General features: G+C 26.0%; 1 protein-coding gene and 1 long non-coding RNA gene across 3 annotated transcripts; one reads left to right on the forward strand and one right to left on the reverse strand.

Annotated features, from left to right (window-relative positions):
- Positions 1-1,102: 1,102 nt before the first annotated feature.
- LOC136982852 (uncharacterized) lies at positions 1,103-32,532 on the forward strand. Of its 2 annotated transcripts, XM_067279749.1 has the most exons (6): positions 1,103-1,216; positions 6,172-6,258; positions 26,319-26,375; positions 30,326-30,442; positions 31,266-31,382; positions 32,309-32,530. In XM_067279749.1, the coding sequence occupies exons 1-6, from the start codon at positions 1,143-1,145 to the stop codon at positions 32,340-32,342; spliced, it is 486 nt and encodes a 161-aa protein (XP_067135850.1). In that variant the 5' UTR covers positions 1,103-1,142; the 3' UTR covers positions 32,343-32,530. The 2 variants fall into 2 exon arrangements, with proteins under 2 accessions (XP_067135850.1, XP_067136557.1); XM_067280456.1 differs by lacking the exon at positions 26,319-26,375 and having other exon boundaries at positions 32,309-32,532.
- Positions 32,533-48,514: 15,982 nt separating this feature from the next.
- On the reverse strand, positions 48,515-54,579 carry LOC136984216 (uncharacterized). The gene is made up of 2 exons (XR_010882198.1): positions 54,494-54,579; positions 48,515-49,099 (listed from the first exon to the last, which is right to left on the reverse strand). It is a non-coding gene; the product is annotated as an uncharacterized lncRNA (long non-coding RNA).
- Positions 54,580-72,089: the final 17,510 nt, after the last annotated feature.

Below are 72,089 nucleotides of genomic sequence, written 5' to 3' on the forward strand. Positions count from 1 at the left end.
ATGATATATTCGTTTTTTATTAGTTCTAATAATTTTTCCATTGTATTTTAATTATTAAATATCAAGCCGCGATGTAATTTTAATTTAATTCAAACATTTGAAATAAAAATTAATTAATTAAAATGAATAATTAAATAAAGAATAAATTATATCTATTAACAAAAAAATAAAATATTTATAATTGTTATTTTTGTTCTAAAAGAAGAGGATCTTCGTGCCACTTGAAGTGAAGTGATAAGCTTTCTTCATATCTGTAATTTTTAATAATTAATTAATTATAAAAATATTAATAGGAACCAATTACATCTTAATTATAGAATTCGAAGAAGTAAATAAAAATCTCAAAGTTTTAATGATTTACAGGCTAAAAATTAAACCATCAATTTGAAGATTTTCTATATAAAATCTATAAGTTTCGGTTTAATATAAATGTATTATTTATTAAAGATCTGTAAATAATATATATTAAATGTGTAGTATAACAATAGACCTATCTGTTACAGATGAATAATGATAATACGAAGGGGGAAAAACATATCGATTCTGAACTTCAAAAAATAATGTATAGCACCTTGACGTCTATAAATTTTAAAGACATAATTTAACTTTAAAAATTATTATTAACACACACAAGACACATTTAATAATAAATAAGCAAAACATTATACCATTTTTAATACGTATATTTGCTTTTTTTAAATATAGTAATATAAAAACTACAGTTTAATATAGAAAAAATAAGGAATTTGTAAGTGTTTAACAATTATATTAAAAGTTTCTCTTATCGTATGCGTTATGTAAATATGTAATTTAAACGGTAATTTCTAACAGTCAACACTACTCGGTTTTCAAGTGGAAATGATTTGTTTTGTTCACTTGTTCGCTAATTGTTTTCTTTGATAAACATCGTCATGATTTCCTACAAAACCGGATGCTATACAATCCATCGATTTTAAATGAGACCACCATATCTTTCTATTGGTCAACGATATGTATGTCTGGGCGGAGTTTAATACCACTCTCGTGACTGCTATACACTCTATGTATATATATGTATGTATATATATATATATATAGATATATATATCTATGAAGAAATGATTATAAGACTAGACTATAGAAAGTATTCACTTGCTATAAACATGGATAGAAAATTGTTGCTTTTTCTTATTATTTCCTACAATTTTTTAAGTACTCACAGTTTTGACGAATTTAAGTAAGTAAAAACAAATTTTAATTAACTTAAAAAACTTTTTCTTCTAATTGAATAAATTAAAGTTTTAACTTTCTTGATATAAGTAAAAAGTTAACGTTTCGAATTAATATTTTATTAATTAAAATTTACTATTAATATAATTATATATTAAAAATAAATATTAAGTTTTATTAATTAATTAAGTACACAATTAGCTAAATTTTAATGCCTTTTACTCCTTTTCTCAATTAAAATAGTTATACTAATATTAGACTTATATGAGATGAAGCAATGATAAATTTAATAAAATATGCTTTAAAAAGTCTTTTAAACTTTTATTTATTTTATTAATAAACGTAAATAATGAAATATCTAATTTGAAACCGTGCGTTAGTGATGAAAATATCTTAAATCTGCTTAACAGTTTTAATATAATTATTTAATTATATATTCTCTTCTCTCGATTAATCTTGTTAGTTAATATTAAAGGTGAATATTAATCTGCTATTAGACATAAAAATTATCCTAGCACAAGAAAGAAATTAAGATTTTAATCTTCAAGTAATTTGAAAGACGTCTTACTTAAACGTACTTAAGATTGAGTGTATTTAATTAATTTTATATATTTAATATTATGATATTAATAGCATTCGTCTGCTTATCTGAATGACTATTAAAGTATAATTACTGATCTATTGAGTTTTAAATTGCTATTAACTGATTATTATGATTAAACCTTCTTGTGTATATATTACCACGAAAACTTAAGGAAGATTAACTAAGATTTGGTACCATCAATAGTCACATTTAAATGAACTTTGACAGAGATTTAGAAAGTATTTTCTATAAATTATAATTTAATTTATTTTATTTTATTTTATTTTCACACTTTTATTATCAGATAATAATAGGTTTAGAATTCATATGATACAACGAATTTATACAAGAATTATTAATTGTATTTAATTATTCTTAATTAGTAATTATGAATGGAATCTCTTCTGTTCTCCTTAATACGAAAATTATTGAAAATTTTTTCTTAATTAATTAATTTTTCCTTAGATTATTTTACACTCTATTAATAACATTTGATATTGAATTTTTCATTGACAGTTGTTCTATAATGAATATCAAATTCGTTATTCAAGACACCTGTCTGTTCTCATTCCTGTCAACTTTACAAAATGTTAATCATGTTAATTAAGTTGCTAATTACCTGTAAGATATTTTGTTAACTATCTCAGATCATGTTCAATATTAAAAGATAATACTGTAGGTAAAATAAACAAGTCTTATTTCCAATTATAATTTAAATATATTTAATGTAATAAATTATTTTATTTTCTTGACGATTTATATAAATTCTTTTTCTAAAAAATTAATAATTATCTCCTAAATAGGCACTTTTATTAAGTGAGATAATTGGTTGTAACTGCATACCGGAGATGCTTCAGTTGTTAGACATTAACAGCTGTTTCTAATCTTTAAAAAATTATAATAAAATAATGGTTTAAAAAGAATTTACATTTTTAATAATGCATTAAAATGTTTGCAATTATCTATTGTCACGTCGTTATAATGCTAGGCTGAAATTTTTAAATTTCATGCAATATAATCCTGTCTTTGACCCCTAAACTCTACCACGTCTGGTGTGGAAAATTGAGAGCAGATATAGAAGTATACGCTCTCGATTTTTATCTATCTAATTTCGTTCTCGAGATTAACTAAGAACGGACAGGCAGACGACGAATCTATAAATTGCAAACCAATTATTGATGTGTAGCTTATTAGGAGCATCTTTCTTCGAAAAATCTATTTAAATTTTTTCAAAACTCTTATTAATTCGTTTAAAATCCAGAAAGTATTTTTTCTTTAACATTTTAGTGATTTTTAACAAGACTATTATGCCAATTACTTCAATGAAACGTTAACATACAGAACAATTATTTAGCTAATTAAAAATAAGAAAAAACATAAATATATAATTAGAATAAAAGTAAAAATATATTATTTAAATTCAAATCACTCATTATATAAATTTCACGTTTATACGCGCAGCAAAACACATTTAAATCATTCCTGTAATATACTTAAATGACTTTTGGCTTTTACATTTATATACACGATTATTGCATTAAATTAGTTAATATTCTTAAATATTATTATAATTAATATTTAAAAATATATAAAATATAATTAATTTGTAATTATTTTATATGGAAAATCAAAATATGTAAACTTTAAACTACATTAAATATGTTTTCGAATTGCATTTCAATTAATAATAATTAAGTAATTGGAAAACAGACGTTTCAGATCTATTTAATACATTTCTGGCAAATTCGAAACCATTTCTGTAAAATAAAACTTATATAATTATCTATAAAACTTTATTAAGATTTAAATTAAATTAAGAGCTATATTCATTAATCCTACACTTCTAGAATACTTAATTGTAATTCATCAGAATATTTGAAGAACAGAGCACGTATCAAGTCTCTTAATGGAATCAATAAATGAAAATGTTAAATTTAAAAAAATATTATTTTTTTATAATATTTTATTTGAAAAATATTAATTAAATTATTTTTTCTAATTTTTCAGTGTATTACTGTAGAAAAAAAATTAATAAAAACTGCCATTAATTTTAATTGAAAACGTTGTTTCTTTGTAACTAAATTAAATCTTACTTTGTAAAATAAAGCTAGCGGAAATACAGTATTAAAACGTAAAAACACGTAAACAGATAATAAAAATATCTTCTTTACTCGCCGTGTCCAATCACCAGGAACAAACTATTCTCCACAGCAGAGACGACCTTTCTTTAGAGGCTACGCCTCTGCCAAATTATGTAAAACAGTCTAAAATGTCCACCGGTGACAATCCCTTCACAATTTAAAATTATAAGATTTCTTTGTATAATAGAGCTGGCGGAAATACAGTATTAAAACGTAAAACCACGTAAACAGATAATAAAAATATCTTTTTTACTTGCCATACAAAGAAATCTTATAATTTTAAATTGTGAAGGGATTGTCACCGGTGGACATTTTAGACTGTTTTACATAATTTGGCAGAGGCGTAGACTCTAAAGAAAGGTCGTCTCTGCTGTGGAGAATAGTTTGTTCCTGGTGATTGGACATGGCGAGTAAAGAAGATATTTTTATTATCAGTTTACGTGCTTTTACGTTTTAAAATTAAATCTTAATTTATTAATTAGGTTATTAATGATAATTAATACATTTTAAATTAATTAATTTGAAAAAACCTATAAAAAATTTTTACAGCAGGAAAAAATAGGGAAAAATAGCACTCAATTAGCAAAAGTTTTTATTTTATTGTAATTAAATTAAGTAATTTAAATGAGGAAAAAATAAATAATAAGGAAATTTTATTGGCAATAATAATATTTAAAAAAATGATAATAAATCAAAGTGTTTTGTTTTTCTTATTTCAAATTGATTTATAAAAGTGTTATTACTAAAATAACAAAGTAATCGCATTGAAATACTTTCGGTGATCAAGTGCTAAATTTATAAAATGAAATCTGTGTAAAGATTGTTCTTTTATATCATAATGGTTATACGTTACCAAAATATTTGTTTTTCTTTAAAATAATATTTTTATTATATTTTTAATATTTATTAAATAGAATAAGGGCATAATAATTTGATTTAGTTTTATTTATGATTAATAACTAATTATATTTATTAATTAATTACGAGGTGGCTCCTATCGTGTGTGGTTTATCTCTTGATATTTCGTAAATAAATATACAATAAAACCTGTCTAAAACGAAAACCTGCCAAACCGGAGAGTTTCCGGATCACACAGGTTTTACTATATTATTTAAAATATTTTGATAAATATTTACTTATATTTTATAATTTTTTATGTATGTATGGGTATGTTGTATATATTTATAATATAAAAATATAACTAATATTTCCTTTAATTTAAAAGAATAAATTATAAAGTAAATTATTATATTGGAAATGAATAAATATTTATTCATATAATGACAAAATTATGTTGTATTATTATATAATTAATAGTTATAATTAAAATAACACAATGATGTAATTAATAATACTTGTCTTAATTAATGTGAATATTTCTTTAAAATCCGTAAGACAAGGAGTAAAATTAATAACACTATTTATTCATTTTAAAAATATTTTTACTAAATTTATGACTTTTTACACCTTGACACAGCGTTATTAATATATTATATAGTGATATAAAGAGGTATATTTTATATAAAAATAGTTAAACAATTAACTTCCCAAATTAGTTTTATCAAAGTGAATTCATATTTTAAAAGCTTAAGTGTTAAGGTTTGTTTAGATCATTAACTAAAGTTCGAACTAAAGCCAGTAAATGAATTGCATGGCTAAATGAAGGCAAAACAAAATAAAAGGCTATACTCGCAGTTAATGAATGTGTTTACTTGGAAGAGATCCCTCCATTGCTTAATCTGTCTTCATTGGAACAAAGAATAGTAAATGTTATCTCATCTTTTTAAAACAATAATTATCATTTATAAAATACAATAAAAGTCATCTTTAAATGAATTTCTATAATTAACTTGTTTATTTTATTTAAATATTCTAAATTAGGGGTCTCCAGCTTGATCGCTAGCGATCTCGAGGGAACAGTCAATTTATAGAATTACTAGGTGACGTTTAAGAGTGGGTGTGCAATTTTAATTTTCTTACATTTTTAAATATAATAAGATTAAAAAATTATTTTTAAATATTATTAAACTAACTAAATAGGAATTTGTAGTAATTTTTATTAATTTTATCCTGGTTACTATTTCATCAGCATTTAAAATGGGATCGGCATTTAAATTTCTGAAAGGGGTCGACAAGTAAAAGTGGTTGGAAACTTTTAAATTTATCGTTTTTTCTTAAATATTTAATAATTTAAATTAATAATTTTTAAATTTGTGTATGAATTTTCTCATTAATTAGCTCTCCGCAAACATTTGGAAATCGAGGACATCAGCAATTTTTAAGACAGATTCTTCAAAAATTGGATGAACGTCTTCAACAATTGGGGTAAATATAATTAAATTAAATTATCATATTAATTAAATAAAGATGATAAATTAATGTTTGTGGAATATTTTAATATAGTAAAAACTTCTGATTCGATTTTCAATTGCTGAAGTAATTATATTACAATGTAGGAGTTTAAAGATTTGTATCAAGTTTAAATTAGCTTATCATATTTTCAGACAATGCACTAATTACTGATTCATCTACTAGTTTGGATATTAATAGTGAGATAATTGTGATCAATTCTGTGATTAATTTTAATAAATGTATATAATTTGAAATTATCCTTGAATCAACAATGCAAGGAAAATGATATCTAAATATTATTTATTACTTTAGAAATTTATCTTTGCTTTCATCTTTAATTAGAATTCCATTAACAGAGAAAATGAAGTTATTTTTAATGTTTTAAATCATCGATAAATATAACTTTTGTATTTAAACTTATTAATTTTATATGTTAAAAATTACATTATTAAATAATCAAGAAGATATTGCTAAAGCTAGAAGATAAAAATATATAAATTTAGTTACGCAAATTAAAAATTTAATCAAATACACACGTTTTACACAATAGTGTAAATATTTCTTTGTTATCAATTAATAGTTGCATGTGCTCAGCATTGCTCGTGCTTTTGAGGGGATGGTTGTACTCTGTACAGTATTTTTTAAACGAGTTGAATAGTTACGTGAAGTTGTTTGGGCTTTAAGTTGGTGAGGGTGATAAAAACAATGGTGTTAGTAACTAAAATGTACATGTATTAATCTGATTATTTTCAATGAGAAACTGCAATGTTGTGTTAACGCTTGCTCGGGCTTAAGAAATGTGGGCTTTAAGGATGTTTCGGAGGTGGAGACTCAACAGTCTATTTTCTAGTGTTGAAGAATAGTCGTGCCAAATTTGATGCGGATACGTTGAACGGTATAGAACTGATTATCTAAGAAATATAGGGCCTACATACTGTACACACATATTTTGACTTAATTAAATTAATATGGAATTGCGTTGCTCAAAATACAAATAAGAATTCAATTAAATATCTGGAATTCTCAGTCTTGAATTTTTGTTATAAAGTCATCTTCATTTACTTCAGCCAATTTTAAACATCCATTAAAACTGATATTTTATCTTGTTATAGCATTTTATAAAAGAAAATATAGAAAACTTTTAGGTAATTTTCCATCTGCAATAACGCTTTTAAGGCTAAATGCTATTTAATAATCCTAATCTTGGTTGCATCGATTTTCTTAATTATAATTAATATTACACCTTCAATTACACTTAAGTTTATTTATTAAGAACTCCTTCAACAAAGCGGGAATTTCCTATTTAAAAAACAAACAAGTTTTCTCAGTTAAAATTATTAATGTTTGAACACGGATTACATTGATAATTTTAACTGAGAAAACTTGTTTGTTTTTTAAGTAGAAAATTCCCGCTTTGTGAAAGATTTCTTAATAAATAAACTCAAGTATAAATAACTGTGTAATATTAGCTATTTCATATTTGCCTACTGTTTAAGGAGCACAAATTTGGATCGGAAATACATCAAACCTTTATAATCCGAAAATAGCTCATATATTATTTTGCCAAATTAAAATATGTATATATATATATATATATATATAATAAAATAATTTTTTTAATAAAAATAGCAAAAATTAAATAATTCGAAACTAAACAGTATTAGAAGTATTTTTTCTATCTTTCTTTTGCTAATTCCATAAGGAAATTTCACAGTTCTTTTACAGTCTGCTTTGAATAGTTTGTTTTAAACATATTTTCATTTCTTTACATAATTAATTAAATTATTAAACACATTTGATAAGTAATACAAAAATTTATATAACAACATTAGCTTATATCACAATTTTGCATTATAAGCTTAAGAAATTTATTACTAATTTAATTCTCCAATAAATTATGGTTTTAGATGAAAAATGGTAGTATACATAAAGACAAAATACATATTTTTATTTATAAAAAAATTCGTTTCAATTTAACAAATAAATTGACCTTTTCTATATTTTCTTAAGTATTACTATTATATTCTTTATATATAATATATTATTTATAGTACCATTCTCATAAAAATGTATGTACTTAGTGGAATTTCGAACTTAGGCTACATGTAAAACAGAAAACGCTATTTTGAAAATTTGAAAAATGGATATTTAATAAAGAGAAATCATAAATAGTTAAATCACTCTCTTTTATTTATACTTTATTTCCTTTTAAAGTTGTAAATATGTAAGATATTGTTGCTTAAAATATAAAATGTATTTTAAGATTTGTTTTGATTTTAATAAATTTTATTTTAATCGGTTTTAAGATAGAAATATCCTAACGTAAATTATTTAAAAATGACGAAAATTAAAACCATAGTAATTGCTATGAAGCAGAACATATTTAAAGAGAGATTACGGCCACTCTGAGGAAATTAATATTTAAAGATACATATAATTTTATTGAGAATTTTCTAAAATGTAAATAAATTATTCTAACTTAATTTTAATTTATTTACTTGTTGTTTTAAGAATGAATACCTTCTTTGTGAGTATTTTTGTAATCGGTAAAATAAATTTAAGTTTTATGGATAATTAATTTCAATTTGTCTTTTGGTCGTCCCTTAGGAAATTTCCTCCATCCACCCCCGCTTTCAATGCTAAATAGAATAAAATTTTTATATATTCTATAAATGAGGCTCGTTTAAACCAATAGAACAAATTTTGAATAACACTTGAAGCACCTTTACTAGCATTTTGAATAGATGACTCTGATATTGTATATACTATGATTACTCTTTATATATAGTAAATATATAATTTATATACATCTGCATTGGAATTTGAGTGGGGAACTGATGTGGTGATGTAACTAAATGTAAAATACACCTGAATAACTTTTAATTCTGTTAATTTCCTCGAAAGAAATAAGAGATTATGTGTATATATATATTATAAAAATTTAAAAGATATTTTACTTTATTGTTATATTTAATACGTATAAAATTTTGTAATATCACAATTACTATGAGATCTCACTAATTACAGAAGTAAACACTAATTAAAAATATCTATTGTATTTTCTAGCTCACATTCTGTAATAATGCCTTTTACTTTCCTAGCTGTTATGTATACATAACACGGAAAAATATTGAAATCGTGTCAAATTTGATCTCTGGGTTTTTGCAAATATCGACGTTTTGAGACCCTCTAAACCCAAAAATGACAAAAAAACAGGAAAAAAATTTCATACACGTATGTAGGGGTGTTAGTAGATATTCCGTTTGATATCTCAGGATGGTGTACAGATTAAGTAACGAAATTTGTCATGGTAGTTTGAATATAAGGGATATTAATGCTATTAAATTTTGGTGGTTAAAGGATAAGGGAGTGGGGAGATAGAGGAGGGTCATTTGTCGTATCTGCAATGGAGTCGAACTTAATGAAGATTTTACTCGTTAGTAACATTTACAATATTTTTTATAAAACTCATCTCTACTCTAAAAATTAAGCCTTTTGCTTTTTAAAAATGATTAATAACATAAAAGTTATTTTAAATAAAAATCTGATAACACCGGGAAAGTTACACAACTCGTTGCTGGATTTTTTTCAATTATAAATTCATACCTACAGGCAACTAATTTCATTCGTTTAGATAACTAGATTTCTTTTATTTGTGAAATTTTCTTCTCAAACATATGATTATAACATTGCTGTATCATTTATTTGATGCTTATTAAATACATATAGACAAGCCTCTTATTATTGCGTGTATACACCACTTAACAAATTTACGCTTTTAAGATAAGAATGTAGACTGAAATTAATTTATGTAACAGCATGGCAGCTTACATATTTCGTTAAAATATCAGTAAATAAAGCTAAACGTGACATACGTAATGAATTTCTGTAATTATTCAAGTTTTGTAAGTGTCTGTCAAATAATTAAATGTCAGAAAAATGAGTTTCTCTATATTAAAACCTCTACTATTAGAAATAAAATTTTCTTTTTTCAAGATTAATATATATATAATAACGTATAATTTAATATAATTTTTTTATTTTTATTTGCTAATGTAATATTTATATTACAATCAGAAAAAGTATTTATTTATGCTTTAAATTTATTAAAATATAAATAAATAATTATAATAAAATTCTTTTTATTTTTATTAACGCAATTTTTATTGTTATTGTTGTTAAGTTATTTATTTTATTATATATATATATATATTTTACTGAAATAGCTCGTTCTACGATACGACTTGGTGGTAATTTCTTGTGATTAATTGGCTATCTATTTTGAGTTTTTTTTAAAATAAATATATAAATAAATAAATAATTTTTTAATATAATTAAATACGATATTAAAATATTAAGAAATGTATAAATAAAATTTATAAGACAAGACGAAAAATAAAATCATCAGAATCTGAAACATCAAAAATTCAAATTTGAAATATTTTAGTGAAAAAAAACCAAAATTATAGAGTTTTATAATGTAATTTAATAAATAAAACTCTCCTCCCCAATATTTTTGCATTTTTGAACTCATGGAACTGCAACAAATTCAAACAAAATTTGTTTGTTTTTTTCTGTATATGTGGATATCAGTGTATGTGGGGCGAATGATTTTAAAGCTTAATAACTCCTATGCTTTTTGTCGAAAATTTCTGAAATTTTGTAGGAAAAGTTGTGTATTAGGGAGATTGATACTATTCAATTTTGATGGTTAGAGATTAAAAGAGTGCGGAGATAGAGGGGAATCGTGTGTCGTATCTCCAGTGATGTCGGACTTAATGATTTTATTCGTTATTAGTATTTGCAACTTTTTATAAAAACTTATTCCTCTCCTCAAAATTAAACGTACATTTTATAAAAGTTTTCTATAACAAATTAAAAGTTTTCTATAACAAATCTCTTAACAGATGGAGCCACACACAATTTTAAGTCTTTCCGGAAAAGTTACACAATTCGTTGCTGGATTTTTTTAAATTCAATTATTGATTGAATTTAAAAACAATTGATTACAATTGATATTATTTTAAAAATTAATATGTAGTAATTAATAGTTCCTTCCTATTTATTAAATTCTATTATAAATCGCTATAATTTTTTAAATTTCGAGTACTTTTCAACAGTACATAAAATAGATATGGAAGTATCGAAATCAATAGAACACTATCAAAATACAATATTGATTTATTTGTTGAACACCAAACGCTTCTGTAAATAAAATAATTCTTGTATATAAAAACATTACTTATTTCTTGAATTATTTAACCATTTAAATATTTTAATATAAAATATTAAGTTCATTCAGTTTTAATTTAAAATAAAGTTTTAAAATCTTTATAAAGTTTGTTCCTTTTTTTTGTATCTAGGAAAGTTAATTAAAAGTTTATATTCTAATAAATCTACAGAGTTAATTTTTTTAGCTACAATAAAAATTTTAATTATTTACTGTTAAATACATTCAAATTTAAATATATTTATCTATTTCTAAACTCGTGTTTTCGGAGAGGGATCGTTATTTCTGTATCGATTATTCTTAAATAAAGAAATACAAACTTCGAAAAACTATTGAAGTGTCTCGCACTTTCTTTTCTCGTATATTTTTACAATAAATAAAATAGTTATTTATTTTTTTCAAACTTTCTCTTATCATCAGTATATTTCAAAAGTTCTCAATTTGGAATAAAGCAAATTTTATTTAATTTTCGCTAACAATTTTTGGCTTTTGTTATTTTAATTATCTTTATTATCATCATTAACATACTGTAAATAGATAGTCGGGTTGTAATTTGAAAAGTGTAGCCGAATTAACTTAAATTTCTACTGGTGTGTGTCTGTCTTTCCTTAATCTTTAGAATGAAGTTAGATAGATGAAAGTCGAGACCAGATACGGAAAACGTAGAGACAGAAGGTCCGAATAACTATGTAGTAACTTCCGGTTCAGGCCGGAATTCAAGTGATTCCAATACAAAATTTTCTCCAGAACAGAGTTAAATAAATCACTGGCATGACTCTGATGTTATCAGGAAAAGTATGATGTACATGAGCAAAACACTTCTAAAATCGAAAGCATATATTTTAAATTAAATTTTAAAATATGATTAAAAATTGCAGATTTTATCGATTTTGTAGTTTAAATTATGTTAATTCTTCATACGTATTTAAATATATAATTTTAAATAAAGTAGAGATGTTTTTCTAAAGACGTTTAGAATATTTTTCGAGATGGCAAGTATAATCTTATATTTAAATTCTGTCACAATTTCAATTCTTATAACAATGCCCTTAAGATAATATTGACGTTTTATAACAACATTTTCTTAAAATGTTGTTCCGAAAAGGCAAAGACATTCTACATCTCACTTGTTCTCCTGTAATAAAAAAGTGAAAAATGCAGTATATAATTCATCTATTATAATAATTGCAGTCATATGTAAATTTTTATCATTTCAAAAGAAATAATGAGTAAAATTTAAATCATTTTGTAACTTTATCTACAAATATGACAGGTCATTTTTACAATATAACAAACTCCAGAACTGGCATGACTGTGATATTATCAGGAAAAGTATGATGAACAAGGGCAAGACACTACTAAAATCGATTTATTTAATTTTCTATATATGATAAATTGTTTTATATTACTTTAAATGTTTAATAATAATAATAATAATAATAATAAGTGTATATTAATGAGTGAAATTGCCAATTGCTACGACTAGATAACTTATGGGTTCCACTCTCCATCTTCTTTGCTTCACTCGTGTTACACCTTTGTTTGCTAATGTTAGTGCTATTTGTTTTAATGTAGAACTATTGTAGTCTGGCATTACAGATTTTCTTACAGGCAACTACGATTTCTTAGAGTAAAATAAAATTATTTTTTTAATTAATTTTATTTCTTTTCTGCTTGCTTATTGCTTTAACTAACCTTTGTTTTCTTACCATTAAATAAATAATTGTATGATATTTAAGTATTTGTTTCATTCATGTCGTATTTGTTTTATCATTTCGTATTAGTTCCTTTTATGTGGGTGAATAACCTCACTGAACTTTCATTTATTTTATTTTATTGAAAATTATTGATTGATAGGTAAACTACTTACGAACTTGTGTCGAGTGAGAGAGCTATTTCGAAACAAGCTTCAAATTTCAAAGCAAAAGACAAAGGAAAAATTCATCCCTATTTATCAGGTTTCGTTCCAAAAATGACTTGTAAATCGAGATTAATGTCTGCCTGTCCGTCAGTATGTCGTTCCTTAATCTCGAGAACTGAGTTAAATGGATGAAAGACAAGACTTGGAAACTGGGAGCAGAAGGTTCCCATTAACTATATTCGAACTACCCTATTTAGTTTGAAAGTCACGTTGTTGTAATTCAAATGTTTTCCCTGACAGGTGTTAGATAGATGACAGGCATGACTCTATTGCTAAAGGAAAAGTATGATGTACAGGGGCAAGCCACTACTAATTTGAAGTGGAGAGCATATATTTTAAATAAAACAAATTAAAAGTATAATAAAAAAATTGCAGCCCGGCATTGTGACAATGCCATTTCAATATTATTTTATTAATAGCTACACAATACTTTGTACTTTCAACGTAATTATTTCTTTATTTTTTGTTTTGTTTGGTGTCACGACTTGGTGAATTTATAGACACTTGGCAAATTTATCTATTTAATCCATAATCTTTACAGAGACGCGTTTTGGGCTTTCGCCCTCTTCAGTCTGTTACGTAATATAAATATGTTGTATCTGGTGGGCATCTGTCCGGCACCTTCCGCACTACGTCTTCCCACTTACTTTCTCCGCTTCCACTAACTTGACTGCTTCCTCCGCATGTCTCATAGCATGTAACTTCTTCCTCCCAGAATGCTGCACACAGCCACGCCTAACAACTGTATAAATATACTTTTTAAGCTATTCTTATGTTTAATAGTTGTAACCAGCTTTTATGAATTTTTATGCTTAGGTTCTTGTTAATATTATTTTTGTCGGTAGTAATTTCGTAGCTTTCTTTAAATTTTCTTTTGTACCAATTTTTTTCTTTGTGTACTATTTTAACATCAGTTTTATCTATGCTGCAGTTGAGTTGTGCAATGTTCGTAAAAAACAGAGTTTATTCTATTATATTTTAAATCCGCGATGTGTTCTTTTAATCTTGTTTCCAATCTTCTTTTTGTTTCTCCAATGTATGCTTTTGGTGGTTCACGTGTGCAAGGTGTTTTGTAAACGACATCAGTAGTGTTGTATTTATCTGGTTGTTTATTACGCCAGGTTTAGTCTGCCGGATTCTTTTTTGTAAGTTTCTACAAGTTGGTGCCAGTTTCATATTTATTTTATCGAAACTTTCATTTATCTGTTCGAAGAAGCCACGAATGTAAGGGAAGGATGTGTATCTTAATCTGCTTTTATCTTTGTTTTGTTTATTTTCCAGTCTTTTATTGTAGATTTTACTTTCCCAATTATTTATTATTCGTTGTGGGTAGCCGTTTAATAGAAATTTAGTTCGTAGTTCCTTATTCGTAGTTCCTTAAGATGTTTTTTCTTCTTCTGTAGTGAGCTTGTTCTGTTCACGATTTTTTATACTCTACGTTGAATATGTTTTCTTTTATATACTTTGGGATGTTTGAATTGTAGCTTATCACCTTCCTGATCGCGCATGGTTTAGTATATGGCTCGAATTCAATTCTCTTTGCTTTTCTGGTTAATTTAATGTCTAGGTAATTTATTTCTGTGTTTGTCTCCTTCTCAACTTTAAATTTAATATTATCATTTAATTTGTTTATTTTTTCTTCTATTTTTTCTAATTTTATTATTTCTTGGTCTTATAGTATAATTATGTCATTCACATATCGTTTGTAAAACTTTATGCTTGTAATTTCATTGATTGTTTGATCTATATCTACCATAAAAAGTTCTGCTAGTTTCGGGCCTACGACTGATCCCATGCTTATGCCTGTTTTTTGTGTGTATAACTTATTGTTAACTTCAAAATAATTACTTCTATATACGAATTCTATTAAATCAATTTCCTCTTCTTTTGCTTCAATTTCTTTTAGCATACTTTCTATTAGGTTCCAAGTTATCGAAGGGTACATATTTACTATAGCTAGGCTTGCAAGTTTATATTTTTCATGTCGTGTATAAGTTCATCTGTATGCTTAATGGAGTATTCTGAATTTTTATACATTTTTAATTTCTGTTTTAAGTATTTTTCTAAATTATATAAGACTGAATTTTTGAAGTCGAAGATGGGTCTTATTTGCTCGCCTGGTTTATGTTTTTCTAGTTGTATGTCTAACTTAGGGGTTCTGATATTTTCGTTTGTTAAAATATACCGTTTCTCTTCTTTTTTTATATTCTTTAATTTAACTTGCTTATTTATTCGTTTCTTGAGTTCAACGTAAATAACTTCTTTTGGGTCTATCGGTAGTTCTTTAAAAGACTCTTTATTAACTATTTCTAATTTTTTGATTTGGATCCACTCTTGTTTCACTATAATAATCTGTTTCGATTTATCTGCTTTTATGATATCCATGTCATTTGCTTCAAAGTAGGTTTTTAATTTTTTTATTCTAAATTTATATTTGACGTACGATTCTTCAGTAATTTTTTCCCTCTATTTTCGTTTTTTACATAATTTTTTAGCTTATTGCTAATTTTTATTTTTACATTGTAATTCTCTGGGGGGTTATTTTACTTCATATATAATTTAGGTGTGATATGATATCTAGTTTGTCCCATTGGTTTGGGCCGATAAAGTCCAATCTATTTTGTAGCATATTTAGCATATTTCTTGGTATCTCTACGGCAGTTTTGTTTACTTGCTTACTTGTTTACTCACTTTTTGGTTTCTCTGGATCCTGGGTATTCAAATCTTTTGCTTAGTCGTGTAATTTTCTTTTCCTCATAATTATCCAATTTGTCTTTTTCAGATCTTTCTAAGTTAATTTCTTGTTTAACACTTAGTTTCTTGAGTTTCTTTTTAATTTTGGTAATTGCTATATATTTATATTTAATTGTGGTCTTTAATGTTTTTAGGTTACTTATCTTTGCTTCACTATTGGGTATGGCTTTATTTTTTAATAAAAACGTTCCTATAATGCAGTTATTAATATAAAAATAAATATTTTGGAATATTTTCTAGTTAAATTAAGCATTTCATAAAATTATTTTCGTTAAAAGGAAGTTAAACATAATTTTTTTTAAAAAAAAGATATTTAATAGCAATTTTTTCGTCTATTTTTATCTCGATTACTTTAAGAAATTTGAACAAAAAATACACCAATTATTTTAAAATGTATTTATAGTATAATGCACTAACATTAAGTTAACGATGATTAGTGGGTTATATATTATTAAATTATATAATTCATTTTGTAATTTAAATTGAGAAATTGTTCAGTTTTCTAAATATTTTTTCCAAGTAAATATATTTTATTATATTTTATAAAATTTTTAATTTAATAGTAGTAAATCGATCACTCTAATTTAAATTTTATTAAATTTTTTATTTAAATTATTACTACAGATTTCAGACTTAAAAATTCTCTTATAGATTGACTTTCTTTCAAAAACTTATTAATAGAAATAAATAATATTTTTAAATATAAGATTTTAAATTTCATCGTAAAGAAACATAATTTTGAAAGAAACTCTGTGTAAAAGTTTCTATAACGCAGAAAATATACAGCTTTTCTTTTTTTATTCTGAAAATTGATCATAACTCATATAAATTCAGCTATTCTTCTTATCATTTAATCATGATCTCATGTCAAAATGAATGATTCATCCGTCGTTAAGTGGACCAGTGGTCAGTTGTGAAATACACTTGTACTTAATTATTTAATGAAAATTAAATACCGAAAACGTGCTTAGATTATATTACTTTAAAATTAATCGTTTCTAATATGTGAAAACATGTATTGATTCATAATAAATCTTTAAGAAACAAGATCGTAATTAAATCTCAAATGATCGCTGTTTAAAATTACAATTTGAATTTTAATAACTTTTGGATAAATATTGTTCAAATAATAATTAATTAAATGCAATTTATCAATAATTTTAAGGTTCGGGCTAAAATTTGAAAAAATTGTAGATCTATAAATTCCAACTGTCATGTCTGTTTGTTTGTCTGTCCTTCCTTAATCTCGATAACGGAGTTAGACAGATGAAAAATCAATACTGGATATGGAAACTATTTGTGCAGGGAGCCCTGATTAACTGTATACGAACTTCCGTTACATACCGGAAGTCACGTTATTTCAATTCAAACCTTTTCTCTTGAAAGGACTGGCACGACTCTATTGCTAACAGGAAAAGTATGATATACAGGAGCATTACTTAATAATATTATTTCAAATGTTAATCATATTATTTAATTTGTTTTATTTAAAATCCATGCTGTTCGCCTCAAATTAGTAGTGGCTTGCCCCTGTACATCATACTTTTCCTGTTAGATGACTGGCACGACTCTATTGCTATGTAACTCCTTTCAGGGGAGAAGGTTTGAATTGAAATATTATTAAATAATATATTTAATAATATTTAAAATTAAGAATAATTAGTGCAAGGTATAAAATAAACAGTAAATATTATGGCGTATCCATCACACAAAGCTTTTTAGAATAATAAATAACATCCCAAATTTAAGAATCATTTGGATTTTAATTTCAGAAACTCGTGAAAAAAAAAACTTTAAAGTTTAAGCCCTACATTAAATTACATTATATGATAGATCTTAATTTTTATAGGCCAGTGATGGCGATTTCAGGATAACCATATTAAATGTTTAAAAAGTATTATATTTTTATAAATTATAAAAAACTTATTTGATAAATTTGAAGAATGCATGTTTAGTGTGAAGACGGGTTCCTAGAACTTGTCGTATAAAGTCTTATAGATCACTAATCATGTTTTCAGATAGAAAAATATCAGAATAACTTTTGTTTGTTTAATGATAATAGTCATAATTCCGAGCTGCGATTTTTAATCTATTAATTTTAAAACATATGCTCTCGATTTCAGTAGTGTCTTGCACCTGTACATCATACTTTTCCTGATATAAACAGTCATGCCAGTCATCTATCTAACTCCGTTCTGGAAAAAAATTTCCAATTCAAATAACGTGACTTCCGTTCCAAACTGTTTAAATGTAGTTACTCGAAGCCTCCTATTTCTGAGCTTTCTATATCTGGTCTCGTCTTTCATCTGTCTAACACCATTCTCGAGATTGAGAAAGGCCAGTTGGAATTTATAGGTCTGCAAGTCGAACATGGGAGTCGGTATATAGGGGTGGTCACTCTAAAAGTCGAATATAATGATTTCATTCGGGAAATTGTCAAATGATACAAGCCATGAACTGTTACAAGTCAGTCAGTCAAACGTGTAATATAACTTTGTAAATAAATATAATATTTAATTAATTAGTTTATAAACATTTTAAATATCTTCTTAATTCATAAATTGATGTTGAAAGATAAAACTCAAAAATTCATTAGTTTATTTATGCACGTAGCCATATTCTTTTTTAAAACTTATAAACCCTTCGCTACTATTATTTTTACTACATACCTCCAAAACTAAAACAAAATTCTGTGTACTGTTCATCATAGTAGACATATGATGTATTAATAAATAAATTTTCTTGCAAGTTTAGTATTAACCAATGCATAACCATTTTAAAATAACCTTTGATGCCTACACAGTAGAATGTGTAGTGTTACACTAGAATAGTAAATACATTACGTAATAATACTGTATCTGAATATAGAATACTGTACATAGTATTATATTTTCGTCACTCTCTTTGAGAAGACTCTCCCTTGATATGACTAGTTTCCGAAAATTTTGGAAGTGGTCGTCATAAAGAGGTTTTGCTGTAAATTATCTAAAATAAACCAAACACTTTCTCCTGTGAAAAAGTATAAAGAATAAAACTTTCATTTATTTAATATAAATAATGATTCATCACATTTGATAAGGAATTAATAAGAAAACAAATATTTTCTTTTTATTAATAAATATTTTTGTAATCTTATCTAAATAGCAACAAGTGCACCTTCTTATCTTTCTACTAGACCATATGGCTACGTAAAAAGGAATATTATGAATTTTCTCCAAATTTCCCTTTGCTTTTAAGTAATAAATACTTACTTCGTTTCGATTTTCAAGCGATTTTTTTTTTCACTAAATAATTGTGCTTTTCTTATTTGTAAATTATATTTTAAAACATAATCACATATTTATAATAATAATTATTAGGAAAATTTTATAACATTTATGTTAATATAAATTCTTTACTGAATATCTTATTAAACGATATATTTTTCGTAGTATTTATTATCTACTACTTATAGAAAAATATATCACTTACAGAGAAATTGTTAGGCAAAATAAATACTTTATATACTTAATTCTCAAATAATCATTGTTCTTAAATCATACAACTAAATTTACTTACGCATTTCACAAAGAAGAATCAATTATTGATTTGTGGGTTTTTTGTGGCGACTTTTCGTGATTCTTTGTGGTGATTGGTCTTTCTTACTTCTACGAAAAACATATGCAGTAAACAAAGTTACAAAGAGATAATTGTGATTAATTTACTCTTTTTGAGAAATAAAGTATGCAAAATTATTTCTTAATAATAACATTTTCCCTAAATAATTAATTTTATAATAGTATTTCCTTTAAAAAACGAAAATCCACTTGGATAAAATTATGATAATCAAGATTTATCTTATAATAATTCAGCAATAAAATTCTTTTCTTTTATTAAAATAAAGATAAATTCTTATTTTTAAAACTACTTAGTAACTAAACCGGTAAATATGTGGCATAACTATCTAAAATTTACAAGAAAAAAGTGAATAAATAAGTTATACAAATAAATTAATTCTAAAATAGAAATTACTGAAACGGTGATAAATTTTCGAATATTATCACTTTTGGATAAGTTTAGAGAATTAAATTAATAGAAAAAATAAAAACTGATTTTTATCTTTCACAATACACATCATCTCGTACTTTTTTAACCTCTTTTATAATAATAAAGACGAGATTTTAGATAATGTTATCACACTAATTGAATTCGATAACGATATAATTCACTTTTCAACTTTTTAAAATATATTTATTATAATAATATTAATATTTGTTATTCAGTTTTATCTTGGAAATGCAAGTATATTCCATAAATAGTATGAAATTTTATTTATGGTGATATATAAAAAAAATAATTCTAATTTAATATCAATAAAATTGATTCTCCCTTTTCATTCGGGAGCTGTAAGTACGTTATATATATATATTATATAACGTACTTATAGTCCCCGTACTTTATAATATATATATATATAACGTACTTACAGCTCCCGAATGAAAAAAGAGAATCAATTTTATTGATATTAAATTAGAATTATTTTTTTTATTATTCATTATATATATATAATGAATGTATAAATTACAAGAAAAATTAATTCCAAATATTAATTTTAATTTAAGCTTAAATAAGTAATTATTTTTTTAATTAAACAATTATTTTCTTCATATATATTTATCTTTAAAATAAATTAGTATCTCATGTATCAATTATTCTTTCCAATAAAATAATATAAAAAATATTTATATTATTGGAAAAAATAACTGATACATGAAAGAATATTTATAAATAAATATTTGTAAAGATATATACCTTATTTCACTTCTGAATTTAAATATTTTAAGTAGTAAATTCAATATTTAATCGTTTTAACTTTAACTTCATTGATAATAATATCGAAAGTAGCGATAAAATCATTAAATTAATTAAAAAATTAAATAGAATTACATCATGGATCGTTATCAGGAAAAGTATGATGTACAGGGGCAAGACAGCATTAAAAGCGAAATCAGATATGGAAAGCTTAGTGTCAGGAGATCTAATTAACTATATACGAACTTCCGGTCTAGGCCGGAAGACACATGATTTTTTAAAAGTAAAAAATGATTTAAAATGGCAGCCCGGTATTGTGATGATATCACAATAAATAATTTCGATTTTTTTATATCTGTTACTCCTCGCATTTCCAGCAATAGGGATTCAATGATATTAAAAAGTATGTAAAATTTTATATTATTTTTAAATAATTAATAATAATTATATCTATGTACATAGAAAACCGTCAAACTTAATTTTCCAGCTTCAGTTCAGAATCTTGTCTATTCAGAGTTTTAAAATAGACATTTTTCTTAATTATTATTAAAGTTAATAAATGTCTGTTAAAGCTAGATGCGAGGGTGGTTTGAAGGGGGGAAGAAACAAAAACAACATAGCTTTTTAAATATACAACTCTGTCATAAATTATAAATGAAAGGGAAAGCATTAAAAATGCACTCTTTTAAATCAAAAATAAAAAAATAAAGATTAAAATATTTTAAAAGTAATTAATAAAAATTAATTTTTTCACAATGTTTTATATATGTCATTCACTTTAAGAAATAATTTAAAAATAAACGACACCAATCAAGATTTAAGAATTCTCTCCGGCATCATAACAAGCAATTAGTGTCAAATTAAGGAAAAATTATGATCGTATTCGTAGTAAATTTATTATAATTGATTAAGCTAAGTCGCTGCAATTTTTATAAGAATTCGATTTTATTAAAAATATTTTTACCATATTTAGAACCGCTATAACATTGAAAGCTTAAGAAACAAAAATAGCGTGTAATGACCCTTACGTCTCACGTGATTCTCAATTGTTTAATATTGTATTTGTTTACGATTATAAAGTAATTTAATTTGAGCCCACAGTGGGGTATCTACTATACGTGTTGAAGGAAACATGATCTCAGTACCAACAACCTGAGATCTCACTCTCTTCAACAGGTGTTCCCTTATTCCCTTATTTGTTAATTTGTTAATTTTATATTCACAACTACTGTACTTTAATGTCTCCAATCATCAGTTATTTTTGTCACTTTCTGCGAAATTTAAATTATCTATCTGCGAAGTAATGCTCTTTATATCGTTGAATTACCACCTCAAAACAAGGATTAATAGCCTCGTAAAAGCAGGAAAAACAAATAACAAAATTAGGATAAAATACATAAAATTCCTGCAAAAATAATAAAATATAACTTTATATAAATTATAAATCCTAGTTTAATTATGTACGTAATTATCAATCTTTTAAGTTTTAACTCTTGGAAATTCTGTATTGTAAATTACATTTATTTTGGAAAATAAATATAAGGAATATCGTATAGAAATCATCATTTTATAAATAGAATAGAATAATTAATTTTATGTTTTTATATAAAATGAGTAATCATTTATTGTGATATCGTCACAATGCCAGGCAGCAATTTTTAATCATATTTTTAATTTATTTAATTTAAAATATATGTTTTCCACCTCAAATTAGTAGTGTCTTGCCCCTGTACATCATACTTTTTCTTTAAGAAGAGTTGTGTCAGTCATCTATCTAACACCTTTCAGGGAAAAACTTTGAATTACAATAACGTGACTTCCAATTCGGAAGTTCGTATATAGTGAATGAGAATCTTCTGCTCCTAATGATTCCAAGTCTTGTCTGGTGTTTCAACTATCTAATTCCGTTCTCAAGATTATGGAACGACAGACGGATGGACAGACAGACAGTGGAAATTTATGTCTACAATTTTTTTCAAATTGCAGCCCAATCATTCTTTCTTTCTCTTACGTTTTTAGTAATATCATTTTACATATCTCTTGATTTTTTTCTAAAGGTTAAAGATAATTTCTTGTAAACAATATGAGAAATGAACTAACGTTTTCTAGTTAGTTTCCATAGAAATTATATCTGTAACGATAAAAAAGATTATTTCGAGTTTACTTAATTCATTAAATTGAAAATTGAGAGCAGTTTGAAAAACTAAAAAGTATTCTACAAGTCAATTCTGTTAAACTCTTCACACTGAAGCACTAGTATTTAGTGTACTCTAATCTTAGAGTTCTGCCAACAATCTTCAAAAGTTCCTTAGAGAACCCTATAAATAAGACATTATTTTAATTATTTTCACTTAAAATATCGAAGAATAAAAATTTCTAAACTATACCCCTATCTATTCTAAGAAACATTCCTACCTAGAAAATGAAAATAACGTTGGAGGAATCAACGATGGATACCATCGTTGATTCCTCCAACGTTATTTTCATTTTCAACACTGGAGGAATCAACGTTCAACGTTGATTCCTCCTGATCCAATTGGTTTAGGACAAAGGCGTGATAAATCCGGCAAACTTCCATGAAAAATTGCTAGGATTTCCCACTCAGATTTGATCCATGATCCGCCAGAGCGGTTTTTAAGATTTAACGAATATTCTTCAAAGAATTCTAAAGTCTTAAATTTCTATTTATTTTTTAATATGAATATTTAAATAAATAAATATAACTTCTGTAGTATATTTATTATCAAGGAATTACTGTGCTTAGATATTATCATCATTTATCAATAGGGGTTAATTCAATAGCGATTTTATTTAAATTTTAAAAAATAAATCGATGTTATACAGTCTCAATGTTCATCTATATAACTCCGATTTCTAGATTAACCAAGGACAAACAGACAGTGGTAATTAATAAGCCCGCAGTCCAATAATAACAGGTTTTAAAATATGTTATGGTTTGTCACCTACTTATCCAAATATTGTGTTTTATATTTATTTATCTTTTTTGCTAGTGTAGGTAGTTTAATTTAATTTTTTCCGCGTGATGTAAAGAATCTGATATGTGATATCATTTACTTTCCCAGCTATTATTATATATAACAAAGGGAAAGCATGGCGATCGATCAAAAAATGATCTCCCTCAAGATTTTTGGAGTTCACAGGTTCTTGAAACTTCGAGAAATACAAAAAATTTAGAGGGGTTTTCTAAATGTATGAATGTTGATGTGCATGGAAAGCACGCTTTTGTTCACCCAATTTAAGGCTTAATAACTCCTGTGCTTTTTGTCGAAAATTTCTAAAATTTTGCAGGAAAGTTTGTATGTTAGCAGATTAATACTATTAAATTTTGTTCGTTAAAGGTGGAGGGGATGGAGAGATGCATGTGTCGTATCTCATGTGGAGGCACACCTAATGATTTTACTCGCTATTACCATTTACAATTTTTATGGAACTTATCTCTACCCTCAAAATTAAGCATTTTTCTATTTTATAATAATTAATAATATAGATGGTTCTTTAATAAAATCTCATATTAGATAGCCCTCCCGCAATTATTTTAGCTTTTTTTGTGGGAAAGTTATGCAACTCGTTACTGATTTTAAATTTATTTCTAAATTAACATATTTTCGAACTTCTCCTATATTATGACTTAAATTTTTATTCTAACAAACATAATGAAACAAAAATACTAGTTTTTTTAAATTATTTTGTATTCCAGCTATCTTATTAACATTATAATAAGCAACTTTTACACAAGTAAAAGCTTTGAAGATGAGGAAAAAGTTCAATAAAATTTTATAAGTACATGATATTTTTAAATAATTAATAGATATTGTGATTTAATCTAATCTCTTTTACAAATACATATATAAATCTGCATTCGATATCATTAATATTGAATTTCAAAACCGAAAATTTAATGTGAAGATAATTATTCTTTTTCTCTTATAATGATTCCTATAATTTCAGTAAAAATGATATTTAAGGAATGCACATTAAAGAGATTCTTTATATATTCAGGAATTCCTTATTTTTTAATGTAATGTTCATTGTTAAAATTTTAAATTATGAAGGAATTTATGATCTAAGCAGCCCTATCATAATTTCAGAAAAATTACTCGAGAAAAAATTCGAGAATAAACTATTAATTTCATCTTTAAACGTTATTTTACAAAATTGTTTTTTTTCAAAAAATGTAGATAAATAGAAAAAATAAATTTTGTTACAATGCAACTGAAGTTCAGATATGAAAGAAAAGTTTAATCAAAATTTGAAAATAGTATTTAAATTTATGTAATGTTATAAAATAAATATCGATATAAGCAAAGAAAATTGAGTCTTAAATTATTTAATCAATTTTAAATTCAATAAGAATGTTTACTTTAGATTTTCAAGAAGGCAAGGAATAAACAAATCTATTTAAAATGTCCCATGAAAGACCTTCAATCCATAACAATCCTGTAATCCATAGGAAGACCCTCTTAGTAGTCTACGAAAGAAAGACAGAAGGCATAAAAGACATGTGGATACTAAACATGGAGGAGCGGAAAGAAGATCTAGAAAAGAAATAACTGGAAGAAGATTATAGCTGTGGCCAAAATGCACAGAGGAAGCTACCACAATGGATATGACTTATAATGAACAGTCATTTATTTTAATACCCTTAATACAAAATTTCGGGTTTCAATTTTTCATCACAATGCTTTCAATTTTAGTAGTCTTATCCTTGTACATCATACTTTTCCTGCTAAAAATAGTCATGCCGATCATATGTCTACGTTCGGGAGAAAATTTTGAATTGAAATAACGTGACTTCTGATCCAAACTGGAAGTTTGTATATAGTTAATCGAGCTTCCTGCCCCTAAGCTTTCTATGTCTGATCTCTACGTCCATCTATCTAACTCAGTTCTCGAGATTATGGAAGGACAGACAGACTGATACCAGTGGAAATTTATAAATCTACAATTTTTGAAAATTGCAGCACAATAATTTTTTATTGCTCAAACTATTTTGGAAATTAATTAATGGCAATTTAATAATATGATAATCCTTATAATCTCACTAAATTAAAATGTAGTAGTTTTATAATAATTAACTATTTAAATTAAATTATTATTGATTTAAACTAAATTTAATTTTGTGTACTTAATGCTAACTATTAAAATAATTTTAACAGATATTTCGCAGCTTTATCTATTTATGATTTTAATATAAAACGTAATTGTAATTAAATATATTTTAATTTTTGAAGAATTTAATTTAAATAATATTTAATTTAAAGTCAAAAATTTATTCCTGAGCTAATTAATGTTATGATACATTCAAATTATACACAGGCCTGATTCAAATCTACGTTCTTTTTCAACCTTACGAAGGAATGCATTTAGAAAAGTGTAAGGATAAAAATTACTTATTACCTGTATTTTGTTAATAAAATTAAAATTATTTAATATAAATTTTTATTTATGATTATTGTAAATTAAATTGATTGAACAATAAATTTACTTTTAAGTTAATCTAATTTACATCGATATGTCTGCTTGTACTTCAATACTTTAACATTAGGAACCCATCAAATTTTATAAATATGTACTGAAAGTACTTTCATAGGGATGTTTTTGGAAATTTTATAGGTAAACAACACTGTAAGTGAAATTTTTATTGAATATTCACATCACATTTACATAAAATAAAGTACAATTAGAATAGTTGACAATAAAATTTAAGTGGAAAAGTAACTTGTATATAACATCCCCCAATTTAGGAGCTTAACTGTTCTTAATTTGGGGAGTTTGTCCATCTATTAAAATGATATAAAACAAAATACAGAAAAACTATAAAACAAATTTGAAATCTAAGTCTAAATGGTGTCTCCTATATTTTAAATCTTGGGAAATACCACTTAGCCTAAATTTGTATTCTAAAACCTAAAACAATTGTAAAATTTAAATAAGATCCAAAATGTAAATAGCCTATATCCTAACGATAATGAAATAAGCATTTTAAAATTTCAGTATTCACATAGGAAATTTTCATCATAAATGCAATATTTAGTAGCAAAGGTCATGCGCCTAAATATTGCATTTATGACAAGACAACTATAGTTTATCGCTAGCCACTCTATCATTCATTACAGTAGAAACATTCTGTTTTCAATAGAACAATTATTACTCGTTGTCGAGAATTCATCATTTGATCTGTCATCAAATGGGACTGCAAGGTTGGCATCATCATAGGACACTAATTCCTCTTTGTTTTCAAAAGTTTTGAGAAATTTTTTTTTGTGTCACCTGATATTTTTAGCAGTTTCCTTTGTTTTATAGTCTGTTTTTCCTATTGTTATTTTCTTCTGCCTACTTTTTTGTCATCACTTTTTTCTTTTGAGCAACTTCTTTCTTCTTAGCTTCGTCTTCTTTTTTGAGAGTTTGTTCGAGATATGTCTTATACGACACGCTGATTTTAATGCCTTTTGAGCATTTTATTCTATATACATATTGATCTATGGAACTGGACTCAATTCTGATGCCAGGACGGTGGTGGGTGGAAGATTAGAACTAGACGTAGATGGCCCTGTTCTTAGATTCTTGTCCAGAAGATAAGTCACGAAGAGGAAAATTTACTGATTGAAAGACTAGTTTCATTCTCTGCATTCTCATCAGTCGCTGCTCTTAAGTAGGCTGTACCAAACACTTCTCCAATGTAATCATGATCCTTATATTAAGCGAACGTTCACCTCCCTGTAGCAAGCAACATGAATGGCTCCTGGAAAATCAAAATTTTTAATTCATATTTCTACTTATTAAGAGAAGGTTATATCTAATATAAGCAGTTTATGCTATGTAGAATAAGGCTGTCTAATTACATTTATAAAAATCTCTTGTAAAACTTGACATGTATACAAACAAAATAAAATTTTAAAAATACACGATACATAAGCAACCGTGTGGTTTACTGTCAGCGACAAATGAAGTTTTGATAAATAATGGAAGACTCCAAAATGGCTTTCTCTACGCAGTGCACATGGTTCCACTGGAATGTATTACCTATCAAATGAAATACAGCACCTTCCCAAATTAAGAAACCTCACCGCGATAGTACATTTATCCTATTTTATATTATCTAACATAGTTATAAATATACCACAATTACCAAAAACATGTTTACGTATGTATATGAACAATACAAAATAATATAATGTAATATTTAAGTTTAGGTTAAACATACTCCATCATAATTATCGAATATTTGCATTGTTACACCAAACTAATTACATTAGGAATTAATTTATATTAAAATAAATAATATACATACTTTCAATTTAGAATCATACTGCAATTGTCATGTTAGGTTTCGTGGATTGTTCCAATAAAAGTGAAGACATTAATTTACCAATATACGTTATATTTGTTATTGCTATATATATATATATATATATATATATATATTACAGGGTGATTTAAAAATCTTCATATAAAAAAGAGCACCTGAATGAATTGAACAAAATTATATTTAATAGAAAGATATGTTACACATCCATTGCCTTTAATATATTTGAATCTGTCACTTATAAATTTAAGTGACTAATTCAAATATATTGAAAAGAGATTTTTATGTATTTAATATACTTTCCTAATGCCTATATCTATAACATGTAGTGATAAATTCTAATAATAACAAATTTAGATAATACTGAAATCAAGAAATATGACTGCTCCAGAAATTTACAGTAAATACCAAATGTACACTAGATATTTAAAAAATCAGAAAGTGTTTTAATTTTAGAAAGATCAACGTTTTCGGAACATTTACAGTTCCACCATTAGAACTACTAGAAAAAATTCTCTTCTAAACTCAACATCCTATATCGAACGTATTTCTTTCAAGCAAAAGAAATATAAATTATAAAAATTGTTATGAAATTTACTAGATTAATTAACATAGATTATATTAATTTTTTGTTTTTAAGTAAACTAAAAAAAACGATACAAATTTTATCCATATGAAACCTATTATCTGCACTCTGCTCTTATCAGTGCCTATGTCCATGGATCAAGGTCACCTTTTTGGTGTTGATCATTCTATCCCTTTTTTATGGCTATTATTAATTCTTCTACTGTTCTTTATGGTACCATTTTCAATTCGGGTATGAATATCTGTGGTATGGTTATCCTTGTTCTTTGCAAGTTGTACCAGGACCATTGCAATAGAACTTGAACAGAACAAGTATTTTTTCAATGTTCTAATCAATTGTTCAGTCTGTAGATGCTACCTATGAACAATTTTAGTTTTTCTCCTTATTTGTTATTTAAGAGGATCTGGTATATACCTATTAGATGTGAAGAAGTAAAACTTCTGTTTGAAGTATCTTTTATTCATACCTAATGCACTATATGCCCTATTTGTTATGTTCTTCCCTAATAATTACGTCTCTAATGACTTGTGCAAAGCTCTACTTTTCTGTTTGTTGTTAGTATGTGTCATACTATACATTGAGCACAAAAAATTCTTGTAAAACTCTTTGCCTACCTATGGAGATTCTTGAATCACCCTGTATTATATGTTAAAAATGCTTGCACCCAAAAACAAACAAAAGTTTAATTAAAGTTTTCAGTTAATACCACATTATTTAATTTTAATGAAATTAATGCTGTTAAGTTTCAAAATTTTCATGTCAATATTTTTTAAATTTTGAGAACAATTGATATTGAATTTATTCCGACATCATCACAAATCCGGGCTGCGGTTTTTAATTATATTCAATTTAAAATATATGCTCTCGATTTTAGTAGTGTCTTGCCCCTGTACATCATACTTTTCCTGATAACAACAGAGTCATGCCGGTCATCTATCCAACTCAGAAGAAACATTTTCAATTGAAATAACGTAACTTTCGGTCCAAACCGGAAATTTAAATGTAATTACTCGAGGTTTCCTATCCTTTAGCCTTCCACATCTTGTCTCGTCTTTCATCTATCTGATTCCTTTCTCGAGATTAAGAAAGTACGGACAGACCACAGATGGATGCTAATGGAATTTATAGGTCTGCAATTTGAAAATTGCATCCCAATTAAATTGCTATAATTTTTGTATCTGTTTCGATAAAACTATGAGAGATAAATTTTCAATTTATTTTCAATTTTTAAACTAAAAAATTGCATAAATTACACGATAGAGAATAATTTTATATGTAAACGAAATATAAAACACACAGGAACTTTTATTATATATTTTCAATACGAGCTGAAAATAAATATAAATTTATAGTTATAGTTAAATAATTAAAATCATTAAAATTATACACGTATTAAACTTATATTTATTTTTACATTTTAATTTTTATTAGAAAACGTCCTTGCTTCATAAATTTACCTGGATCAGATTGTGACAACATGGATATTGCTGGATTGGCTAAAGATCAAGGACACTGGGCTGGTGCCTTGAGTCCTGGAAAGAAGAGAAGGTTTGTATGTTTTTACCCCTCTTTCCTCTCCTCTTGATCACTGAAAAGTCTTTTTATTCGTACCTGTCATGAGTTCCTCCTGCTACCACCCTGCCATCCTCATTGCATAAAGAGCAGAATCATACTTTATGCCACCCTTCATGATCATAATTAATAATAAATAAATATAGATATATAAATATATAGACAAAATAATAAATTTATTCATCCATATTTCGATATTAATTTATTATTTTAATGATGATAATGACTTACTGTAATAAGGACAAAATTATAGTATATAGTAGGCCTATATTTAAAACTTATATCAAATTACATAGAGAATGGTATGACATAATTAATATATTTTGTGATTACATACAGAATGTTTATGGAAAAGTGAGGAAATTGTTTTCTCATCAAACACGTATAGTACTGTTTCTGAAATACTAATATAAATTCCTGCAAATATTATTGTGTAAAACCATCAATTATTACTTTTCATAATATACATGAGGCAAAATAATTGATAAATTTTCGAATATTATTTAACCAGTAACATGGTCTTGTTTACTTGTGATACTTGTTAGCAGCTGAGTAACTGGAAGCACCATGGTTTTGATAGAAATTAAGATATATCTTTCAATTTTTACTCACTCGTCTCCTGTTACAGGTAATAAATCCCGGGGTTATATACGTTTTAAAAATAAACCCCTGGAGCTTTAATCGAGAAAATATGATATTTTGTTAGTTATAAAATTACCTACAATATTTACGAGAAAACAAACACATTACTTTTCACGGACATTCTGTAAATAGATTATTTATTTAAATGTTCTAACAGGAAGCGTCCTTGTTCTTTTAACTTACCTGGAACGAGTTGCGATAATTCTGAAATGATTGGCACAGGTAAAGATACTGGACACTGGGCGAGTGAAATTAGTCCGGGAAGGAAAAGAAGGTAATATAATCAAAATAATAGCTTCACGTTATGAAATAATAAATTGTTCTTTAGACTAGTATAAAGATTATTTGTATTTAACAATTAAAGTAAGGGGTAATGGTCCAGTTTGCTTTCGTCTCCACATTGTTGAGGTTAATAATACACTAGGCTCTTACTTCACGAGTGGACCAAATCTGTTAAAAGGTTAATTAATACCAATTTAAATATATAATTCATACTAATAAACAATGTTATTGTTATATAAGAAATGAAAATTGAAATCGAATAATTTAATATATTGATGGATAGAAGCATTTCAAGTCTATATTTTATTTTTTATAAAGTAAATATTTATATTGTCTTTCTATATACATGTTTATATGTATTTCTACTAATTATTCATACTATATTTATGCCAAATTCTGTGACTAACCGAATTTTATATTAAATGTAGTTCTCATCAATTTAAAAGCAACATATCGATTTTTATGGAGTATCTACGCGTAAAAATTTATTTTAATAATAGTAATAATATACATTTTTACTAGAAAAACACGATAAGTTATTCAAATTATTTATTTGTTTATATTGTTTAAATATTTTTCCAGCATTATACTATCAAAAATTTAGTTATATTTAGTTATCTCTCGACTTAAGATACAATTTAATAATAAATTCAAATGAAAAAATTAGAATCTTAACACAGTATTTGTTATAGAGTAGGGTAGTCAGGAACATATTTTTTTCACTTTCCATCAATTTTGTTTACGAAAAGGTTTAAGGTTCATTCCAAGTTGAAATTAGAATGAAAAAAACACGTTTAAATGACTTTTGGGCCACCCTGTACTTATTATTTCTTAAATTCTATTTGTAGAGTAACTCATTTACAGTGAATCATTTGGAATATTTAAAAATTATTAATTAATATTTCATTTTCTTTTCAGCATTAAGAAATTGAGAGATTTACTACATGATTAATACTTAACAAAGCTACATAGAGCCCAAGAACTTCTCGTATTTCTGGCTCATCAAATTATCATTAACCATTTACAAATTACAAAATTCTAATTAATATATAATAATTAATTAAATGTTTTAAGTTATTTCTTACAACAATTAATAATCAAAACAATTCAAATTAATAATTTTCATCTCTCTTTTTAAATGTATAAAATATTAAATAGAAAGAAAATGAAAGTGAAAATGTAATAAATGTATTTGAATAATTATATTTTTGATTAAACATTATCTCTTATAATTAATTGTATGTTAATTGTTTGAATAAAATTATTTGATTGAATAGAATGAAGAATTTTCTTAATATAAATAAATCATTCGTTAAAAGGATTTATTCATATCTTTTTAATTTGAATTAATATAACATGCAACAAATCAGTTAATGCAATTATTCTTTAAATCCATTTATGAGTGAGTAATGACATTATTTTATTGATTATTCCATAATGAAATAAAAAGTGAGTCAATGTATGATATAAAAAGGATATATTATCTGAATTAAAATCTAATAATAAGAATGGAATTTTAATAATACTAAATTTTTACTTTCATTTGAATGTAATTAAATTAGAAAATTAAATTTATTTAGGAAACAAATAATTCTACTTAAAAGTATAATTCAATATAAAGACTTTGAATAGTCTTAGTTCAATGGCGTATTGAACTTATTTGTAAAATTTCATTTTTAATTTTTTTTAAAGTTTCTATATTAATCATCTAATATAATCTTACTACATCTTAAATTGTATTCTCATAAAGAGATCAGGTCATTCAAAATGTATATTTATATATACATTTATAGAACAATTATTATATAACAATTGTATATACGTTATATACAAAAATTATTTTTCGAAACTTTTATTCTGTAATTCACCAGAGATTATAAAACGATTTTATTTTTTAATAAAACAGGTAATACGTATTCTTTTAGTAAGAATTATTATTTAATTTTGCAAACTTTCTTTTGTTTCGTGTTAATCTACATATTTTTTTTTCATACAGATAATATAAAAATACGTTACATAATATCAATAAAATAAATTAAATCTACATCTTGTATAATAATTTTTTTCTATTTAAATTTAATTAGAGTAATTTTTTTCTTTGTCTTATTCAGGAAGTTAAATTCTCAATATAAAATTTAATAACTCAATTTTTACACAGCAATTCAACTATGTTTTTTTTTTTTTTACTTTTTTCTTTAATAATTTCTATTTTTTTTTAAATTCACATATTTCTTACCTTTATTCTAATTACATCACTGTTATCTATATATTCTAACAATTACCTAATTATTAATTTAATTAAAAAAACTCTTAGCTAATTAAATAAATTTAGATGTTTTTATAATTATTTCTTAAATATTTTTCATTTATATTATTATAATCACTTTCATTACAAAGTAACCTTTTAAATTAAAAAAACAACGGGTTGCTGAACTTTCCCAGCAACATTAAAATTTTGGTGGCGCCATCTGTTATCGTATTTTATTTAAAACAGTTTTTATATTTTTAACTATCATAAAACAGCAAAGAGCTTAATTTTCGGGTAGGGATGAGTTTTATGAAAAATTGTAAATGATAATAACGAGTAAACTCTTTATTAAGTCCGACCCTACTGAAGATACACACGACCCCCCATTATCTCCGTCCCCTCGACTTTTAACCACCAAAATTTAATGATTATATTAAAAAGCACAGGAGTTATTAAGCTTCAAACAGAGTGAACAAATCATGCCTCACACACACACAATTTATATTATTTAATTATTAAAACTTTAGTAACGTTAAATCCACGTTAATTCTATATATAAATTTATTTTTAATTTACAAATAGTATATTTAATTTCAATTTTTCAGGTATATAACAATAATATAATAATAAAACTATTTTTTTTTTTTTTAATCTCAATAAAATTCGGTCGATTTATTCCATTTTTATTTATTTATTTATTACTTTCTAAATATAATCTATAGATTTTCAAAACTTTTCCGTCTTCCTACGATCAGTTTTTATTCGTTATATCACATTTCCGAGTGAAATGGATAAAAGAAATTTCATGAACATGATACCAAACAATTAATGAAAGGATGCTGATCATCAAATTTCATATTTCTTTTGTAATTTATCTTTATACAAATTTTTTGATTATATATATATATATATATAAATATAAAGACAATATTTAAAAAATAAATTGAATTGTTTAATATTTATTTAATGAAATTACTAGAATAAATAATTATTCATTATAAATTAAACTATTTAAAAGTTTTCGATTGCATATTAATTAAATTAATTCTAATATATGCTAATCTTAAACGGACAGACAATAGGTGACAATGTAAAGCTATAAGGCTGCAATTTGAAAATTGCATTCCAAAAGTGGAAATTTGATATTTAAAAAAATGGAAAAAGCAGGTATTTATTCACTTCCGTGCAATTTTATGTTGTGAGGCTGGTATAGCATTAAAACATATGGTTAGATACATAATGAAAACACCACTTGGTCAGGTGATCAACAGGTGATCAAGTGACATTTTTCCAGTGCTCAGAGGTTTTATCCGTTTGGCCATTGATGGTTTTAAGGAACATAAGGCCAATCTGAAATACACTAGACATTTTGCATATTTCGAAGACCTTAATTATTGCGACATTAATGATGACGGAATTAAAATTTTAGGTTATAAATGCGATATTTATAAAGAAAATTTAAAGAACACGTTTCTGTATCGTCTATTCCATAATTATATTCAAAAATACAAGTTAAACAGAGTAAAAATTTTAATATCCAATCAAAAAAGGAACCAAACCATCTCTTCGCAAGTAGGAATCGAACACGTGACACATCTGACGTTACGTCGAAGCATCCGACTTAATATCTCGCTTTCTACGTTTCACTAGTCAGGATCTAATGCCTTTGTATAAAAATTAATTAAGCTTAGGATATATTATTTTAGTTTTATTTGAAATTATGTTAATTCTATTTTCATGAAGATGCAATTCTGAGCGTCTTCATGGAAATGCAACTCGCTTTCACTCACCATTTCATGGTATAAACAATATAATTAATAAATATGTAAAATGGCTAGGACTATAATGAAATATAAAATATATTTACAAAATTAGAAAAAACAACGAATGTCTTCACAGTTTTGTCCTCCAACACATGAGGAACACTAGTGTTTACGGTTGACTTGAATTGACTTTTTATTTATTTATTTTTATGATTGTGCTGCAACTCTGCAATTTTTAAACGTTTTTGCACATCCAGAGGTGCTAAAGAGAATAAAAATGTGAAGATATTCATTGTTGCTTCCAATTTTGTGAATATATTTTATTAATAATATAATATCAACTGAATATATTTCATAAGTTAATATACTCTTTCAGTACAAAATTATTTATTTATTTATATAAAGTGTAACCCGCGATTATTATTTTGATATTTTGTTTGGCTGTCGGAAATTTTAAAGTACATTTAATACAGGAACATTTCATAAAACTTTTTATTAAATTTCAACCTACGAGAGATCAAAACATCTTCAGATCAAACAGTTAAAAACTGCTTTCCTTTGTATCCAATTTAAGATTAAATTCGCAATAGCATTATTTTAAAACCAACGAGTTTAAAACCACGAAAACCAATAAGTTTAAAATATAATAAATGATTTTCTTCTTCAAAAAAATTCACTTTTTATGTAATATTCTGAAATCTTCTATTATTAAATTTATAACATTATTCTTTATTTTTGTTTTGATAATAAATTTTTAACTTGAATAATCTTTATGATAGTCCTTTAAAATAATAAATATTTTAAAGGACTATATTTTGTTAAATTTTTGTAAAAACTAGCATATGGGCCCGTTAAATTTCAACAGGTTTCTTTTAAATAAGAAAGGGAATCGAGAGGTTCAGACGACCCCCGCATGTTTTCCCCTTTGCTGAACAATATCTGCAATTTGATAATGGTATTGTACGCTGTTTTTCTCGGATTACGCGTCTGTATTTTAAATGACATCATTAATGAGATACCCAACACATGCCTGTGTTATTTTATCAAATAGTTCTATTTGATTTCCTAAAGAGCCTCACAAATTTCACTGTTTTACTTCCGTAAACACTTGTTGAACGTAGGTGGATCTCTTATGGTTGTTTTTACATAATAAGTTGTTTTCGAGAGTAATATAATGAAGTTTATTATATATTTTCCTTTAAAAAGTAAAATACTTGCATATATTTCATGTAATATTTACGTAGAAAATATTCACCCTTTTCACTTAGAAAATATTTAATAAAATACGAATGTGTGTAGAAAATTAATAGATTTACTCTTTGACATAATAAGTAAATTTTTCCAACTTAAAAACTACTGTATTTTAACTCATTATTGATTTATATATATATATATCTTTATGGTGTTGGGAGTAGAGTGTATGGCAAGTATGAATTTAATTTCATCCCTCTCAGGGTCTACAAATACAAAAAATGTGTATGATTTATACAGGACCTAAATTAGAAAATTTTTAAGAAATATGGGAGAAAAATCTATAAAATATCGAAAATAACTTCGTACTGCGCGATTAATATCTTTTCTAATAAAGCTATACCTTTATAACAATTACTTTAACGAATTAACTATTGTACTATTTAGTTTGTAATATTGTTACTAGATGGCGACACGATTGTTTGAATCTAAAAATACTGTATTATATTTAACATTTATTAATAAAAACAAATATGTTACGATGTTAAAATTAAATAATTATTTCTATAATTATAAATATATATATTTGATACAATTTTTAAATACAGATTTTCATTATAATTAAAGTACTCTTATTCAATCTTGTCTTTGGGGTTCTGTAGTGGTCTAAATAATACTAAACTTTCCATTGTGACGTTGCGTGACATACCGAAAAGATTTCGACTGAGATAATTTAGTTTTAAAGTGCATCACTAGGGGAATTGTGGCGTTGCGAGTGCAAAAACACGTGACAGTTTGTAAGTTGCACTAGGAAACCCATACGATCAAAACCAGTATTGTTAAATTTAGGGAAACCCCTATTCTAGAGATAGGGGTTGCCCCTAAATTTAACAATACTGGTACCCTTTTCAGTAGTCATATTTATAAATTTAAGTGAAAATAACATTTGTTTAATTAATCAAACAATTTTATTTGGCCAAAAATTAATTACTAAATAATATTAGAATTTAAAGTTTCGTATGACAGTTTATTATGCAAAAGTGTACAATTATTTTACCATAAATTATATAAAATAGCCACAAGTAATAAAAGAAAATCAATGTGAGTAAAATGGTTTAACTAATTTGCATATTATAATGCAATTGGAATTTGATTTGGTACATTATGATTTGAAAAAATTAGAAAATTGTAAATATTTTTGGACACTTGGGGAATTCGAGGAACCACGTTTTATTATCAGGGAAACTTTGCTCTATCACCTGACAACACTGAAATATGAAGAAACACGCGTATTGCAATCAAGACATTTATTGCAGACAGAATTTAAGGTAAGTACAAAACGGGCCTTAACATGCAATCGATACTGTTCAATGTAATCCTCGTTCTGAGTTGTAAAACCTGAAGTCGATGAACGGTGTGTTCAAACGACTGAACATAATTGATTTTTGTGATGCTTCTTACATGCAGTGTGATACTGGTTAGGGACGTAATCTCGATAGATCACGCTTTTTAAATGAGTTCTATGAGGATTAGGATCCGGAGAATGTCTTCTGGTCTTAATCCTAATTATTGAAAGACAGTATCACAAAGAGGTGGCCATAATGTGGAAAACACGCGAGTTTGCTACTACACGCACCATGCGATACGTGGTAATCTCATCTTTTATAAAATGGTGGATTCAGGACGTTGTACTTGCTGTAATTGCGAACAACAAAACTGTCCGACATATTCAGTATCTCAAGGTAGTAACAAAGCAGAACATAGAGCCCACAGAACGGCATTCCACTCGTTCTGTGAGCCCTGTCATGTTTATATCCTAAAATTGTGGCACTATGAGCAGCAAGAGAACAAAGCATATATGCAATATATGCTTTGTTTTCTTGCTGCTCACAGTGCCACAAGTCCCATGGCGATGAGTTTGCTTCAAATTAAATCACAAATCAATTTATTTTTCATAATTTACTTAGAACTGAGTCTGTCCCATCCGGCTTCCATTGTGGATGTGCCCGAATCCATATTAAACATGGTAAAAGATCCCGTTAGTACCTATCTTATGGGATGAGTTATAAAAATATGCAATGCATTTGATTGTTGTAATGAAAAGAATAAAGTTTCCGCAGGAAAATGTTTAAATAATTTGCTATATTGCTTGGATTTCCCTTTAATGGCCGAGTGGATAACACTTCTTAAATGGAGCAGTCCATCCTCCCTAACAGTTCGTCAGGAGGTTGGTACTCTAACTTTATTCAATAACTTTGCTTCGCATCTTGCTTTGCAAGTGGATAACACTATTGAATACTGGTCGAGGGTCCCCACCTCACCAACGGGATGGTCACGTGGTGTTTTCTTTGTGTTAGTAACACTTTACATGGGAGCTAGTTTTCCATTGAGAGTTCTCCCTTGGCAGATCACCCTCGTGTTGTGTCGCCTTATAGCCCTTATCCTATCAATCCGATCCGTATTCAGATCTATATTTTTAGCAAAAGAACATCACCTACAAGAATTTTTTAATGGCATTTGCAAATCTTAACACGTTAAGATTTACAAATGACATTACGTTAAACTTGTTTTGTTTATAACTACGAACCCGTTTTATATGGGTTTGATATACTTTTGTATTATTTTGATGTTTGTATTCAAAGTGTGCCAATATGATTAATGCTGGCAGAGATCGTCTAACGTGAACTAAACTGACATTTTCCGAAATCTTACATATTTTCCGTGGGAAAGATATTGGCTGTAGTTTAATTACGGAGCGTATTCCCACTTTTACAAGGAATGCCACACCGCTAAAAACGGGGTTGCCTTTCTTTCGTGCCCACGCTGTTTCAAAATTACTACGTAAGCCGGAGAGATTTTTCTGGGTCGCGACCGTTTCTGTAGTTAATGGTGTAGACATAATTAAACTATCAAATATCCAGATCCCAGCAATCTCTTATGACTAATAATGTTAATTGCAACACCATATAATTTAGTCTAACTCCAAACAAATAATTTACATCAGAACGTGTGTGTAACACTTAAAATCGTATGTAACAATGTAATTTAATCACCACCAACAGGCAGAGAAAAGAATCTCATCTATCTCGCGAAGGTGGAGAGTTGTTATTCCTGATCATCCATAAAATCAAGACTAGCCGACTTTTGGGCAAAACCATGGTCAAAATTTTCTAGTCATTAATGCATTGCTTACTTCCAGCCGATATGTAAGCGTATAGTTGAGGTTAGCAATGAAAACGTACTCACGAGATATCAATACAAAGGTAACGACATTCATAATTTTTTATCTCTCGAAAATCGCATCCAAGGTCAAAACAAATGTAACTGTAAGTCGTTCTTTCCTGCGGTCTCGAAAGGATATATTAAGTAAAAATAATTTAATCCTAGCATATTTTGAATTTGGAAACTTTTTGCAATTACGCTGGAGGCTAATTATGCTTGGAGATCAGCAGTACAAATAAAATAATTAATTTAAAAATGAAAGCAATAAATTCTTATTTGCGACGTTATACAATTGCGAGATACGACCCTTTCTACAGATATCGCGTTTATTTATACATGGATCGGAAATTCTTTTTGTCATAAATCATCATCAATTTGTATCTGCATAATGCAACAACAAAAATTTTTCCATTTAAATTAATCACCGTGTTCTTCCCGTTGAAAAGATTTCAGTTTTAGAAAATGTTTCATGCATGTTTCCAAGTCAATAAACAGTTAACTTGTTTGGAGAAAGACATCACGTGTAGTGAGGATGATCTCCAAATAGAAACAGTCATACAAAAGTAGATTCTGTTCGCAGAAAAAAAATAATAATAATAAAATAAAGGAAAAAACAATTCTTTATTTTCGTCCAAGGCAGAATATTCGCCAAAGATTTGTTATATATATCGATCTATCGATCGATATATATAACGAATCTCGGCTGTTATTTTCTATATTAAGCGCTGTATATAAGCTTTTTAACCAAGCTAAAATGAGCTTTAGAAATTGGGTGACTTGGGCTTATTGGTAAATGGTTCTCTCGTAAAATAAGGACGAAGTATTTTGATCGGCTATTTTTATAACAGACACTGTTAGTTATAACTATGATTTGCTTGAAAAACTATATACATCTTTCATTAAAACCTTTAAATCCTTTCAATGAAAATTTTACTTGTTGACTATTCTAGTGAAGACTGTTGACCATGATTCTGAATGAAAGAACTATTAGAAAAGCCATATAAGTTAAAATACTTGTTGATATTCACCATAATCTGTTGATAACCATATTTAATAATTACTGATGATCATAAAGGTTCCTGGAAAGTATTCATATTAACACCACTTTATACAATTGCAGAATGTTTGCAAAATCAACCTTTAATTAAGCAAAATAAACTACAACCAAACCATTTGCTCAGTTCTGAGAAATCTGCACTAGGCATTATTATAAAGGAAAAGTGAATTTTGGCCTTGCACAATTATTAAGCACCTCTGTCCAATGTTACTTTGTTTTATCATCTCAAAATTAAATTGAATCTAGCAAGAATTCTCAAATTTTGCATTACACACATCTCATTTTATTGACAGAATCAAATACAAAACTACAATTTATTCAATTTACTGTCTAACAATCAACAAAGCTAGCTAGAAATATATGATGATATTCCCAAAAATAACTAGATTTGAAATAAGTAATTTCAATTAACAAGCTACCATAATATTTAAAAACAATCAATTCAGAATCAATTGGAGATATAAATATAAACAAGTATCACACAAAAAAACTTTTATTGTATGATACTTATTTAGATTTTTAGAATATTGTTATTTACTTATTTTATATTATGTAAACAGTGCACTGCAGTGCAATTTATATGGAAAAATTATTTTAGTATGGAATTGCTACTTGTGTTATGACGGTCTTGAAAGAATTTTGTATTTTATACTGTATGGATGTATGTAGGCTGATGAGGGTTCTTTGTACCCAAAATGCATTCTAAAACTTGATTGTGGATATTTAAAGGCTATTTTGTAAAAAATTTAGTATACTTTGTTTCAGTTGTTCCCTGATGTGATAAGCCCTTTAATTTATTATAGCCATATTTAATTGGGCTAATCAATTTAATCTCAATTTACATTGTGGGCTAGAAGATTATTTAATAATTAATATAACTACTTCAGGAAATATTCTAGATATATCGTTTAAAAAAACAAAAAAAAATCAGATACGAATTTTATACGTGTCATATCTTCAGGTGTGAACTGAAAAAGGTTTTTCTCCTAATCTATGCATTTAATTTATAAAACATATATGTTTTATTCGTGGCAAAACATAGCAATGTGACTCACCTGTTGTTTCTGCTACATATATACAAGCTTACACTCTGATATTTCAATACTCTTTATGAAGATATAATTTTGGAAACTGAAGTTTATTCCAACTAAATCATCACCATCTCTCTTAAAAATTCAGAACTATAATCATGTTTGGAATCACAGGCACAGTACACTAATATGTAATGATGACTAAAAAGTATCAATTTTTGGAGGAAAAAACAAAAACTTGTTCCTTTATGCCAAAAAATATAATTACATCAATATTTTCATCAAACTGGTGTTATAAATGAAAAATTAATTTAAATTCTTTTTACCCCAAAAAATTTATTTCTTGCATATATAAAAAGGCTCCCAGAGGAAAATAACTTTATAATCTGTCCAGTGAGTGAGTAGGGAAGCTTTTGATCATGATATAAAATTATGTTCCAATACATTCCTGGAGAGGAGAGTGGAAAGCCTACTATTTAATGTGTTTTCTTGGATGTTCTGTTTCTTGCAATATAGAAGAAAAATTCCTAGATTTTATTTGTAACGTCTTGTAATAATTTGTTGCTTTTATTTATTTACATTTTAAGACTGCCAAAAGATATAATAGCCACTTAGTTCATTTGATTACATATATTATATATATAGACAAATATTGATTGACTGCCTGGTGTATTTGACATTGATATATATATATATATATATATAATACATGTGAAATTATCTTAAACTGTGCAACAATGGCTTTATCAAAGATTAGCTTTTCTGCTTTTTTTGGCAAAGAGAAAATTCTAACAATATGACAGAATACACAAAGTTATTTAAATAAATATAATAGATGAGAATATAAAATATTGTATTTTATTTTTCTTAAAATTGTAATTAAGCACTTTTTTTTACACCACTTTTATCAAATATTTTAGAATTATCATTTAAATCAAACATTTGAATTTATCATCGGGATATATCATATATATCCTGATAATAAATTCAAATGTTTGATTTATTAATGATGTGTATGTGTGATGTGTGTGTTGCTGAAGTGTGTATAAATCCACATACTTCAGCAACATTGGCAATTCTATGAAAAAACGAAAAATTTAAAAGTCAAATTATATTACATTCATTATTCCTCTTATCACTTTTTAACCTCCAGAGTAACTTTGAAAACCAAAGTTCAATGTGATAGAAATGAAAGATTAATATATCTCAGTTCTATTATATTGAATACTATTATTCTATATTATCAATAATAAATGAAATAATAAATAATTTATTGTACAGAAGAATAAACAATTTGATGTTTGTATGCAGTAACTTAAATGAATTTACTCATAGTTCAAAATTGGTTAGAAGTGTCCTGATGGAGTAATCGTTTTATGTTTCTTTTCTGCGCTGATTGACCCCATTGCATACACGCAAAAAGTTCAGTTAATATTATAAACATATTACCAAATTGAAACATAATTTGAAGTAAATAATCTACACATTCTTCATCACTTAATCAGTGTTGAACTTGAAGAATCATTGTATTCTGTAGTATTGTATCATTTATGAAGTGTCCATCTTATCTACAATATGGCGCAGATTGTATATTGCAAAATGATGAATAGCGCCCTTACGCTCTGAGGCTTAGAATAAATTAGATGGTTGATTCTTCTAACCTGAAATTCTTAAGACTTAATTACGAGATCCGTGAATGCCTTGGGATTTTTTGCCAAGTTGAATAATCAATTAATAAATAAATAAGCAAGCACACCCTTGGAGTAAGAATAAGAACATGGCTCGTGGCTGGTAACCCACAAATTTTAACATAAATCGATTATTATAATCGAAAATTACCGTATATAATTAATACAAACTCTTCGGGTTTTTCGGTTTTATGTGTAAACACTTGTTGACACGTATTTGCATATTCTTATCAATACGCTTCGGGTAGGAAAGAGTTTGTTCTCGTTTGATTACTAAATGGATTAAAATGTTAATGGAGGTGCAACGACCTTACTTTTACCCCGTCGAGAATACTAGTTTCGAGTTTTTTAATAAAATTACTTTTTAATGGTTCTTGGAATCTTCATTTACCTAAGTTAGCTCGATGTAAATCAGATTTCTTCTCGTATTTAAATGCCTCAAAGAACAAACATAAAAAAATGTGTTGAAGATAAGACTGGAACAATGATGAAACAGTTGAAATTATGGTTTTCAAACCGAAATTGGGATTCATTTTCGAGTCTTCAAACATTCCTTGATTTCAAACGACGAGATTTTTGAGAACTTTATTTAATATTTTCAATATGCAAGATATTTCCCGCTTCAATTACAACTAAAAATTGGATTCGAAATGAAATTCGAGGGACTGACAGAAAGAAAAGTTTGATAGAAGTCTCCATATTTTTGATAGACGTCTCCATGTTTTATATAATTCGTGTTTTCAAAAGAAAATAAATCCTAAATCATAAAGAAAAATTCTCTAGAGATTACAAATACACATGACATCTTTTTGTGTCATATTTTCCATTATTTATATCAATTTATACCCATTAAAATTGAATTTTAAAAACTTAATTTTTATTTCTTAAATTAAATTTTCTTCGTGAAATATTAAGAAATTTTAATTGAAATAGAGTGAGGTGTCAATTTAAAATTAACACTTTTTTGCTTTGTGTAAAACAGAACAAAGGAGTTTATCATTAAATCTAAATTAATGAGTAAATGGTTACATTCAACAGAGATGTGTGCACGAAATTAACTTCTTCCAGACGTTTTCTTAATTAAATTACTTATAAAGTGGGATGAAAGGGAGATTTATAGTGAAAATTTCTTACGTACAGTACAGTACGTCTGTTTTAGACAGTTGACATAATTTAAATTTTAATCATTTCCTCTATTGTTTAACATTGCATTCGTTCAGTTATGAATTATTAAATATCTTTTTTATTTTAGAATGTTAAAGTTTAAATATTTATATGTATATATATATAAGTAATTTGCTCTATTATTACACAAAACTCAGTGTCAGTTTTAAACATGTTAGTGGATCATACACTAAATATCCTAGACTTTGTTCAATATCATATATGACATAAGCTTTACATTATACAACTACAGGGGTCAAAGAGCAGCTCGTGAGTTCCATATCGCTTTCGAAGTAGAGGTGAGATTTGTCCAATCTTTCTGACCACTTAGAAATTTTGAATAAGCTACTTTGCCGTTCATAAAGGGTAAAAATATAATATTAAGATGGATAAATCACGTTACATCAGTAATTTGGTAAACAACAATTAAGGTGTTAACTATGACAATGCTGCATGGTAGTGTTACGTTGCATTACGTCATGGGTGCCGATTCCTTAGTGTGCCCCCAAGTGTGTGTTCACCTGCGTTATAAACATTTATAGAAAATACATCTTCTCATATCTTAAAATGGTCAGCAGCAATATTATTTAATTGATTTTTTACCTACGATTATTTATAGAAAATAGAAACGACGACAATTATTTTTCTTATTTTCTATAAACGATCTTAGATTCAAATTACATCACATATTATTATATTAATTTTAACTATTTTAAACTTAAAATAATATTTAAAAACCATAAAAATAATTTTAAATTTATAATTTAAAATTAAAATACTGTATATTAAAGGGAAAAATCATTAAATGAGTCTATCATTTAAATTCCAGTCTAAAAAAATTCATTTAAATGTTAAACATAATTAATATATAAGGTTAATAAATAATTTAATATTTAAATATTAAAACATTAAAGATAAAACTAAATTATGTAGAAAATTCTTTAAAATATTTTTCAGAAGAGCACAGTTATTAAATAAATTAGAAGAAATTTTAATTATATCATATTAAATATATTTATAAATGCAATTTAGCCAATTAAATGCACAAACAGCTTATTAAGATATAATTATGCTTAATAAAGTAGTCAAATTAATTATTATTATAAGCTATATGTTTCTTTGATATAATATGTAAATTTAATTCAAAAAACTATATTAATATAAACTATTACCCATAAAATTATCATGCTATGAAGGAATATAGCAATGTAAACACCATTTAATTTAATTATACTTTAAATACCATTTTACTTAACAGTTTAATGCTGTTATAATAATTTTTAATGAATTTAAATATTAATTATGTTAAAATTCTTTTATATTATTGTAGAAAAGAATAATTATTATTAATATTTTAAAATGTTAAGTTTATTTTAGTGGAAGATAATTAATAATTTATGCTGTTAAATGTGTTAATTCTGAGTTTATTTTCATATTTAAAAACATCAATTTAATTTAAAAACTAAATTTAAATAATGTGCTTTGTGTAAAATAGGAAGATAGAAAAACTTAAGGCCAAATTTGCATTATGAGTCTGTAGCTTAGGGCCTAACATTTTTAACATATATCACTATTTAATGACAAGTGACTAGCAGAGGTAAATTTGCATGTCTGGCTGTTATGCATCCTGCTATTAACATCCCAAGGTTGTCAGCTTGTTTGCAATGATGCTGTTTGGGAATTGATGACCAATGTGTTTAAGTGCTGAGGACTACTGGTGAATGTTTCAATCCCAAATATACTGTTGAGTGACACACTTCCTCTACTGCTGGTTTGCTACTGAGAAAAGCCATTTTGTATAACAGTTGATCACCCCTAGTAGTGGTTTGAGGAACATTGGTGGCAGAGTTGTATGTTCTGTGTCCTCATGTGTTGCCTCTCATGGCGAGACTGCAAACGACTATTTTCTAGCAAGAGAAAGTCAGCCACACACAATAAAAATTTCCCAGAAATGTTTCTATCATGTATATAACAGACCTTTCCTTATATTGTGGAGGGAAATTACATGTTATATGTTATAGTTTATAGCTATAACAAGTTTAATAATGAAAATTATATATTAAATTTTAGAATTTGGAACATTTATTTCATATAAATAAAACAAAAATATAAATATTTAAAAGAGTTTTAATTACAGAAAATAAGTTTTAGTTCCATAAAAACTTATTGATTTAGTGTAAGTTATATATAGATAAGTCTTGTAAACTTTCTTTCTTACCAAAAAAAAAACAATTATTTTATCAGTTTCTTACAAAAATATTTTGGTAAAGGTGCAATAATATTGTTTACTTTTAATGTTATAAAATGTTTAATTTATATACAATGATGATTTATTTACTTTTAAAATATTTAATAATTTTCATGCATTCTTCAAATTACATTAAGTAATCAAGTTTAATTTTGTTAATTTTTACTTTTAAAGAAGTTTGTTAAAGTTTAATGAAAAATGAAAATGTTTAGTAAATTTTCATTTAAACTTCTTAAAATTTTAGCTTAATTTTAAACAAAAACTATAAATTTTGATTAAAATGTATATATTTTGGCCCTTAAACTTTTGTTTTTAAATTAAACATGAACATGTTATAAGAAACAAAAGAAAAATTATATAATTAAATATTTAAGAAAAGTATTTACTGTTATTATTAAATGGTGGCAAGGGAGAGACATAAAATAAATCTATATTTATATTTTAAGTAGGAAAATTTCTGGTTTTATTTCATGTAAAGAATTATTTTGTTGAAGATAAGAATCATAAAAATAAATTCAAAGTTTAAGTTGTTATTTTTTCCTGCTATTTTCTAGAACCATAGAAATAAATTATTCACATTATTATTATCAATTGCTTTGGTTCATATTAAATTGTTCACATTTTTTTTCCTTCCTAAAAGCTATAATTCTAGCATTAAAAATTTAATTTAATAATAATTAATTTTAACATTAATAATAAAAACTAATTTTATGCATATTTTGTGTTAAATCTTTATTTCAGATGTCTTCTTCTGTCAATTCAGATTTACCATATGAATAATTGTGAATAAAGAACAAATTGTTCTAATAGTTAATTATTGTATTTTTAAAAATTAATTTTGACTACAATTCTTGGATATTTCAACAATTATTTTTCAAGTTTTGTCCTCTTTTTGGATATTTTATAAGTTATTAGCCTTATACTAATTTAATATGGAGGTGTTAAATAATTCCTTAAGACATATTCTCATCACAAGATATAGAATTAAGTAATTTTGTTATTAATTTCTGCTTTTTTTCTTACAGTTTGTTATAAATTTCGATAGATGTAAGCCCTCCCGAAAAACTGAATACAGTATTCTTTAAATAAAGATAAAGGTACTGACTCGAAGCAGAATTCGAACCCGCAATTGGGTGTAAAAAATTCCTGCTGTTAAATAAACAGAATTGATTAATAATTAACTCTAAACAATATAATATTTTTACTATTTATCTCATTATAGAAGATTGTAAAATTAGTTAAATCGTATCGTAAAGTATCCCTTCAAACTTTCTAATTGTAAAGAGCACGCCAGTGTCCAAGTATATAAAACCACTGGTCGTGTGTTCGCACCTGATTGACCATGTGGATTTTCTTCATCGTAACATCTAAATATAGACCAGTTTCTAATAGAAATTCCTATCCGGTGGCTCCCCTCAAGGCAGGTCGCGCTGCTGTATACAAACAAAACAAAATAAAACGCTACAGTAATTGTAATGAGTACATAATTTAAAATAAGAATAAATCCGAAAGTTGCTTATTGAACGATCTTTAGTATTTAATTATAACAGGTACATCGTTTTTAGATTCATGTGTATCACTTTATTTTACAATAATAACGATCGCCCTTCACCACCACATTCATCAAATCTCGTAACCATAAATATACAGTGGTTAAAAGTCATCCTCAAACATTATACAATATACAGGAAGTAATTTTTGGGGGGACCAAAAACAAACAAAAAAAAAATCCACAAAAGTATAATCACATCAGTTCAAATTATCCCGAAATTTATCCTTAAGCATAAGAGAGATTTTTGATCGATAAGAATTATTATAATCCTTGTCTCTATCCTGATACTTTTTCAGCCATCTTGAAAATGGTTGAAATGTATTAACAAATGACTTCTTTGGTGTTTCGTTCATCATTCTCTTTCCGAATCTCATGGGAATTCTGAAGCGGCACCTTTGACAGTTTTCGAATCCTCCTCTTTGACAAAGAGCCAAACAACGTGAGGGTTGTCCATTGCTCTTCGATATATTCAACATTATTATAAGCAGATTAAGCATGATTATCGAATGGTAAATCTTACGAATGCGCATTTTCATTGTCTGAATCTGGAATATATATATATATATAAGAAATTAATATTTAAATATATAAAATTATCATTGTAAATTCTTAATATTAAATTGTATAATAGAAATCTTAACATAATAATAATAATTTACTATCATTAAGAATAAAACCAAATTTGATTTTATACATGAAATGCATTTTACGCAGAGTCGGATTTACACGTAAATTATACCAATCTACAGTGTAAGGCCTCACACTTGCAAAATTAGTATTATTTTATAGAGGGTGCCCACTAGTGATTGAATGGATAAAACACCGAATGCTAGTACTTGACCCGGTTTTGACGTCCAACCAATGAACTATACGTGATTTTTTTCACCTGTCAAACACCTAAACAAGGAACCTTTTCTATATAATGTAAAGTAATCTCAGGAGGCTTATGCTTATTAAAAGGGGGAGTAAAGCTAGAAAGGAGTGAAGACAGAGCAATTTCATATAGAAAAAGATGAGCTAAAGGAGTAAGAATGAAGAAAGGCCTCTTGTAACATATAACACAGGACCTTTGTATTTATGTACAAAAATGTATGTGTTTCCTTTTTTCTATTAGTAAAGTATCCCCTAAAAGAGAAATAATATATATAATTCTATAACGTAAACAATCATTTGATCTAAATTTCTGTTGGAATATTCTATTATACATCCAAATCGATTCAGATTAAAGCAAATATATATAATATTATGTTTAAATTCGAAAAAATAAAATTTTTTTTAATATTTTTGTTGGAATGGAAAAGATAAAATGAAGCGAATTCTATTTGTAATCCAATCAAGGATAACAAATTGAATATCTTTCTAGATAGGCCCGCTTTTATGTGTAACTCTATCCATTCTTTCTGGAGAATAATCAAAAAATCATTGTTTACGCTATCAGTATATTGATACAATGTTTGATTACTTTCTGTCAAGGATTCTAATAATTGTTTGGGGGTATATTCTATTATATCTTTTATCTTGGGTTACTTTCGGATTTAACGGAGTTTGGTGATAACTTGTATGAAAGGAAACTATCGCTTTTTTCATACAAAATGTGAATAAGACAGCTGCATGCAGGAATCTAACAATTTCTCCCTTTTATTTATTTATTTAGTTTTTCCTCTGATTATTCTGGAAACTCATTACGTAAACAGATTACATCAGGATTTTTAAGAGTTTTCCTCATCAGAAAATCGTTATTTAGTATCTAATAATGGATATACAACTTTTAAAATAGCAAAAATTCTTAATAACTTCTATCAAATGTCCATATATTTCACTTAATTATATATATTTTTTTTCCTTTAAAACTTTTAACACGTTTTAGAAAAAGAATTATTTAATATTTTTAAAATATTTATTACTAGACTTAATAAAAGTATGGTTTGTAAATTTAGCAATAAAATAAATAAAATTTTATATTTTAGAATTCTTTTACAGGTAAATTACGATTAAAATCTTTGATATAAAGGTAGATAATGTATCCCAAATGCTTAAATTTTTTTAAAAATATAATAATAACTTTCTTTATTTTATGAAGAATGAATAAATTTAATGATACAGTCGAAAACTTGCAATAAACAGCGGCCATTTTCTCTGTTTTAACAATATAACCTTTGAACAACCCCCAGACGAAACGTGTTTGTCTGTTTTATTTGTTATTTTTTAAAGAATTTCTACACGTAGATAGTTAATTACGATTAAAATCTTTGATTTATAGCGTAGAGAACGTATACCAAAGGCTTAAATTTATTGAGTGCATTATTTGTTTATTTTTATCACATATTTTTTTATAAAATAAACAAATTTTATCCTAATTATAAAAAAGTTTTCTATCCTTTTTTAATGTTCCTGTGGTACGATCTTATTTAAAAGTAAACTAGTTAATGATAAAAGTGTGTTTTATACACGATAATCTCTCGGAGAATTCGCAAAGATATCTTATTTCACGTCATAATTTATACAAAATAAACCTTTAAGAAAACATCATAAAACAAGGCATTAATACTATCGTGTGTAAATTATTGAGTATAAAGTCATCTCCAGAATTTTTAAAGCCTATTAAAATGTTAGAAAAAAATATAATTAAATTTTAATAATACTTCTGATGAAGTTTCCGTGTATTTTTGGAATGGTTCTAACCTTTTAACTTTCATTTTATAGTTTTTTTTAAATCATAATTTTTAAAAAAATAATAAATTTAAAATCGTTAAATTATATTAATTAATATTTAAAATAAAACATATTAAATTTAGTTTAATTTTTTTAATTAATAAATTACAATATTTCATGTATAAACGATTTAATATAAAAATTAATTAATTTTGTAATTAATTTTTATTTTTAATTTAAATTTAAAAAAAATTAAATATTTTTGTATTAAATAATTTTTAATTTATCGTGGGTTTGTGATAAATTAGTCAAAGTAATTTTTTTTAATTAAGTATATTTAAGGAGACGTAATTTGTGACTCTGGTCTGCATTTTGTTAAAATTAATTAATTTGTATTAAATGATATTTATTGTTATTTATTATGAATCATCATAAATTCTTTAAATGAAGAATGGGAATATTATTTATTCAATTCTTTGTTAGGTAGCTATACACTTGTACACAGGAAAGAACAGAGGAAGGGATCACGAATTGGTTTGCGCATAAAATTACTTTTGTAAATAAATTATACACGTATAAAGCATGTTTGATTTATTTATACTCATTTAAGTATTAGAAAATCGTCTGAATTAAATATTAACAGAAATTTCTCACGCATTTATCTTAAATTTTCGGTTAAAGACCCCCCTGTGCTTTCTTCTTATAGTTTTAAAATGGAAATTTTCTAGAATCGTATATATAAAAATTCTAGAATTATACAAAATCGATTCGAGTGATTCATACTATTTATCCGTATCATAATCGAAGTCATACTTTTTATTAAATTTATCAAAATAACGAACAATTATTTACTGTGACATGGTGACAATCACCTGCAATTTTTAATCATATTTAATTTAAAATATATGCTCTCCACCTCGAATTATTAGTCTTGCCCCTGTACATCATACTTTTCCTGATAACAACAGAGTCATGCCGGTCATCCATGTAACTCGTTTCTGGGAAATATTTTTGAATTGAAATCACGTGACTTCGTGTATAGAACGGAAGTTCGTATATAGTTAACCTCTAAGCTTTTCATATTCGGTCTCGACTTTTATCTAATACCGTTCTTGAGATTAACGACAGAGTGGGAATTTATAGATGTACAATTTTTTCAGATTTAAGTTCAATGAGAAAAAAATGGAGAAAATTTAAATGAATTTATAAATTAATTATATTTATTGTAAATTTAAATTGTACACGCTCGCAGACTAATAATAAAGTATAGTAAAGTTAAACTTAAGTCAATTTAGATGTATCAGTGGGTAGTCTATCTTAACTTTTTGATAGTTTATGCTATAAAGTAGCAGTTATTTTTTGTTACTTTATCAATTATTTATTTATACGCATCTATTATTTAATCTGTTTGCAACGATTTTGCAGCGGAATACATTAGTATGATGGAATAATTAATGAAATGTATATAAGGGTTTTAGCAGTGAATATGATTCAATTCAACAATTGGCTATGAAATGAAATTGCTCTCTCTGAGAAATACTTTTATATCGTATTTTTATTTAAAATTTTCTTTGGCCTTTTGTCAGTTCTGAGAATCAATTTGATTATCGTGTATTCCTTTTTATATTCAATAGGCTCCTAGTATTTATATTTGTAATTTAACTGAAGATTTCGTAAAGTTCGCTTGTTTCATAAGTCAAATTCAATTTAACTGATTGTTCTTTTGTAATATAATGTAGCGAAAATATAAATAAATTTAATAAAAAATAACACTTTTTTATTACTTTACTCTCTTTATATATATATATATAATTTAAATATACATATTTATAAACTTATCCAAAAATAAGTTAGTAAATTTAATTACATTTTCTATATTAAAAAAATCTCTATTTTGTATTCAGTTAAAGTTTTATTAAGTCTTACACTCATTTAACGATAGGAGAATGAATATTTTATAAACATTATTCTATTATTTATTTTCTTTTGATGTGTATATAATATTATATTTGTAAATAGATTAAGTTATAAGTGTTATATTCATATTGCATATTATATTAAATATATTAAATAATTGAAGCCAAATAAAGGTTTTATCGCTGAGACGTTCTCATGTGTATAATTTGTAAATGTATGTAATGACTGATGGTAAATATTAAATCAGCACAATTAGGCACGCCTACCTCCACCCCTTTGACTACGAGACCGAATTGGACATCAAAGAATATTTGGCGTGGTTCTACCCCGTCCAACTTTTATAAAATTCAAAGTAACTTCAATATATCTACTTCCCGATAATTGTTTTTTAATTATATATTAATGAGGTAATAGATATTAGGGTCCATATTTCTAATTATAGTTAATGTTTCTAATTATTTTTACTTTCTTTCGATTTATTCTTTTTTTTAACAAACGAAAACATTAATTAATCTTAAAAATTCCTTTTTTTTATGTTATTAAGTATTAATTATCGGATTTAGAATTGATTTTTCAATAAAATAATTGAATAATTCGTTGAACTCTTGAGTCCATTAATCTTATTCAATGCCTCCTTAAATCTTAAAAAATAAAAATTAAATATATTTACACCATTTTATGCTTAATTCTTTAATAATTTTTTTGATAATATAAATATTTTACTTTTAAATTTGGTAATAATTGCTTTTTATATTCTTCATAATATGGCAAATAACCATACTTTTCTCGCTTTTATTATAATTAATCATTACAGATTTAATTTAAATTAATAGTTAATTCATTTTCAAAGGAAATTTTCTAAATTAAATTGTTATAATCACATATATACATATATCGAGACCTAATTAATAGTGGACCCTATTAAAATCATTTTAAAAACAAGCGGAATTACGAATAATTAAAATAAAAAATTTATTTTAAATTAAATATTTTAGAATAATTTATTAAAAATTGTTTAATGTACGTAATTGATTAGGAAAGAAGGTATAGAAAAAGAAGTAATGTTTAAGTCACTACTGTATAATTTTAATGCAATATTTAAAAATGATATAAGTATTAGAATAAACATTCATCTACAGATCCATTCAATATAATAATACATATTAAAAGTTAGTAAAGTAACTTTTCAATGCAATAAAGTATATTCCAATCTTGAATTGTTTTGTTTATTAAATAAAAAATTATATAATTTAATAATAAAACAAGTATTCATTTTATAATATAAAAAAATTTAATATTTAATCAATTAAACACGAACTGAAACTGGTTATAAAAGTTGTATCCATTAAAAAAAAGTAACAAGGACTAACCTTAATATATTTTTTTTTAATCTTCTGTTCAAACTCAACTAGGTAAATATTCACAACAGGGATAAAGAATTGATCATCACGAGTTCGGTCCAATAGCAGAAATGGGAGGAAAAGGGCTAGCATCGTCCTCTTTTCTAAATATCCAACACGTGGTTGTAGATTAACATTGAGCATGCGTTAGAACAAGTGTATTTTCGTAGAAAGTTTGCCCCTCCCTATGCAGGTAACAACCCACGCTACGTACCCTATTACTGATTCTTTTTATCATCAAAAAATTTTCTCGGAAAATATACTTATGATTGATTATTTTCTTCTTTAAAATCAAATTTCCACATAAGATATTTTCTTCCCTAGAATTAAAGTAAGATCATGTAAACTCATTTATAGATTATTTATAGTATTAAAACTACATCGTGACTGTGTACACTTAACATAATTCTCTACGTTTAAGTAATAGCTATTATTTAATTACACCTGTATCGACAAATTCATCCACGCGTAACAAATTACACTATTATTAATCTACTTCCTGATAAATTTTTAAAATATAGGAAGAGCTAGAAAGGTAAACTGTAAGTTAATCTTTCTAGTTTCCTACTGCATATATTTTTATTTCTTTATTTTTAATGTTAATTTAGAATACTCTAGAGGTATATTTCCTCCCAGTTTATTATCTAGTACCTTTTTTCTGCTTAGAATTAAATAATTTCTACTGAAAAGAACAATAACCTCCCGCTGTCTCTTGTAGAGAGCAATGACAAATTATAGTAAGCGGAATAAGGTTTTTTTTCTGTAAAAGCTGACGAATAACCATTAAATTCCGAATAAACAAATTACAAAATTTAACAATAAATTCTCCTTCTTACAATTGCAATATTTCGTGTAATGCCTTTTTATATATGTATAAATATAAATGTTTATGATGCATCTGCATAAAAATTATCGATTAAGCTTCCGGATAAATTTACCGTTCTAGTGAATCTTTAGTGAATTATTTACAAAATAATCCAACTTATTGGTAATTTGTTACAAATTACAATTTTTTATTTTTATTTTAATAGTTTAGAAGTAAATATAGTTTTCTTTGTTGCAACATGTTTAATGTATAATTTAAGTTAGTGTGATTACAATTATACTCTCCTTTATAAAGTAAATTTTTATATATTTATATTGCATTTTATGTAATATATATATTTAAAACTTTTAAACATTAAGGCAATAAAATTATAAATAAATAAAAAATTATTTGTTAATGGAATTTGTTTAACCTAAATTTTAGAATTAAAATACTTTATATATATAGCAATTGGCATAGAATATGATTAAGATGTTTTAGTTTCAATTAAATTTAATTGAATGCAGTAAAAAAATTTAAATTTAAATATAATTTAATATAATGTTTAATAAGATATAATACACTTAAACATTCTAAATTTTAAGAGTTAGAAGCAAGAATTTAAACTCGTTGTGACTCTAAGCTACAACATATAAAGGCTCTCCCTCTTCGCCAAATAGTGATAAATTTATGGTTTAGACCTTATAATGTAACGTCATCAGCTGTAGTCTAAAATAATATAAGGCTCTAAGTTGTACCTTGTTTAGCTTACATAATAATGTAGCCTTTGTTAATATTGTTGTTAAGGGATAGGGCCTAATTAAAGATGTAGGATAAAGATTGAGAGGATGAGAGAGAGGATAGGAAGAGGAGAAAAGATAAGATGAAGAAGGAAACATTAAAATAAATACGATCTCTCTTATTAAAATTAATTTTTTATTAATTTTAACAAGAGTTTTGACTTTGTTCTAATTAATGTTTTAATTCTTTAATTTTTTATCACTCTTTTTAATTACGTTTGTTATCAATATATTTTTATAATTAATAACTATTTTTCGTATTTACTTCATATTAAATGACATTTTATACACTTTTAATTAAATATTTTAAAGCAAAAAAATGTTATTTGTATGCAAATTTTGCCTTAAAAATCATTTAAAATTTTTACATTTTATATTAAAAAAATTAATAAATAAATAAGAATTTCTTTTATTACAAAGAAACAAATTGTCGAATGATATTTTTCTTTGAAGGGAAACGATTATTAATTATTCTTTTCAAAAATTTTTACAAAGTTTCCTATTTTAATTTTAACTTTATTATTAATTCGTATAAATCGAATTTCTCTATTGATAAAATAAATAAATTAAATTAATTCACAAAGACACCTTTCAGTTGTTGAACTCAATTATCAATGATAATACAATTATTCATATCCTGCACTGTTAAAAGAATATAATATATATATATATTTTAATGTTTTAATATTAAATATTCTTTAAAAATTATATAGAAATTATGTTTATTCTTAAGAATATTTTATACTGTAAAATATTCATATGGGTGTTATAATTAGAAACAAGGATATGCACGATAATTACTTTACAATTTAATAATCTAAATAATAATCAACGGTTAAATTGTAATAAATATTTACACCGTTAAATTGATACCATAATTAAAACGTGGGATATAAATTATATAAAGTTTTAAACGTTGAGAAAAAAGTTTAAAGAGCCTTAAGGCATAAAAATTTAGAAAATTGACTACTGGAATAATTAATTGTCACTATAAACGTCACCAGAGAAAATTTAATTCCAATAATTTTAAAAGATTGACAAGAATTTCTGTTGGGAAATTACAATTTTATTCCAATATTTGCAGACGTGAGCCTTAGGAAAAGTTCGAACCTTTGCCTATTCCTGGACTTTAATGTTGTTTTCCTGTAAACGTAGATTTGTTTTTTTTAAAGATAATACAATTATCTTAAAAAATTTATATAATTTAATTTATAAATTCTAAAAATATATTTGTGATTGGGACAATATTTACAATTTAATTTTGTTTATGTAGCACGTTAAATTATATATCTATAAGTTACTTTGTGATATAAAAATCTGTAAATCTGTATATGTTATTTATTTGCACTTACATAAAGTTACTTTTAAATAATAAGACAAAGAACAAAACTACTTACACTAAAATCAAATTAAGCACAGAAAGCAATTTAAAATAAAAGCTTTCCTTCTAATTTAAAAGAAGATTGCATTCAAGAATGATTTTATTAGGTGCCCTAATAACTTCAAAAAATCATTAAAACAAAATAAAAAATCCTGGAATCCAAATAAATCCTGTGCTACAGTTAAAGTTTTCCATGACTCCAAACTTTTAAACAACGGACAATGTAGGAAACATAAAAAATATTCGTTCTTTAGAAATGGGTCGTCTTTTAGAGGCTATCTTGTATGCATTTCAGAAAAGAACGTTGGTGGAAGAGTGGCCGCCATTTAGAGGTTGTTCGTTTATATAATTGAATACTTTATTGGGCAGCAATGTTGAAATTACACATCTATAAATTCTCACTGGCATTTCTATCTATCAGTCTGTCCTTCTTTAATCTCGAGTTGAATAGATGAAAATCGAGACCAAATATAGAAAACTTGGGGATAGGAGGCCCTGTTTAATTACACACAAATTTCCGGTTCAGGCTGAAAGTCACGTTATTTCAATTCAAAATTTTCTTCAGAATGGAGTTAGATGACCGGCATGGCGCTCTTGTTAACAGGAAAAGTATGATTTACAGGGGCAAGACACTACTAAAATCGAGAGCATATAGCCTGTTTTAGATTAAAAAATTAAAAATTCCATCCCGTCATTGTAACGATGCCACAACAAATAGTTGTTCGATTTTACTTAAATAATTTATATAAAACAATATTTAAATCAAAAGTAAATTTTAATAATTTGTAGCTTCATATATTTAAGGAAATTTTATATTAATGAAGTTTCGTTAAATGAATAAGACTACAGTGTAGTTATATTAGACTATAGGGGCTATAATAAGTGTAGGGGAATATTTTAAATATTAAAATAATGTGCAACAAATCTGTTAGTGCGATGCAGCATTTACAATGCTGAAGTAAACTTGATAATTATTTATTTTAATGGTAAGGTAACAAATTTTTTCAAGTTATTTTTCTGTGTATAACTCAATTTTTCTTTTAAAATAGCACTTTCTATTAAAGTTGGGATATTACGTTATGTAATTTTTGAAAGCAGGGAGTGAAGAACAATCAATAAAGTAATTTTAGACTTTTGAAAGTTGAAGAAAATAGTAAAAATAATCTATATGATTTATATTGTTCAAAATGTCATTAATTTGTAAAAAAATAAACTACAAAATATATTTTATAATTAAATTGGTAATTTTTAAGCAATAAATATAATCAATTTTTCTGTTTTTATCAATTTTATATTAAATTTGTTAATAAAATAATTTTCAATCAAGTCAGTACTTGTTGCTAGATCTTGCCTGTTTACCCAAAACAAATTCGCTAGACTATTAAAATTTTAATATTTTTAATCTTTCATCAGGCGATGCTAAATTAATAATAAAAGATGCAGAAAAAATTTTAATTTTATTGTTTTAAAGAATATACTTTAATAACATATTAAAATTACATATTAAAGTTAATTCCACAAACTTTAAATAATAAGAATTTTAAATTAAATATTGATGAATTATTAAGCATTATAGTACTAATTGAATGATAATTTAGTGTAAATTTGGCTGGATTAATATAAAAATTTAAAATAATAATAAGGTTGGTATAAAGATGATAATTGGTAACAGAAAATTGGCTATAACACATGTTTAAACCAATTAAAGGATAATTACGCATGATATAAGCCCTTATTAACTTTCTTAATTTATGAAAAAGAATTGTTTCATCTGGTTAAAGTTAAATACTAGAAGAGCACCTCCTGTTCTAGTATATATTTTATAATGGAAGATTCCTAACCTCTAGTTTACCACTCATTAGTGGTATAACTAATACCTTACTCAGAGAATGATCTGGGAGGAAAATGTAAGTGCAATCAAAATAAAGAAAAATTAAGCACACCGGGATAAGGATCCAACACCCACATCACTCCATAAATATGTCACAGCCATTCACAGATTGAGAAACCCTCATAAACTAATGTAGTATTCTTTACCCTTCAAAATTAGTTAAGAATACTCTTAAATATAATTTTATTTATTTATAAACTACGAGTAAATGTATATAATTTAAACACATATTTATATACAGTACGTTCTATGGATACAATATAACAAGATGATTTGTAAGATAGACGTTTATAGGTCGATAAATCCTTAAATATTCTTGTTTCCAACTAACAGACAATTAATTAGAAAACTTAAAAATAAAATATGAATAATCTTAATTAATTTTATTATATTTACATTCCATTTATAATTGATTCGCCTTCTTCACCTCCGTGTAGAAATGCATACTCGATGGTTTTAAAATGGCAAAATCTTTTAAAAAATAATTTGATAAATTAAAATATAACTCATTAAAATCACTATGAATAAATAAAAGATTTAAAATTAATTCTTAAATGTCATTTATTTCTTACATAATTAAAGTATTTATGACGTATTTAAAATTAATTATTTCTAATCAGTTAATCGCTTTTTAAAATAATTTAAATTTAAAATTTTTATGAAATTATTTGTTTATTTTTATTATAGAAATTAATTTAAAATGGTATATTTATGAGAACTTTAATCAAATTAAAAGCGAAATTGTTGCATATGAATATAATTAATTAATGTGATATTTTATTAAATCTAATTCAAAACAAGCAAATTAATATATGTATATATTATTTATCAATTATTAAGTATAAAATAATAATAATTGCTAAATAAAAATTAATATGTTTGTCAAATTTCATTTTATCCCCGATTAAAAATAAAATTTAATATACAATTGACGTAGTTTACTTTATTATATGAATTATTAAAGCTTTATAAATTAATAAATATATTTTAATTGTATTTAATACATTATTTTAATTATAATTTACAGAAATGTAGAATTGTGTATGATATAAATTTAAAAAAAAAGTCATTCTATATGAACTTCATATAGAAGTTTTAGTAGAATTAACTGTTAGCAAGTACAATAGCTTATTTCCTTCCTCTCCAAGCACATCCTTCCTCATCTTTTTCTACTCTTTTGGATATTTTCCTTCATCTTTTCAAGGGGATCAGCATCTTGACAGGTGAAAGATGTTGATCCTTATGCATAGAAACATGATACTTCATTTACAAAGATGTCTGTATGTTGAAGGAAAACGTGTTGAACATGTTGAACTGCATATTATTTGAAAATAAATTTCTTCCTTGAATCTAAACATTTTATAATATAACAATATACATGATATATTACTACCTATAAACTTAATATTCCAATGATAATTATGTTTAAGGACGAAATATTTAATATAATTTAAGGTTGTTATAAATTTTATTTAACGAATATTTAAATGGCTGGATTTATCCATAATTATTTAATTAAATAAATAAACATCATTTTATATAAATTAAATAAATATTTAATAAGTATTTGCCAATTAATTCAATATGCAATCGAATAAACATTATATATAATTGCATGTATAATTGCTCTGTGTTTTTGTATTTAAAAATGTATTATTAAAACGTCTGTGCATCTAAGTAAATTATCGATGTATTAAAAGGCGTATGTAAAGATGCTGTAGATGCATCTACAGCATCTTTACATATGCCATACGCCGTACAGCACAAGTACAGCTTTCGACCCCCTCAAGTGCTTAATAGGCACTTGAGGGTTACCTTATGTACAAATTAGGTGTATTATATAATAATTAACATAATTTTCTCTTGGTTATATTTAGGTTATATTTAATTCAATTTTCAGATGGAGAAAATCATTGAGCATCCTTCTAAAACGATGCGAATTATTATCGATTTTTAATGAATAATTAAAAATATTCTTCAATTTTAAAAGAATTTTATAGGATTTCCCTTAGAGAATTTTTACTTTCTTTTTTTATTCATTTATCGGACGTTTCCAGTTAATTTTTAATTTTATCAAAGCAAAAATATTGAATAATTGGACATTCAACTCATAAATTCAACAGAATTTATGAGTTGAATGTCCAATTATTCAATATTTTGATTTGTCCTTTGAATAATGTCCAATTATTCATTTATTAATTCAATAGTTGAATTATAAAATAAATAAATATTTTATAATTTCAAAAATAATTATTTAAATAAATAATGAGAAAATTAAATATAGGATTATTCTCTCTTCTTTATATTCATTTCAATTATTAAATTTTGCTAAAAAATTAAAATAAATATCGTTAATTTAATTAAGATTTAAAATATATAAATATATTTTCTTATTTTCAAAAACTTTATTAAATATTTTAAATGACAAAGAAATTTCCAATAATGTAATAATTATCAATTAAATGACTTGGGAAAGGATTAATTGATTGATTGATAAAAATTAATTATCTTAATTAAATATTTTTTCATTGGAAATTATTTAGATATTTCACTTGGCAGTATCAAATTTTAACTTGACATTATTTCATTTCAATCTCTTCTATTGACATAAAGTTGTAAAATAAACTCTTAATGACTAATTGCCTAGAAATTAAGTAGATAATTAAACATCCATCTTGCCTATAGACTAAAATGTTCACTAATTATGTCAAACAGAACGTTTCCCCTCAAGTCATATGACAACATTAGTGACAAGTCCCATTGCCCTTACGTATTAGTTCGATTTTCGTAGAGATCTTAATAATTTATATTAGTTTAAAGTATACTATAATTAAAAATATGTAAATTTTACGTATAAATTTACCTGATTTATACATTTCCTTAACATCCGATAGATATATTATAAGGTAAAAATATTGTAACTTATTTTTAAGGGATCAAAAATAAGAAAAATCCAGCAACGAGTTGCCTAACTTTCCCGGCAAAAAAAAAGTTAAAATTGCGTGCTCTCCTCTATTTCCCCACTTCCCTGATCTTTAACCACTAAAATTTAATAGACTTGATGCCCCTAATTCATAAACCCTCCTCCAAAATTTCAGAAATTTTGGGCAAAAGACACAGAGTTATTAAACTTCAAGTTGGGTGAAGGGTTCAATATATATGGATGTTAGTGTGTAGGGGATCATGCATCCCAGACACAAATTAACAACATGCATACAGAAAACCCCCAATGTTTTTTACGTTTTTGACCGATTTCTCCCCCTGTTATATAAAACAGCTGGAAAAATAAAAATATAACATTTTATTCGGATAATTATTCAAGTATAAAGAGAAACTTCCTACTAAATTTATTCTAAAAATAATCGAAATTTCCCTACGGATATGTAAGGAATATTGGATTAAATGTATCTTAAAATATTAATAAAAATATTTAATCCTGTTACATGTTCAGTTTTCTTAGTTTCCGCCATGATCAAGACGTAACAATTAGCAGAGTGAAGTCAAATTGAAACTAATTATCAAGTAATGAAGCATTAAGAAAACTGTATAACCTTTAAACAGATTTTCTATCCAGCTCCATTAATTATCTAACAGAGAAAGCTGTCTGTCGGTAACGTCTTTAAACAAGCATCAAACGTCGTATTCCAACACAAAACAATGTTTTTCCTTTGACAGTTACGATCCTATAGGTAAAAATCTTTGTCTTTTTTATATATTTTAAACAAGAAGTTATTAAATTAATTCTTAATTTAATTTAGTTTTATGTTAATATATTAAAATTTATACCCTTAATCAGAATAAAATACATTACAATATTGCATTTAAATATAAAATAAATTTTATATTTTGATAATAATGATTTCAATTATATAAAAGAGCGGCGAGTTAATTTATTTAATCGAATTGTTTACTCTGTAAGGATTATTTATCGATTTTTTTTACGAAAGAAAATCGAGTCAATGCTCTAATAATGTAAAGAAGTTAAGCATTCTATGTGAATTACTGTTCATCTAAATAACAATTTATAGGAATGAAATCCTTTAAAAGAATCATCACTGTAGAGTAATAGAATAAGTTCTAGAAAATTTACAATTTCATGTCAATTTGTAGATGTTTTTACAAACAAATCAGTAAAAATTCTTATACTTTTGTTGAACAATTAATGTTTGTATGTTAGATAAAGAATTTTATACCATTCAACCTAATTCCCAACCACCCCTAAAACCCACGCCCTCCTAACTTATTATGTATGCTTGTCAGATAAAGGTATCCTCACCAAATTTCGCATGAATACTCTTCGATACTCTAGAAAAACCCTACTGTGGGGGTCTCTCCACCCCCAAATCCCGAGTAACGCCGGGCCACGCAGCAAGTAAACTATATAATTCGTACTTCATTCATTTAAAAATTATTTATAAATAAACCAGAATTTAAACTGAACTAGAAATTTGAAAAAATTTGGAAAATTATAAAGCTCTGTATCTAGAATTCTAGAAACAAATAAGAAAATAAATTGGAACATAGTAAATGAAAAGAACAAATCAAATTTCTATAATTGATTTCCTGGAAAAATAATCTTAAAAATTTATTTTATTTTTTTAATATATATAAATTTATATTAATCTGTAATTGTTCAATGCACCATAATAAATGGAAAATCTAAAAATAGAACACAAAATTCGGATAATTGAATTCGTTCAATGGATAGAAAAGAGATTAACAGCGACTATTTTCGATGAACAAATAGGAAGATTTGTACTAAGATTACAAAGAATTTTAATTATATTTAACTTAATTGTTTATTAACTTTTTAAATTTCTTTTATATTTCTTCTTAAATTATATTAATTAATTCTCTAATTGAAAACGTCCTATCATAATTTAAGGTTTTAATTTACATTAAAATTCTCCGGTAATTTATTAATTACATTTATCCCTTTTACGTGAAAGTTTTACAATTTTATTAGAAGCTATGTTTAAAAATATTTTATAAAAATACACACCACAAAACTTCGATTTAGCGTTTACCGTTTGTTCGCCTGTTAATTTGATGCTAAATCGGGGGTGGTGCTAAACCGTATGGAGCACATTCAACAATAATTACACTTAGTAGAGTGTTGGGAGTTTGAAAATTATGTGTTATGGTGATGATAGCGTGATTTATAATGCAAAATCGTACCTCTATATAATGTGGGAAAGATCCGTTCACGTATCTTCATTGACGCTTTACAAGAATGGCGCAATGAAGAGGTTACGTTATTAAAGAGTAGGTGTTCAGCAGTGCACAGTACATACTGTCCTGTCGATTTTCGGGAAACTTTTCTTTAAAATTCGTCCGCTAGAGCGAAAATCGGCGCACTTCTTATATTGTTTTTTTGTTTATAATCTATTGAAGAATAAATTTTATAAGAAGGAAGAACCGCTTTAATTAAAATTAATAAACAATTGTGGGAAATAAAATTATATTTCTTAAATTTATTGTATCAATTAAGTAATAGCAGCATAAATTATAATTAATATATAAAATTATTCGCTCGTAAATAATCGTTAGAGTGCCCTAGTGTTTTGGAGTGTAGGCATTACTAGGAAGTGTCATTATTGCTTACCCGGAAACATTTCTACATTAAATAATTATAACAGAAACTAAGAACAGAGAATAAAATTTCATTGAAAAATAGATTTTCCTAATCTAAACTGGATGAATTGTTTATTTGTCATTTTACATTCTCATGAGTAAATGAATATTTAATTATTGTTTAGAAAAATAATTGTATTTTAAAATTGAATCTCGTGTTATAGTTTCTATTGACATTTTAAAACCATATTTTAAAATTAAATAATAAAATTTTGTCACAGTTAATTATCATTATTCAAGAGAATTTTAGGCATCTGTATTATTTTTCATTAATTTCAGCATCCAGAATTGCGGCATTTTACCTTTCTAAAAATTATTTTAATTAAATAAACGAGCAAAATATTATTTCATTTAAAATATATGCTATCCACCTCAAATTAGTAGTGGCTTGTCCCTGTACATCGTACTTTTCCTGATAACAATAGAGTCATGCCGGTTATCTATGTGACTCCGTCTGGGGAAATTTTTGAATTGAAATCACGTGATTTCCGGTAAAGGAACAGAAGTCCGTATGTACAGTACTTAATCGAGGCCTCCTGCCCCTAAGTTTTTATATCCGGTTTCGAATTTCATCTATCTATAACCTAACCTAATAACACCATTCTCGAGATTAATTTAAAGTTAATTTTTCAAAAATATATTGTAAATATTAACACTTAATTAACTTAAACGTAATTTTATGAAATATTTTAAACTTATTCTGTAGAAATTTATGCATTTTCTTTAGAATTTAATTCAATAATTGAGTTCAAACATTATCAACATTGATTTGAAACGTATTAAATTGTATTTAGAACAAAATAATAAAATATTTTTGCTTGAAATTTGTATAGAAGGAAGTTAAGGTTATTTTTCTGGTGTCTTATAATAAAATATAACGTTGAAATAATAATTAATTGGAGTGTGAAAAATGCAGAAATATATCCAAAAATGTATATAAATTTATGGGTGATTTACAAATTAAAATACTTGAAAATATGTATACGTTTCGGTTGTCTTATGTGTGGTTGATACACCTGTTTTAAAGTAAACTACCTGCTGAATTAGCCTGTCATTTTACGAAAGGATGAAACAATATGCAAATTAGGAGTAACCAAACACTCCTTTAACTAGTTCAATTGATTTCATGATGTACAAGATATAAGTAGGAATCTTATCTTTATTAATTGCTTTTACATAATTATACCAAAATTTATCAAATGAAAGATTAATTTTTTAATCATAGAATATTATAAATCTCAGCAATTATAATTACACATCTATTATACTATAAATAATGCATGATCAGTTATGAATCATGGAATTTTCCGTTTAATTCTAAGAAAAGTCATGATTCAGTCTATTATTTATTTACATAATTAACAGTTGTAAGTTTTCTAAGTTATCTTCCATACATAATTATCATAAATTATCAAATTTATATTAAATTATAATGATGTAATTTATAAATCATAAGAAAAGTTAAACTATTATTTGTAAACACCTGTTGTAAATTAGTGTTTTAATTTAAATTAAATATTAAATAAATTTAAAGATCTAGATCAGTTGTGGTTGAGAACCTAACTCAAAGGTTAAGAACCTGTGGGGTGTGCCTAAAAAGGCACACCCCATAGGTATACAGGATGAGGTGCAGAGGGATAGAGATACATAGAGGAGCTCTTGTATATTTTTCACAGAATTTTAACAAGAGGATCCTGTAGAGGTGTGAGGTGTCTTAATTTTCTCACTGGATAAAATTCCAAGTTGTAGAAGGGCAGAGTATCTCCTTTATTTAATATTTTTTACAATAATTTATGAAGAATTTTTAATTTTCTTTTTATCTTCAATCTTTCCTGGAAGTCAACTTAATGTTTAAACACATTAAGATCTTTATAGGAGACAGATAATTACAAATCCTGTATCGATACATAATGTACTTAAACAGATTAATTTAATTTTCTGGGGAGTTGTGAAGATAAAACAATTGAAAAATTCCTCATAATTTAATTTAAAACAAAAATTAAAAATGAAAAGTTCATTAAAATAATTTAGACTCCTCTTTATTAGAAAATATTTAAAAATTGAAATTGATATTTTTTTAGAGCTATAAATATGAAAATAATAGTAATTTTAATACATTAATTATTCATATTTCCATTTATAATAATGAGAAATTAATGCTACTCTGTCATTATTACCTTCCAAATTATTATTCAATAGCATTCGGTAGCATCACGCGACATTAACATGCAAATAAGTGGTTTAAGATTTCATAATATTTTAGAGGTCTTCATTTTATTTTGAAAATAATTATTAAAGATCAAAACTCCTAAATGTCAGAATTAATTAATATTCTAAGATGTCTGACTTTGTATATACAGTAATTACTTTGCAACAGCATTGACCTATTTACGAAAATAGAAAACGAATAATTTTCTTTGTGTAGGTTTTTTGTTTCCTTATACGTTACTTAACATTTTTGATTATTTTTTTGTGAAATTTTTTATTCAAACGAGTAATAAAACGAGTGAGAAAAATGGCACTAAAACAGGAGTAAATATACGTAAATTCGTTTTAACGTTTCTTGATCCACAGATAATAAGAGGGCTCTTTCTATCCCCATTCTGCTCCAGCCAATCCTATTACAAGCCTGATTATATAATGGAACGAGGATCAAGTTAACTTTCTATGAATGCTATTAATATTTAAAAGCCGATCTATATTCGGGCGCAAATTCCTAGATTGCAGTATGTTGGTCGTGGGTTCGACCCTCACCAAAGGAGCTGGCCAAGTGGAGTCTTCCGAATTTCTTCACGTTTCTAACACCTAAATGGGGGCCAGTTTCTTATAGAAAGTCCACCCAGAAGGCCTACATAATAGATTGCCCATGCGTTACTTCACATGTCTCACACCTAAATATTTAAAATTTGAATTTTTATTTTAACTAGGTCTGTAGTAAAGCAGTTATCTACAAAAATCTATACATAATCATGGCAATTGTCAACAATAATATGGAGTAAATTGATAGGTAATAACTCGATAGAGTTGTTGAAAATGAAATACTTTTTCAGAATCTCATTATTTCTTTATGAGTGATTGATACTTAATGATCACTTCTCGTTACTCACTATTGTTGATCATTACACCGATATGACTTAAAACTAACATTTTATATAGGCTTATATAACGATGTAGATATAATTACATAGCAATATCTTCCTTTCCAAGAAGAAATTATCAATTAATTTCACTTTTAAAAAATTTTTTAAGAAAATAATATTAAAGTATAACGTTCGAATGATGTATTAAATTACAATTAATAATCTTTCAGTATATATATTATTAATAATAGTTTTCATACTTGAAAGTTGGAGCTAGTTCATAAACTTAAATCATTCCATTATTTTATTATTTAGTACTTATTCGAATTGGAAATTTGTAAGATGAGTTAATGTCTGTGGCTTCTTATAAGTCTCCCCGTCTTATGTACACTAATGGGGCCTTTTTTTCCATGCTTAACATGGATTCGACCAGTGTGTGGGGGTGACCAGGGGGCCCGAAAAATTCTTAGTTTTTCGATCGCCAGAATTCGATCCATGGTTCCCCAAAACGGTAGAATGCCGTCTATGCCATTAAAACTTTATAAAATTAAATAAAACTACAAAATTATTATTATTATTTTTAAATCCTAATATATAAAATTTAATTTTCTATGCTCCCGAACCACACCACTCATAAGTGTATATGGATCGATCGACAAGTAAAGTACATTGACGTATAAAAGCAAGATTAAATGGATGTTTTAGTTTCATATTTCCATTTAAAAAATGTAAAATATTATTATTATTATTTATAAAATTTTAATTTATAAAATAAAAAAATATTAAACTTTTCAAAAATTTTAAATGATTTATTGGCAATTTAATTTTTTTAAATTGGTTGAAAGTCTGTGCCATGCGTCATACGACTATAAAACCATGTCAAAATATAAAGTTTTTTAAATAAAATTAGGAATTAAGTTTAAAGATTTTATTTTGTATGTTTAAAATATATGTGTTAATTTTGCATAATATATAATTGTATAAAATTCATTTTTGAGCTTGCAAATTTGATGTCTTTGCTAAATATCTCATTTTATATCTATTGATATACAATAAGTTGTATTATTTTTTTAATTGTAATTTCACTAATTTTAATCACAAGTAGTTAGCTCTTGTTTCTTTAAAATAGTAACTTGTCTATTAAAGAAAACAGGTGTTAAATGCAGAATTAATAAGAAAAAATATCGGGACAGACCTGGAGCAAAGTTTTCAGACTTATTCTCTAGGACCCTGAAGCTACCATAGAGGCTACCATTTAACCGGGCCGCTTCACTTCTTCCTGATTTCATCCCCCTATTAATTCCTAAACCTTTGTCCGATCTTCACCAAATTTTTCAGAGTTATTTTCTAAGACCCTGAAGAAAGTACAGGCTGCTATGAAACCCGAAAACACTACCCTCCCCCCAATTTAATTCCCTTTGATACTTCTTGATAAATAACAATGGTCGGTTAAAATAACCAAACTTTTAATATGGTGTCATTATAATATATGTCGTTCTTACTTTTTATCGTGTCTGCTAGTTAACAAATAAAAGATGAAATTACTAGAAGCAATAGTTTTAATAATGAATTCAGTAATAAATGAACATCGATTATTAAGATAATCTTCATCACTTCGTAGTCTTTTCTTTGTGATGAATTATTAATTCTTCGTGAAAATTAAATTTTTATCGATTTTTTAAGAATAATTCCTAACTTAAAAAAAGGAAAGTTATCCTAATTTACTTGGGTTTTAATAAGAATTAAATTCATTTCCTTTTAAAATAAAAGTTTTCTAAGTCGAGGGGCTTATACTTGACATTTTCGAAATCACGTACTATCAATTATAATCTTTATCTCAATATTCATTACAATTTTAAATTCGCATTCGTTATTTTCAGTTGTAACTTTTAAATTCTATTTGCATTTTGAATGAGACATTTGCTAAGACAAACATTAACTTATATCCAATATAATAATTCAAATACTCAAATCCAAATTAAACAAATATAAAGGGAAAAAAAGTTTACTAATTTGTCAACTTTCGAAGTTTTCTCACGTCTAAAAATTGTGGACTATTCAATTATTACAGTTAAATTTATGAAAGAATAATGAAAATTAACACTTCGGCACATTTATTCAGTTTTTCGAAAATTCAGGGTGGTTCAAGTGTCAGTTAACCGTTGCAAAGACTGAACTAGAATATTGAATCGTGTATCTTATTTTCTCGGCTGGTATATAAGAGGAAAAGTGTGGTAATCTGTCAAAAAATGACTCCCTAAGGTTTTTACATTTTTGGACTCGGGGGGCCGCGAAACGTTGAGAAAAAGTTGGGAGGTTCTGTATGTATTGACGTTCGTGTCTGTGTGGGAACACGATTTTTTCACCCAATTTGAGCTTAATAACTCTTGTAACTTTTCTTAAAAATTTCTGAAAATTTTCAGGAAGGTTTGTATATTAGGGGGAAATGTTTCTGGAAATTTTCAGGAAAATAGGTCTATCTGTTCGGAAAATATAGCTCCACATTCTTAATATTTCGTAAACCAATCTGAAGAATTATAAAGGTTTGTTAAATATTTTATTAATTTTTTTAAAAAGTCTTGGAAAATTTATTAATTTTATCCTTTTCTAATTACTTATGTAAACCAATGCACACGGTAATTTTAAAAATCGAAACGAAATCCAGTATTTTATCGCCACGATTCACATTTACCTCGAAGCTTTATAATTAAATTATATCTGGATTCAGAATTGATGTCCATTGTGTACATACAATTACTTCTCACACTGAAATATTGGGTAAAAGTAAAAATAATTGTAGTCTGTCTTATACAAATGAGATTTTTTTAAATGTTTGTGTAATTCATATTTATTTTTATTAAAGTTGAAAGTTGCTGCTTCGTAAATTTGCAAGAATATATACTGCTAGAAACTATAAAACATTTAATGAAATATCTGTTGATTCATAATAATTTATTACAATTATATTTATTAATGTTTAAAACAATTATATTAAAATTTTATCGTATTTTTCATAACATTGTTGAAGGAGGAATTGCTACAGCTGAATAAATGTCACAATACGAGTGTACTGTACAAGTAACACTGAAAACCATGTAGCCTACTGGTTACCAAGAGTGCAACTGAATATCAATTATTGACACTGCTGTTAACTCTATTAGGATAAACAGCAGTATCAAGAATTGATATTCAGCAGCACACTATCGAGAATTACACTGTCTACAACACATTAGATTTAAGGTGCCTTCTTCAGATTCTTATGTGAACAAAATACAAGTTTTCTCGAATTATAACACAGGAAAAACGAGAGAATTTTATAATTTATTAAAATTTCAGCATTAAACTTTATAAAGTTATTAGCAACAAATAATAAATGGTCAAATATCCGATCATAATGTATTTATCTTTAAGATATTAGTTAAGAGGATTCGGAATTTAAGATTTCGTTGCTCTTGCATTTACGAAATTGTAATTTTAAAATATTGCAGAAGAAAGAATTGCTAAGTAATTGTGGGAACGCCGGGGGTAGGACGGAGTCGTACCTCCTTTTTTTCGGCGAATAGGTCGGCAAGACCCAACCCACTGTCTAGGATGGCTAAATTTATCGTAATATCCCGACTTGTCGGGATCGGTTAGTTAATTGTCAGGTCGAGTGGAGGAAGTGTGGGGTCGTCGATAAGAAAAAGGCAATATCCGTAGTAGCAGGACAACACAGATAAGATTTATTAAAACATAGAATCGATTACATCGAAGCGACGCATTCCGTCCCTAATCGCGGGAGAGAGAGAGCTCACAATTGTTAGGGGATTCATACCTCTCGGTTATCGACTACGATCGAGAATATTCTTCGGCTCGGCTGACGGTTCTTCAGGCGTCTTTCCTGGCGGTGCGGCAGGTGGGCGGCAGGATCGGCTTGTAGGCGGAGGCTCCGGCGTCTTGGAATGGCCTTCGTACAGGACTCGGGTCAACGGGCCG

This window comes from Centruroides vittatus, unplaced genomic scaffold (assembly GCF_030686945.1).
Source record: "Centruroides vittatus isolate TY-2023 unplaced genomic scaffold, ASM3068694v2 contig_10, whole genome shotgun sequence".
Taxonomy (NCBI): domain Eukaryota; kingdom Metazoa; phylum Arthropoda; class Arachnida; order Scorpiones; family Buthidae; genus Centruroides; species Centruroides vittatus.

Excerpts from the sequence above, each read along its gene's own strand:
- LOC136982852 (XM_067279749.1), top strand. The coding sequence starts at position 1,143 with ATGGATAGAAAATTGTTGCTTTTTCTTATTATTTCCTACAATTTTTTA. Across the intron at positions 6,259-26,318 it reads GAACGTCTTCAACAATTGGG|GCCTGATTCAAATCTACGTT; the intron begins GTAAATATAATT and ends AATTATACACAG. Across the intron at positions 26,376-30,325 it reads AGGAATGCATTTAGAAAAGT|AAAACGTCCTTGCTTCATAA; the intron begins GTAAGGATAAAA and ends AATTTTTATTAG.